The following is a 72,089-nucleotide window of genomic DNA, read 5'->3' as shown; positions in this document are numbered from 1 at the left end:
CTTTTTACTATTCAGTTTCTCCCTGTAGTTATCACGTGAAGAACAGATTTAATCCCCTTGACTTTTCTGCATCTTCCGAGACTCTATCATTAGCCCCTAAAATTGAATACAGATTTCCAATAAAAAATGGAAATACCTAAACAGAATAAGGGTGTGGAATGGAATTGGAAGTGTGAATTTGAAAAATCCGTTACAGGGGAAACCAGAAATGAATGCAGGCCAACTCCAAATGAAAGATCTTTAAGTCTTCAAATCTTTGAGTCTTCTGTAAAAATCTTGCATTCTGGTTAGCTTAATCTTTGGTTTGTTTAAGGCTGAATTTTTAAAAGTTTGTAATTTGCCCATTTTAATGAATAAACCTATGTCTCAAATTTTTATAAGTTAAGTAACAGTGTGCTCTAATTGTTGCATTACACAAACTTTCCTGAGAGATCCAGCTAATCCTTTTGTAAGTGGGAAGCTTTAGCTTGGGTGGTAAGTGTTGACAAAAATTTCTTGCATGATGAATTTTCTCCCAGTATTGTTAACTCTTCAAGTGAAATAAGGGAAAAATAGGCTATGTAATAAGAACTGCCAGACTACTAGAATAAACTAAATGAGTCAACAGTGATGTTTATGCATCAGCAAAGATTCTTTTAGTCACAGAATATCAGTATAAAATAGTTGAAGTTGGAAGAGATGTCTAAAGCTCATCTAGTCAAACCCGCTGTGTCAGATTTTTCATGAATTTGTCCAATCAGGTTTTGAATATCAAGGGTGATTTTCTGAATAAAAGCTATTTTTATGTTTATTTATTTATTTTTATATTTAAAACCTCTGTCATATACAGAATCACAGAATCACCGAATTGTAGGTGTTGGAAGGGACCTCCAGAGATCATCGAGTCCAACCCCCCTGCCAAAACAGATTCCCTAGAGCAGGTCGCACAGGTAGGCATCCAGGCAGGTCTTGAACATCTCCAGAGAAGGAGACTCCACCACCTCCCTGGGCAGCCTGTTCCAGTGCTCCATCACCTCACTGTAAAGAAGTTCTTGCGCATAATAATAATAATAAATAATAGATAATATAAATATAAATAATAATAAATAAATATAATAAATAATAATATAATAAATAATAAATATAAATAAGAATAAATAATATACTCTGAGAGATTCTCCCATAGATATCAAGGCAAGCACAATCCCTTCTCCAGTTTCCAGTATGGGGTGGGAGACAAAGTGGACATATGGGAAGGCGAGAAAGGAAGCAAAGGAAAAAAGACACAGAGAGGAAAACCAGGGCAAAATTTTATCTGTCCTTTGTTTGGCATTAGTTTGCTCTGAGATTACCTAGTTTGATGTTGCATACAAGCTCTGAAGGATGTCAGAAAGACAGTTTAAAGGGGGGAGAAATAGCATGATAGCCTGATGTTTAAGCCTCCTGACTGAAGTCCACAGATATGAATAAGGACTTTGCAGTGAACTGGTGCTGAAAATCCCACTAACTGAGCTGATCCAGCTGTAAACAACCTGCTTGGGCTGAGAACTTAAAGAGAGCTGCATTTAGTACTGCCTTTACTATTCCTTGTGTGTTAGCTGTGAAAGCTTATGGATCCTTGATCAGTGGATTTTTGACCGCACCATTCCCAATGCACTACACATTTTGGATCCAGAGGTTTTGGATCCAGAGGTGTTGAAATGTTATCTCCTGACTGTGTCAATGAATAAGACCACACCTTTCTTGTCTATATAAAACTGAATATGAAAGGTAAATTCTTCCCTGAAATGGGAGCCTATGATTCTGTGGCTCATTATTCAATCCTGTAAGCAAAAATTATTCATCATAAACACAGAACCATTCAATCCCTCTTCCTTATTTATCCAATCCAACTAAAGAAAATAGGTATCTTCCCACTGACTTTAATGGAACTTGAAATAAATCTCTGGAAATAGGATCAGCTGATCTACAGAATAAGAAATAGAGTTTAGTCTCCAGCTATAGCTACCAAAGGAATCTATTTTTAATGTATTGAGGATCACATACAAAATATTCATATATGTGCCAGGTACTTTTGAGTTAGAAGTACATTTGAAGAGAAAATTGCAATCTTCTAGTAGTCATTTCACCACAGCGAAAGGAGCCTGACTTCATCAAGTATATTATTTGCTTTGAATTATTCACTCTGCAGTGTTGCTATGGTTACAGCTGTGTTACTTATCCTCTCATCATTATTATTGTTTTCTTTTTAGTCATTATGACTTCACTGTAAATAGTATTTTATTTTTTTCTGAACATGCCATTTGCAAAAGAAGAAAAAAAGCAATGCTCACAGGAACATCAATATTGATATTATATGCAGTGTGGCTTTGGCATTGACATTAACTTTCCTCTGCATAAGTACAGCATGACAGTCATATAAAGCAGCTGATCAACATTACTTTACTTCTTTTGGTTTCCATACTGATGTCAATGCATAAGGTAACCTAATGAAGGCATCATAAAAATAATACCAAATCTTATATTGCCAACATTGCAGTGTATGTTACCATTAATGTGTTGTTTCAATGTGAAATCACTGCCAACTGTATTAGACTAAATATATCTCATGAGAATGTTAACGAGTTTTGAAATCAAAACAAAAAATATCTGTACCATAACGGGTGGGATTTTTCAGTTAATTCCGTCTATTATATTTTTTCTGATTGCCTGCTAGTATAATGACCGTTCACAGTTTGATAAATTAGCTTATTCTTGAATAGCAAATCACTTGTCAACCAGTAGTTCTTCAGTTCTTCAAGAGACAAATAAAACAAATATTTAATGTATATTTTCTTATTTGGAAAAGTTGTCTTTATCAGGAAAAATTAAAAAAAAAAAAAGGAATCAGGATCCACATCTTCATACACTTCTCTGAGATCAGATAATAAAGATCTTATAATAATAAATAATAAAAAATAATAATAAAGATCTAATAAAGAGAGGTGGCCAGTAGGGACAGGGAGGTGATTGACCCCCTCTACTCTGCCCTTGTGAGGCCCCATCTGGAATATTGCGTCCAAGTGTGGAGCCCCTAGTACAAAAAAGACAGGGAGCTGTTGGAGAGGATCCAGAGGAAGGCTAGGAAGATGATCAGGGGCTGGAGCACCTCCCCTATGAAGACAGGCTGAGGGAGCTGGAGAAAAGAAGGCTGCAGGGTGACCTCATTGCAGCCTTTCAGTACCTAAAGGGAGCCTACAAACAGGAGGGGAATCAACTCTTTTAAAGGGTTGATAACTGCAGGACAAGGGGAAATGATTTTAAGTTGAGGGAGGGGAGATTGAGGTTGGATGTCAGGGGGAAATTCTTTACAGAGAGAGTGGTGAGGTGCTGGAACAGGCTGCCCAGAGAGGTTGTGGATGCCCCATCCCTGGATGTGTTCAAGGCCAGATTGGATGGGGCCCTGGGCAGCCTGTTCTGGTATTAAATGTGGAGGTTGGTGGCCCTGCATGTGGCAGGGGGGTTGGAGATTCCTGAGCCTTGAGGTGAGGTCCCTTCCAACCCTGGACATTCTGTGATTCTGTTATTTATATGTTCTATATCTCTGGTTGAGTGTTGAACTTTGAGAAATTAGGAATCAAGACCAGCTATTGCTCATAAAGCAAACAAAAATCTAAGCATTGTGTGGCTGCTGTTACTTCTTTTACAGAGAAAAGAAAACTCTCTGTAAGAAGTAACTTATGGTTGTTTGTCAATACAGTCCACCAACCAAAGTGTTTAGCTCCTTGCCTATATTGATATGAATTTTAGCAGTGCCATTGCTATAGGATATGTCCTGATGTTGCTGTCAAGAAGTTCTTCTTGGGTGTGTGCAGTGGAACTTGAACTGTTATAGATCATGCAGAAACTGTCTAATATTATTTTTCAGGAATTTATGAGGAACTGTTTAACTTACGTAGTTATCCTTTATAATATTTAATGAGCTTCTTGTTTTGCTTTTCTCAGGAGTTCTCACAAAGGACTTCAGCGATTAATAATGTGTATGTGTGCTGTAGCTCTGAGTTGTTGTCCTCTGAAATGTTCAGAAGTGCTGGTGGTGGGAAGAGTTTATCTTATCTATAGAACAGCAGTGTATCAGTAAGTAGGTCATGGCATATAGACTGCTGAATACAGTGATCTACTAGTAACTGCCAGCAGTCCTTCAGAGGTAGGAAGGTCAAAGCAAAAGATGTGAAATGCAAATGCTGAAAGCTGAACGCAAAACTGCTGCTGCTATTGTCGTTGCTCCTGGCAGTGATTTTTTTTTTTTGACAGTGATTTTTTTGTTGTTGTTGTTGAAATTTCAAATCATCACATCAGATAATGAAGGGAATGAAAGAGTTAGTGCTCCATTTCTGGATGCACCTTTCTCAGAAGACAAGGAAAAACTACATATCCCAGAGGACTTTTCACTGCTGTTTCCATTTTCCATTCAGGGAAGGATAAAACTCCTTGCATGTCATGAGATGGCCCTTTTCCCTTTCTGCTTGTCTCTGCAGTGCTCCCTAACTGTCTCACCTTCAGCATTAAAATAAGGCCTTCAGTTTTTCAACACTCTCCTTTTATTTGATTTTTATTTTTTTTTAGCTTCAATTCCAATTACACTTTATTATCTTGTGTTTGCTTGTTCTGATATCTTACTTAGTAAATTAGCTTTCCTCCTCAGATCAATTGCCGCTTCTAAGCCCGTCTCGCTACCCTTTCCCCTTTTTCCCCCTTTCCTGGCATGTGGGTTTATGGCTCCTCCTCATGGAACTCCGCCGAACCAGCCTGTAAAACATAGACACAGACCCACATAGGTCCAAAATGTGTTTTTTCATTTCAATGCTTTTTTTCAAGCTGAAATGAGAATGTATCTGTGATAACTTCTGGACAGGAAAGCAATCTGCATTCTATGCATTTCCACAGAGTAAAGGAGAGAAGAAATGGACAGATGTTTAACAGGCCTTATGGTATTTTTTCTCTGATTTCCCTATTTTCTAAAGTAATTTGGGAAGCTACAATCTAATATCAGATTTTAAATTCACGGTAAATACTACTATTCTTATAACTGGAGTTGTAACTTCTATGCAGCCAAATAAAGCAATTATTAGACAATCAGATTTAGATACCTTAAGAGATGTTCTTTTCTTCCATATGTAGAGTGGCCAGTGTGATTTTTTTGTATGTGAATATTTAAGATGAGTTCTTTACTTCCTTTTATTTTTTTATTTCTTTTAAGCTTGTGAAGTGCTAGCATATTAATTCTGCATTTCTATCTATTTTAAAATGCATTTTATATTTTCCAATGATGAGACTATAGAAATTTACAATAAAGTTCTTTGGTCATCTGTCAGTGTATATTTGTGAACTGCAAGTCTGCATCAGTTCTGGTGAATTAAACAATCCCAGGACATGACTCCAGCTACTGGAACTTTCTCGTTTAAATTGGTCAACAACCAACATTCAGATGTTTCAACAATTAAATGGTGAAATTATTTAAATGTTTTCCGATTAGCCAGAAGGAGTTCTAAAATGCATCCAAGCACAGTTTTGGAATTAATTTAGTCTGGAGACTCTTTCCAAAAGTAGTTTGGTTGTGATCATCCTATGCTGGATGTTAAGACCAAGTTTAGTAGTACAGGTTCAACACATGTGTCTCCTGTAAACCTAGAAGACAACTCACTTTCAGAAGTATCTCAGAGGATTCAGTAACTATGTAAATAGTCTAATTTTTTTTTCCCTGTTATCATATTGAAATATTTATTTCCCTCAGAATTTGGCAATTAAATTCACTACTAGAACACATCAGTTATTACCATAGAAGATATTAATTTAAACTGGCAACAGCTAATAATTAAAGATTTTGTATTAATTTATTACTTAAGTAGATAAGTACACAACATCAAAAGGGACGTAAGTGTGGTAGAATATGTTTTAGTAAATTGTGAAGGAATATTCTCAGGAATTTGCTTTCAGCATCTGCTCACTTCTGGTGACAACATAAATACATACTGCAAATTTAAGGACAAAGCAATCAGTATTATGAATGTAAGAGATATATTCTTGATTACTTCCATCTTTTCAAGTATAGTTTTATCGTGGGATCTGAAACTGCAAGTGAAACTATTTTTGGAGTTACTTGGTGTAATTATAAGATCATTTACAGCAACTTGTAATTACTCTGCAGTACATCCATATTTAATAGACAGGATTTTTTTTTTTTTTTAAACCAGAATTCTGATTCTGCATCACTGAAATGAAAGGATGATTTGCTAATACTCTGTGCCATTGAGTCAGAACTTTATAGGTCAACTATATTTGTATAAATACACTTATGACAAGTTTGTTTCAATAATTCATTGTAGCCAGACAAAAGTAAATCTAAAATAAAAATTATTAAAATATACAATACGAAGTTTCGTGGAACTTTTAAACATATTAATTTTGCATTTAGACACTTTTTTTTCTTAATCATTAAATTTGCATGAGTTCGATTGAACTCATGTCTTCCCTCAAGAAGTGAATGGGAAAAGTTTTCATATATTGAAATCGGATGACTGTGGCTCAGGACAACAGTTTTATTCATTCTTTTGTTGTTTGATATTCCTGATAAGTGGTTTATGCCATGCTCCTATTTAACCATGTGCAGAATGAGTGTTACAGAGTCACAGATGCATGGTCTGATTTTTATTGAGGGTGCATTCTTTTGGAACCCCTCAATAAGAAGCCATGCTATAAACTTATTTGCATGATTAATATCATTCAACAGTTTGTTTCAAGCCCCTCATCTATGGGGCTGGTTTTAGAAATGCATGTCAGTTTGTGCTTTGATATTCATCTTTCATTTTTGTATTTCAGTCAATGAATTTTATCCTAGGATAAAATATTCTTCATTGTTCTGTGTTTTGAATCAGAGTTATGCATACTCAATGTATGACTTATTGAAATAGTTTTATTCTTGAACATGGCACAGTGCTCTTAGAGATAGGTGTGTTAATATCTTCCTGAATAAATATTTAAAAAGATTGTCACACTGTCTATAAAATCTGTTAGCCTCTGTTACTAGTAAAACTACAGCAGTTGCTCCAAAAATAATTCCTCTTATTTCTTTCCATACAAAGATGTAAAGAGCACAATAGCACTACTTCACAGAGCAAACTCTTAGCTGTAAAATACTATTTTTCAACATAGTCATCACCATTAGTTATGTTTTTTGTTTGTTTGTTTGTTTGTTTGTTTGTTTAAATGATGAACAAGTGCCTGCATTCCAGGCTTGGAAGAAAAAATAACAACAACAAAAAGCAAAAACAAAAAAATCTGCAGCAACAGAGATGACCCAGAGTTTCACAGCTGCTGTTGTGGCATTGCAGATGAAAAGCATCACCCACTGTCTCACTGCGCCCATATCCATTTTTTTGTCTCTATAAGCATTCAGCAAGCTTTGATTGAATGCCAGTGGATGCTCTTTTTTCCATATGGAAGAATTCAGTGACACAAATTTGCTTCATCTGCACTTCCATGTCAGACGTCATTTTGTCAGACTGTCCCTCTGCTGCCCTCTGTCACGCAGTAGCAATAATATGTAATGTAATATTGGTGAGAAGATTCAACCTCTACTGCCATGCCACCAACGTTTACTTCTGATACTGTAGGCCAACATAATAAAATAAGAGGCAATACTCTTGGAATTTTGCTTGTATAATACAATATGCAGATTTTTGTCATGCTGAAAGTAGGGCCTTGGGGTTTGGCAGAAAAATCAGCCATCGCAGAGTGAGACTTTCAAAATAAATGAAAAAAAGGGTTCTCTGTATCTGGTCCCATAATTCCATCTTAGTAGGAGTGAACTCCACTGCTATTTACTTATGTGGTGCAGGGGCAACAACTGAAGATGTGTATTTGGTTGGGAATAGGTATTATATGATTCAACTAGCCCCCTGAGCTGTTTCAGAGAATGAGGGACATGTACATGAATTGGTGGTACTCATTCACTTTCCAAAATGAATATAAAACTCTTCTTGGAGGAGGACTTTAGGATCATAGAATCACAAGGTTGGAAACGACCTACAAGATCATCTAGTCCATTTCCTCATCCTCTCCACTGCCATCACTAGCACTAAACCATATCATGCAGCACGTCATCCAGATGCCTCTTGAACAATGCCAGGGACGGCGACTCCGCCACCTCCCTGGGCAGCCATTCCAGTGCCTGACCACTCTCTGAGAGAAAAAGTTCTTCCTTTTGTCTAATCTAAACCTCCTCTGATACAACTTGCGACCATTGCCTGTGTCCTGCTCGTTGCCTGGGAGAAGAGGCTAAATCCCTCTTCACCACAACCCTCCTTCAGGAGGTTGTAGAGTGCAATGAGGTATTTCAGAGTATGTGCCCCTCTGGAAAATCTACATGACTCAGAATGGTGTTATTCAGTGCTGAAATATTAACATCTTATAGATTTCCTAGATACAGCTCTGATTTTCGGCATTACTTTCAGTATGAACCTTTGACCTGCAAAAACCTCAGGCCTATAACCCTTACCCACAGTCACACCACCTTCTCTGTGAAGGGTAAGGTTGAAGAAAGATATTATTTATTTTTTTAATGAACAAATGTATATTGTATGTCATGAAGGTATTATAAGCAAGCAATGAATGATTGGCATGATTTATAACTTTTGAAACAAGGGAACTTTGGGCACTTCTTTAAATGAGAAAATTTATCAGTGCAGTAAGTCTGTCCATAAACTTTCACGTAAACTCTGCCACAAATAATGCTGACACTAGTTGTCTGGAAGGAATAAGGTTTTCAGTAAGTTTAAATATGAATTTTATTGATAAAAACTGCAGTACAATAATCATGATTGTGCCCTTTTAATGTTATCATTTTTTTAATGAAGGCTTCCAACAATTTGTAACTGTGCTGATCCTGATTTTAGATGAAGCCATGAAAAAAGACAACTATTCTGTCGAAGCAGATGCAGATTAGTGTCAGTATGTTTTTCCTAGTTGCCATAAGTGAGAGTAGACTTCAAAAGGAAAAGATGAATTCAATATTCAGATCTGAAAGGTCTAATGTGCCCTTCCTTTTCCCTTCAGTGTGATTATCAGAAAACAATGCCCAGAAACACAAATTTAAAAAAAAAAAAAGAAAAAAAACCACCTTCAATTTCTGTAGGATCACCCGGAAGTAATTTAATTGTCAATTATTTTACTATTAATTATGTTTCTCACCTCATTAAAAACAATCTTATCACAATAAATTGAGAAATAAAGCCTGCAATTGAAAACACTTAAGTGTTTGAAACTTACTCTTCTTTCAGTGATCCTGTCCATATAAAATTCCTGTCATGATTTGCATCATTGCAAATAAACTAAAATTGAAAATAAGCAGAACTAAACTCTGCACTCAGAGACAGCGATGTAAATTCAAAATGAATGTATTGATAATGATGTTGCTGCAGATTTATTTCTACTCACTGCAATTGCAGTATGGCTGTGAATTATGATCAGATCCTGTTTGATAGTGGGAAAGCTCCTTTGACATTTGATGAAGTACACTGTGTTTTTAAATGCATGGGTAGTACTGTATGGCTGCTCCTGTTGAGTCCCCTGTACTAACAGAGCATGAGATCCATTCACAGGGTGAAAAGAAGAGCTTACTGTAGAATTGGTGCCAAACAGACAAATGGCACCCCGACATAATCTGAAAACGCATAAACTTCTCTGTAGATGTTAAATTGATATGGAGAGCATGGAGCTTCTCTTATCTCACTTCCATTTAGTTTATTTCTTGGACTTTTTGAATTGCCAATAGGCTTAGGAGTGTTGTTATTATATAGAGTACTTATTAAAAACAGCTTTTTTTAAAGTGCTAAAGACTAGACTCATTAGTAACTGTGCAGTCTGTAATGCAGCTGTATACTGAATTAAACATTAGGACTGACATCTGACTTGTATTTGGTCTTGTCTTTCCCTCTTGGGAAAATGAGCTGAATGGTGTTCTTTAGTTTGAAAGATATATGAAGGAATAAGTTTGAGGTCAAGAAAGTAGAGTGCAGCTTGCATTTTGGGAAAATTTGTGAGGTCCTTCTTCTCACTGGGAGAGCACTCTGCAATATTAGACCAAGTTCATGGAATTCATCAGCAATATACTTTTTAATGCAGAAAATTTCTTTGTGTCAAAGGAACAAAGGGATTGTGTGTTGTCTTTCTCACTGTATTTGAATCAGTGCTTTGATGTGCACCAAAGGCCACCAGCCAACGAGGGTAGCTTTGCTCTAATTCACCTGAGAGGTAATAAAAGTGAAATGATGAACACTAGATCATTGCTACCTGGTGGTCCTGGCACTGCTGAAAATATTGCTCAGGGAGAATTCCCCTTATTTCATCATCAGCTAGAAACTGAGGAACATAGAGTGTAGAATGACCTGACAATTTGAAGGTGCTTGTTTACTACTGATAAGGATGGCTTCTGATGCTCAAGCTATTTCATTATGTTATCAACATAATTCAAACCTTGCTTCTGTTTGTCTTTAGTTGGTATCCTCACTTAGAGGATCTTTTCCAAATGATTTGTTGATAGCTATAGTCATTTGTAGTGAAACATAGGTGGGATACGTCCATCCTATCTCTGTGTTGTTTTTTATAATAGTAAACCAAAACCCTTTTACAAAAATAAATGAGGGAAACTTCAATAAAAACAGATCCATGACCTAGGTTTTGAACAATGAAAACCTATCTGATGTTCCTTGTTTTGTAGAATGGTAGGAATGGCCACTCTAACAATGAGAATGCTTTTCCACCTGTTACTTGGAGACTAAGCTGTCCTTTCTACTGTATTATAGCAGGACTAACCACATTTATTTAACTCTCTCATGTCAGTTTACTTTTAGCAAATGAGACGTTCTTTAAACTGCCTGTCTGAAGAATAGTACTTAGATGTCTGATTCTGCAAGCTGAGTTTAAACAGGTGCAAGTTCTGATTCAAATTCATTGAGATAATTTACCTTTCTGAAAATATGTACAGGTTTAAACACCTTGCTGAAGCACTTTACAAGTTGTGACTTGCAAATACCAAGAATTGACATGGAATACCAAATACTCGTGAAGAACTTAGGGACTGATCTAAGGAGCTAAAGTATTCCCCAAAGTAATTATATTGAATGAATTATTTCTGTAACTGCAGTTGCTCTCTTTGCCTGAGCATGAAAAGCTTAATCTCTTGAAGCTCGTTAGCTGTGATTATATTCACCTTTTTTTATTATTATTATTATTATTTTTTGTTTTTACAAATCAAACTTTATTTCTTTGTAAGAAATACCCAGTCACATGAGTCATGCATATTAAATTGCACAGGGAGTGAGGATTTCTGTCTCTATAGAAACCACCTTGAAGAAAGGTTCAGGAATGAGTACTGTGTTCAGTTTTGGGCATCTCAAAACAGAAAGGACACTGAACCTGCTCCAGAACCTCAAAGAAGGGCAAAAAGGCTAGTGAAAGGCTTAGAGAATATGACATAGGAGGAGTGACTAAAGGAACTGCGGCTGTTTAGTCTGGGGGAAAGGAAGATGAGGGGAGACCTTATTGCTCTCTTCCAATATCTGAAAGGTGATTGCAGTGAGAGCAGGGCTGGTCTCTTCTCACTGGTGGCTGGTGTGACAGGACGAGGGGAAATGGCCTCAAGTTGCACCAGGTGTGGTTTAGGTTGGATATGAAGAAAAACTTTTTTATGGAAAGGGTTGTTAAGCACTGGAATAGGCTCCTCAGGGAGGTGGTTGACCCCTGGATATGTTTAAAAACCGTTTGGATGTGGTGCTCCGGACATGATTTAGTGGAGGGTTGTTAGAGTTGAGGTAGTATGGTTAGGTCGAGATTGGTCTTGATGATCTTTAAGGTCTTTTCCAACCTGAGCAGTTCTGTGATTCTGTGAGAAAATGATGGGTCTTCTGGTGACACTGACACCATTGAACCCAACCTAGTCTTGTATGTGTGCAACAGTGTCAGAAACTCAGTTACAAAACAAGTTACATGCAAAAAGTAGGTGCTTTCTAAGGTCAGGTAAGGGTGAAAGGAGATCACATGCTGCTATTAAGTTAACTGAGGAGGAATAAGATAAAAAGAATTAGTGCTCAAGCTTCAACAACTTGTGTCCCTGCAGTGACTACCAGAAGCACAGCCCCAGTAACAACAATTGCAGATGAGACATTTCTGTCATTTATTTTTATTATTTTTTTTTTTTTCTAATATCACAATAGTTATAATGGACTGGATGGATATATAACTTCTCAACACAAATACACAGTGAAGTGTGTGCATGTTACAAACTGCTAAGAAACCCCAAAGAGCATTTCAGTTCTTAAAGGTCACATGTATGATGGCTGTTACATACCTTGAGGGATCTAATTGATTGGAATCGGTTTTGGTCGCTTGGTGTCAGAATATATCTATTATAGAAAGGTTGATCAAGATATGATCACAGTTTGTAACATGTACGAAAGGAGGAAATAATATAGTATTCAGTGGCTTTAAGTGGTACCAAATGAACTTTTATGTTAATACGCAGTATTTTGTTAGTAAACTTCTGTGAGTACATTGAAGAATTTTTGCTTCTCAATATTATATTCAGCTCTATCTTATACTGTAGAGGGGGCAAGGCAAGTTGTAAATAATTTCTACCTTGTAACCAAAGTCATCTTTTTAAAATATTAACTCTCCCATTAAATAGAGTTGAAATTGAATTTTGTTTTCTTTAACAAAAAAGTAAATAAAAATAAATTTAGTTTTCCATATTCTTAAAAATACGTATGTGCTTGAAGAATAGAATTAGAACGCTGACTAGATGAGGCTTGTCTACTTCATAGAATCAGAGCAGAGTCAGCTGCTTAGCTAGCAAATAAATGTAGTAGAAAGGTATGCAATTTGAACGACTTTCTCTGTGTTTAATAACTAGTTATGCACTTATTAAGAGACCAACATAGAGATTTATTGTTAAAAGTTAGAGACTGTTATTGAGGGAGACAAAGCTTTTCTAAATATTGGACTATTATGGTCAATGCATTAATACATTTCTGTAAGAGTAGACAATGTTTCATATTATATATTAGTTTAACAAACTAAGTCTGGAATAAGGTTAATATTGAAACTGTAACCAAATTGGTTGAGAAACTGTTGAACGTTCGTTCACACTTCAGTCCAGCCCTGTGAAATTTCTCAGATAAGATTCTGAACATTTTTTTTTTTTTTCCTTTTTTCTTTTGCCTGCAGATATGGTTCTTCTCATCCTGTTGTGACAGAATGCATTAACTTCAGGGAAAGTAGAACCTTACTTATATGCAAACATCTTGAGCTATAGAGAACTCTGTTCTCAGTTAGCTGGGAGTACAAGCTTGTTTGGTCAAACAGATTGACTAAAGCATTTCTCTTGTCAGCCAATACTAGAAGGCATGAAAGTGGATGATTGGCCATATTCACTTTGAACCTAAGAAAGCACCTGAATTTCTTTACTGTATTCCATTAGTTCAGTCTGCATTTTCAAAGATTTTTAGCCAGATGTATTATCAATGTTTGACTATGACTGATTGGTCTGTTGTAAAAGTTGAATTCTCAAATATTTCTCTCAGGTATGTTGCAGATGAACCTTGATATACTTTGCGTTGATACAGAACTATTCTGTATATCCAGAGCAAATACTTGGTGATGATAATTTCATCAGCAGCAAAATATTTTCAGTGTTTTTTCTGCCCCTAGAGACAAATTTCCCACATTTCTAAGGTAGATCCTAACTGCTCGTGTTCAAAAGAAATATAATCTGGTCCAACGTCTGCACTCACAATGTTATAAAGGATCTGGGAAAACCATACTCTCAGAAATTAAAGGGGATCTGAGCTGAAATGAATTGTTTCAGTCCCTGCCAACAACATAAAAATCTTTTTTGGGGGGAGTATTTTTAAAACAAAACTTTTCCTTTTTCTTTGCACTAAATTTCAGTGTTTTCACTTTTTACTGCTATAAAAGGGAAGAAAAATATGACAGATAAAGGAAGCAAAATAAAAGAGCAAAAGTTTTTGTTGGCTAGAATGGTCTTCTTTTCTTTTTCTTTTCTTTTCTTTTCTTTTCTTTTCTTTTCTTTTCTTTTCTTTTCTTTTCTTTTCTTTTCTTTTCTTTTCTTTTCTTTTCTTTTCGGCTATATTTATACTCCTCTGTTGTATCTGCAGGCATCTCAAACAACATATGCATAACAAAATCAAGGCACTAGATTCTCTGTTTACAAATTAAAACAGTCTAAGAGCATATTTGGAACAGAGTATTTTAAAATCTGCTTTTGTCAGCCAACTATGATATGGTAACTAACGAAGAGTAGATGATCTTGCATACGTTACTTGTTGTTTTCCAAACATTTAATAAATACATGAAAGGATTTTTTGAGGAGTTATTTTTTCTAGTTTCAAAAAATACTGAAAACTGTTTTTTCTCATTTGAGTTGGGAATGAGTTTAGAACCTTGTTATGAATTACATAATTTTATCCAACTTAAAATTTCTTCATTCTGCAAGGTTGTTCCAAATACTGAGAAAACTCATCTTATAAATGCTGATTAAACTGACAGCACCAAACTCTTTTCAAACTTATATCTGAATGAATAAACTTTGCTCTCTAAGTAACTATAGACTATTTATTTACATGGACAGCCTTACATAATATCATGGTATTTATGGGGCAAGCATCATATCATTATTGGTTTGGCCTTCTAACCCAGAGTTCAGGATAAATAATAATTTCTTTTCTTCCTTTAGTTTTTTGTTTATTTGTTTGTTTTTTTTTTTTTTTTTTTTTTTTTTTTTTTTTTTTTTTTTTTTTTTTTCTGAAGAAAAACTCATCTTAGGTACAGAATCTGATTTCCAGTGAGGAATGTTTTCACCCAATCTTCCAGCTGGCTTGACAGATTCAGAGGAAGGTCAAGTGATTAGTCCAAGGTCACAGACTGAGTCATTGACTCAGATTAGAAGCTAGGATTCTGCCTACTGGAGAACTTTATTCAGGGAGATAGAGATTGTAATAAGACCGAGAGCCATTTCAGCACGAAATGGGATATTTTTTTTCTCTCGGTTAATGTAAGTTTCACTGTCTACTGCAAAACTGTTTTATAAATCAAGGCTTTTCAAGCTTCTGGACATCCTACTTTTCCTGTGGCTACTGTCGCCTACCAGGGTTTCTGGTGCCTTCTGAGAGAGAATTAAGTACATTTGTTCTGCAATGGGCTCTGATTCAGATTACAATTTGTTTCATCTCCCAGGTCCCTGTTTGCGTCAGCAAAACAGTTTTAGCTACCTTATCTTCATTAGGGCCAGTCTGAGAGCTAGTTTAATTATGCTGATTGATCAGAACAGACAACAAAATTAATTATTTGCCTTTTACTCAGTGTTTGACTGCCGTGTCTGTATGGAGGCCTGGTAGCATGGTGCACATTTGCAACAACACATTGCTGAGCACACTAGTTTGACTTCGAGTGAAGGAATGCGCAAATGTACATCCCATTTTACTTTGCTTTTGACTTATTTATTTTTTTAAATCCTTTTGTTATTCCAGCTCCTTAAACTCAGCCAAATAATTTTTCTCTGAATATATTGTATAATTTGACTGATTCTCTAGCTTGTGAACTGCTATGTAATAGAGCCACGGTGAATGTCACCAAAATAATTGAAAATATTCATCATGGTCTGCACACTTTTTCCTCAGCTTTTTTTTTTTTTTTTTTTTTTTTATCAAGGGGCAGAAATTCCCACCAGATAATGCAAGATCTAACTGAAATAAGTCATAAAAAGCTGAATTATCTCTGGTTTTTAACTGATCAGAGGAGAGCAAAGCATCCAAAGCTGCTCTCCTTTTTAAATTTTTTTTATTTTTTTGGACACTTCACAGCATAATCTACTTTTTCTTTAAAGCTGCAAATGTATATTTAAGCACCATACCAAATTTTTCTGAAAAGATTTTCTTCATTCACACAAGAAGAAATATGTCCATGTACAAAAAACTATTGTGCATTTAGAGAAACTTTGGCAGAAAAGGGAAATGGACCAGCATGAAGTACAACAAAATGAGATGTGAAATCATGTACCTTGGAAAGAAAACACCTGTGCAACAATAACAACCAGTTAGTGCACAGCTTGGCAACTATTTATACTTTTTATTAGGTTCATGTGATATCTTAACAATTTCAAATACTGCAGACACATGATTTTAAATTTTATTTATGTATATAACAATCTAGGATTAAATGTTCTGATGGGACTAGGAAAAATTGGTCAATGTAGAATAGATATGAACTTCAAATTAGGGGCTTACCATAGTTCTTGTTCTCAGAGCTGAGTTGTCAGTCAGACCTGGGTTGGCCTTACTGATGGGATGCAGAAACAAGTGGATTGTGGTTTTTGTGGCTCTAGAACCATAGAATACCTGAAGTTGGAAGGGACACATAAGGATTTTTGAATCCAGGTGCTGGCTCAGCTGGGAGGAAGTTTTCTTGTGCTTAATACTTCATCTGAAATATTTCAGCATGAAGTCTTAAGCAGAAATCGCAGTTGAAAATATAAGGTCAGCAAAGCCAGGTAGTTTGTAATGCATTTTTTTATAACAGATAACATATTTACTGTGTACAGTTTTGGGCCCCTCACTGCAAGGAAGATATTGAGGCCCTGGAACGTGTTCAAAGGAGGGCAACAAAGCTGGTGAGGGGTCTGGAACACAGGCCATATGAGGAGAGGCTGAAGGAGCTGGGAATGTTCAGACTGGAGAATAGGAGGCTCAGGGGAGACCTCATTGCTCTCTATAACTTCCTGAAGGGAGGTTGTAGTGAGCTGGGGGTTGCCTCTTCTCTCGTGTCATTAGTGATAGGACCAGGGGGAATCGCTTCAAGCTACGGCAGGGGAGATTCAGGCTGGACATGAGGAAGTATTACTTTTCAGAAAGGGTGGTCAGGCACTGGAATGGACTGCCCAGGGAGGTGGTGGAGTCACCGACCCTGGGGGTGTTCAAGGAAAGGCTGGATGTTGTGTTGAGGGACATGGTTTAGTAGGAGCTATTGGGAATAGGTGAACGGTTGGACTGGGTGATCTTTTAGGTCTTCTCCAACCTTGGTGATTCTGTGATTCTGTGATTCTATGATTAACGTGTTAACATATATAGCAATTTGCATGTCTTTTAAGACAGTTGTAATTAAAACAGGCTTCAAAGAATATGCATTTCTAAGTCTTCATAATATCTTCAAAGGACTGCATAGTTGGGATTGAATTGTATGTGCTGATTTCAATGAAAGCACCATTTCATCTCCTCCTCTAATTTCTTTCATGAGGCAAAGATTTAAGTTCACTATTCAAAATACCAGCATAAAATAATGCAACAGTGGTTACAGATGGTATTTCTGTAAGTCCCATGGTCCCATCTTGCTTATTTGAGTGATTTATCTAAGTTAAATTCAATTTAATCTGCATTATTTAAGCCAACTCAGTAGCTCAGTTGATTTTGATGGCTGAAGTGTTTTCATAGGAAGGAAAAGCAGTCACCTTGTAAGAGTGTTAGACACTAATTTGTCAGTCAGAAATTCTGTATTTTCACTCCGAATACAACTGTTGCTTGCCAGTATTTTGTCATCTTGCATCATTCTTGCAGGTCCCATGTATCAGCACTCAGTTCAGTTTGACCATTATTCAGGCTAGTGACTACAAAGCATCTCACCCTCATTAATTAAGGAGAAGAAATTTCAACCAAAGGAAGAACTTGGTGATACCCATGAGTAGGTGTGGGAGCAGCACACTGCAATTTTGCACTATAATAATTTATTATAATTAGGATAAGGATAAATAAACATAAAAGCTGAGTTTATAATGCTAGGTATTTGATTGCTCTGTGTATGCTCAAAGCAATGAGGATACATGCAGAAGTTTAGCTTCCTGCATTGGACTTCCCCATCTGAAAGAAAAGCTACATATCAGTGCTATCTCAGTGGCAAAAAAAATGTATTAATATATCTTATATTTATACTACATTGGAATTGCTGTGGTGGAAAAGGCCTTATGTATTTAGACATTACATGCTAACATTTGTCAGCTTAGGTAATATTTTTCAGGTTTATGCTAAAACCATGACAGTAGGAAAAACTGTTTCTGCAGCACTGGAAACAGCTGCAGAATTCTGCTTCTGGGACTCAATGCTTCAACACAAATGAAAGCAGATTTGATGAAGAAAAAAGCAAACATATCATGAATAGTTTTGAAAATCTTATAGCTTCCAAGAACTCCAAAACACTGAACCAAAGTATAGACTTCTGATCAAATGGATGGTATAATGGACGTCTTGTGTTTTAAGCTATTTCATAATGAGTAACAGCTTTTCCCTTCCATCTTTCCACAAAAAAAAGCGCTTCTGAGCTCTATATCTCAACAGCAACTCTTAGAAAAAAAAGTCATATATTGAAATCAATTTGCTGGCTTTTGCAATAAAATGTTTTTCAGTTTCTTCAGAGGTTTTGCCATTACTAGAAGGGTCAGCTGCAGACTGATTCATCTTGGTAAACACAGGAAGCACACTTCATAACTAACATCATGTGGTGAGAAATTAGTTGTAAATGATTCAGACTAATTTTGATTTGATGTGGTTTATCTGGGAGGTTCTACAAGATTTCAAAGCTTGCAACTTGGTTTGTTTAACATATTTTTCCATTCTTGCTTTTTCCCTCATGTTCATAAATTTTTTTATCACTAGATAAAACTGTCACAATTAACTGCTTTTCACCAAGTACAAAATTTGGCTGCAAATATTAAAGAGAATGTTTGAAATGTTAATTTTTTTCAGCAATATGAATACTTTCATAATGCTATCTGCTCCTTAACTACAATGCTTTTCAAAGTCATCACTAAAACATTTGTTTTGCTAAAAAACATGCACTTTTTCTGAAAATTACTTTTTATGCATGAAAGATTAAAATTTGAATTGCAGTTTTGACCATCATTTCAGTACCATGAAGTTTTATGTTACATGGAAAGAATATATGAGGGCTACTCCAAAAGTAACACCTCCTATTTTATTATTTTGTCCCATGATGTCAGAGGGGTATATGGGTGGTATGGCAGTAGATGCTGGACTTCACTGCCAATATTCTGCTACATTTTGTTGCTGTGACAAATGGCAGCACAGGGGCGGTCTGACAAAATCACATCTGACATTGAAGTGCATATGAACTGTAGAATCACAGACACTTCTGAGTTGGAAGGGATCTTTAAAAGTCATCTAGTCCAACTCCCCTGCAATGAACAGGGACATCTACAGCTCAGAGCCTTTGTCCAGCCATGTCTCCATGGATGGGGCATTCCACCACATTTCTGGCCAACATGTCCCAGTGCCTTATCAACGTTATTGTAAATAATAAATAATTTTCTACTTATATCCAGTCTGAATCTCTCCTCTTTTAGTTTGAAGCTTATTCCCCTTTTCCTCACACAGAAGATCCTGCTACATAGTCTGTCCCCTTCGTTCTTATAGCCCCCTTTTAGGTACTGAAAAACTGCTCTCAAGTCTCTCCAGAGCCTCTTCTTCTCCAGACTGAACAGCCCCAGCTCTCTCAGCCTCTCCTTCCAGGGGAGGTGCTGCAAACCTTTGATCATCTTTGTGACACTTCTCTGTTCTGTTGTGGAACAGACCATCTTGAATGGGATCACAAGGCATGTGTGGGACTACTTAGGGACTAGTAGGTCTAGCCAGCATAGGTTCATGAAAAGTAGATCCTACTTGACCAACTTCATATTCTTCAATGACTGGGAGACCACTGAATGAAGGAAAGGCTGTGGATGTAATTTACCCAGATTTTATTAAAGCCTTTTATTGTTTCCCACAGTGTTCTGGAGAAGCTGGCTGATCATGGCTTAGACAGAAATATTTGCTGAGTACAGAACGGGGTGGAGATCCGGGCCCAGAGTTGGTGCTGAATGGAGTTAAATCCAGCTGGTGATTGACGATGAGTGGTATTTCCCAGGGGTTGATATTGGGCTAGCCCTGTTTAATATCTTCATTGATGATCTGGATGAGGTGATTGAGCACTCACCTCAGTAAGCTTGTGGGCAACTGAAGGAACTAGGGCTTTAGCAACTGAAGGAACTGGTGCTGTTTAGTCTGGGGAAAAGGAAGATGAGGAGAGACCTTATTGCTCTCTTCCAGTATCTGAAAGGTGATTGCAGTGAGCAGGGCTGGTGTCTTCTCATTGGTGGCAGGTGACAGGACAAGGGGAAATGGCCTCAAGTTGCACCAGGTGTGGTTTAGGTTGGATATGAAGAAAAACTTTTTTATGGAAAGGGTTGTTAAGCACTGGAATAGGCTCCTCAGGGAGGTGGCTGACCCCTGGATATGTTTAAAAACCGTTTGGATGTGGTGCTCTGGACATGATTTAGTGGAGGGTTGTTAGAGTTGAGGTAGTATGGTTAGGTTGAGGTTGGTCTTGATGATCTTTAAGGTCTTTTCCAATCTGAGCAATTCTATGATTCTATGACACCAACCTGGGAGGAAGTGTTAATCTCCCTGGGGGTAGCAAGGCCCTTCAGAGGCATCTGGACTGGCTGGATAGCTGAGCTGAGGCCAATAGGATGAAGTTCAACAAGACCAAGTGCCGAGTCCTGCATTTTGGCTTCAGTTTCATCCTCTCACCCATAGACTTTCAATTTTCTCATTGCCATTCTTCAGAGATAGCTCTTTACACTCTATTCCTTTCCCATTCTGGAAGGCCGTGCCTCCTGTCCTCCTTCCTCACTTCTCCCTTCTAAACAGCTTGTAGTAATGGGAATTGTCCCAATAGATTTTAGTGACAGCAACTACATCATAGTTTTCCAGTAGCATGGTGGCTTCCAACTCCTGTTTTTTTCACAAGCTGTGTGCTTGAGAAGATGCAGAGAGTAATTTCTGCAAGACAGATGTCCTTACTGTCTTGATGGAAAAACTCCTCTGTGCCCTCAAATATTTGAACATAAGAGAACAAAGATTTTATTGTTACCTAAGTTGCTTTTTTACATGGTTTAACTTCCAAAAGCCTAAAACATAGATCAGTAATGAATTTTCAGATAGGGATGGTCATTCTTCACTAAATAGAATGAGGCTTAATCTAATTTGATTTTCACCAGTTACAATCACACTCAGCTCTAGGAAACAAAATCAAACCCCAAAAATGGGGGGACTAGATGATCTCTGACGTTCCTTCCAACCCAAGACATTCTATGACCAATTGAATGGTGTTTTATTTAGAGATGATGCAAGAGACATGATGTCTATCAAACACCAGTTTGTGGTGTTATAGTGAGTGAGTGAATGAATGTGATTTCAAACAAAATAGGTAATAGGATGTTTTTTGGGAATAGCAGGATTAACAACAATGCCAGGAACAACAGTGAAGAATTTACAGGATTTTCACAGGTATTAAGGGGAAAGAACAGAAAGGAGGATTATGTAAACACCACATTCTGTCTGGAGCAAACGAGGACTTCTCAAGAAATAACATAAGGTTAGAAGGAATAAGATGCTATACCTTTAAAGGTTGTGATCAGTGGCTAACTACCAGTAGCACAGATACTCTAATGAATGCAGCTATAACCCTCTTTACTGGAACTGGACAGAATATCCCATCTATATGCAGATCTCTTTATTTGGCCCTTTTTAAAAGATTTAAAAGACAGAAGATAGTTGAGTTGAAAGAAGCTTGTTGATTACTGCAGTCATCTGAATGCAGTTCTCCAGTATCTGTGCTTTCCTGGGACAGTGCTGGCTGCTCCTAAGGGGACAGCAAAGTTAACGTGCCTCAGATTTACGTTAGTTATCAGTTTCTATGTAGCAGGATTTTCAGGGTTGTGTGAGATGGCTGTAAAGCCTATAGTAAGCTGAAGTACCACTTACACCAGCATGGTAGATTGTCACATGAGTTATTGTTAGTTCTATTTCAGAGGGCCACGACATTTGCTGAAAGGTATCTTCATGCTATCGTGAAGAATGGCAATGCTTTCAGCATACACAGAAGTTACGCTGGATATCTGTCAGTTCTAAGGATGCCTTCCTGTACGACCTACTGCAGGGCACATGCTTTAGCAGGGGATTGCACTAGGTGATCTCTAGAGGTCCCTTCCAACCCTCACAACTTTGTGATTCTGTGTGATTTGGTATTTCAAAAGAGATGAGAGAGATTTCTGGATGTCTGAAGAGCTATTCAAGCACTGACTGTTCAACAACTCTATCATTCATGCACCTTTATTTAGCCTGAAGGAACGTTTGTCTGCTAATATGCTATGTGCTTCCAAATAAAAGTTAAACACTCCTTGTTTTTCAAGTAATAGTAAATATTAATTAATAAATAAAATAGTAAATATTAATAATTCTCCCAAATAAACATGATAAGATTTCTTTGCTACTGCAAACTGGCTTTCAATCACATACATAAGGGCTTAAATATCCCTGTAAACAGAATATCTAGTCACTGTAAAAGAGATTCAAGCTACACCTTGCTCTGTGAATCGCTCTGTGTTGTGTTGAACAGTTCTGCTTTAAGTTGGAGAGCAGTGCTTTGCCTCTACTGAAGTAATAGGGGGTGGGAGATGGAAGATCCTTCCCTCAGTTGAAGAATATTTCAAGCTAATTTCCCACTGCCAGAAAGTGGTCTATCAGGAAGACTTTTCTTATGGCAAATTTCTTGGTGTTTTTCAAGGTTGGAGGTGATACTAATAGTCTAGCTCCTAGAAAATTGAAGTTCTTGTTCCGGCTGGGGAGATGATGATTCAGGTAGAAAGGTGTAGGGATAAAATATTATTTCTCTATATTATTGTGTACTTCAGGAACTGAATTCGTGCTTGCTTCCATATGGGAAACCGATCACTAGGTACAATGGAAACAGGAATTCAGCAAGAGAGAATATACTTTGCAGAGACCTTTAGGAGGAAAAATGTAGCAAGAGCTCATATGTATACAGTACATCCTGTAAATTATTTTTGGTTTCCCATATGAAATATGCTATGCAAGTTCATGATACCATAGTTTTCCACTAATGCTCCAGAATGTGTATCTGTGTTTTATGTAGCATTCTTGCAGAGGTTGTTGGGCTTTATTGAAGACTTTTATCAACTCTGAAAGCCTTAGCCTGAATTTTGAATGACTAGCTGTGCTATAGAGGTGCTGACAAAGCATTGTCATATCCTTTGTGTTTCAGAAAGTATCACGATTGCTGTATGTGCTGTTAAGAAATAGTAGGGAAATTGTTCAGAGTTGTAAATGAAAGGTTTCTTTGCTAAGATTGATAGTAAGTCAGTCATTCTTAGAACTGGAAGTCAGATATTCAGTTTAGGTTGGCTGACTTTGTAGAGTGGCACAAAGGTGTTTATCTTCTGTGCCAGAACTTGTATGCCTTCTTTATGGATTATTGTTTTTACAGAACAGATGAAGGGAACTTAATGAAGTGCCATATGTCAGGTCTGGAGTCAGACTGAAAACAAATAATTAAACTATATCCCTTCCCTATCAAAACAGATTGTTATGTATTTGTGAAAGGAAGCTGAATCTTATGTATCACTTTTTGACAGTCTTTCAGGGCAGTCAGTTGTACTTCATTTGTACCACTTTAAAAGTTGTAATACTGTTCATACGAAATACAAGTTTCAAATCTGAGGGACTGGATCTATTTAGCCTTTCTATATTCAGCACAGGGGAGAAATTTATCAATGTTTATCAGTACCTGTAGGTGGAAAGGTATAAAGAAAAAGGAGCCTGGCTACTTTCGGTGGTTCCCACTGCTGATACAAAGACAATGGGCACAAACCGGAACACGAGATGTTTTGACTGAACATCATAAAGTGCTTCTGTGCTGTGTGGGTGACAGAGTGCTGGCATAGGCTGCCCAGAGGCTGTGGGGTCTCCTTGGAGATCTTCAAGAGCCTCTGGATGTGGTGCTGGGCACTCTGCTCTGGGTATCCCTGCTGGAACAGAGGCTGGAGCAGGTGACTCCAGAAGTCCCTTCTACTTCAACCATTTTGAAATTCTGTGATTCAGGACAACTAAAAGGAAACGTAATAACAACATAATAAAGGTTAGCTGTTAGGGCTTTGGAATTGTAAAGCCTCAGCAGCAAACTTGTTCCCGTTATTGTTTTTCTCAGTACATTTATTCCATGAACTGTGAAATAAGACTAATGAAACATAGTCTCCTGTGTAAAACACTTTGATTGCTTTCACTGAAAAGTGCTATAAACATGCTATTGGAAGTGAGACTGCTCATTCTGCTTTTGCACTTATTGTGGATTTACCACCTCAGTTTGAGAATGGAGACAATCTTAAAATCTCTAATGTTTCTAAAATCACAAGGATCTTTTCAAGCACACAGATAACATTTTAATCACATTGTTCATTTCATCTTTTATGTTTGCGATTTTCTCTTTACTGATGGAGCGGCTGATATCTAGAAATTCAATTAATTTGCTTTCATCATCTGTTACAGCTTAACCAACCTTCCAGGGAGCAGTTGAGCACACAGATAAAGATGGGAGAATTATAATTGCAATGCATTTTGAATCAGAATTCATAGCCCATTAGAAAATCTAGGCAAGTCACATAGTTCTAACCAGGCAGATCTATCTACTAAGTTATGTTAAAAATGATTCTCAAGGTTCGTAAAAATGTTTATAAAAATGCTCATACGCACACATTTAATTTTATTTTTTTTTTTTTTTTAGTATAATAGCTAATCATATACAATTCTCATCTTGTTTAGTTTTCACTTTCACTTTCTATAGTATTTTATATCAGCTAGCATTCATTTCTGAGTTGATGTTAATCTAAGCAGAAAACCCAAAGCTTGCAACTCTCTCGTAGCAAAAATAATACTTATGGTCCTGCTTTTTGCAGCGTATTTACGGGGTTAAATTACCAATGACTCTTGTCATTGTTCATTTTAATACCATGCCTGAAAGTCTTTCTCATATGAGAAATATCAAAGAAAAAACTATTTGTATGTAATTTTGCCTGTGCAATAAGTCAGTAGATCTGTAGTTACAATTAAGATTCCACTTATAATCTCCTAAAATAATCTAAACAGAATTTACATGAATTACGTTTAAACATCCTTCAAATGAAAAAGCGATATAAGGCTCATTACTCTGGGGCTTCATTTTGGAAAAATTAGTAAGAAAAATGAAATGAGTGAATTGAATACCAGTGCTGTAAATTCTTGGAAATTTTGTTGTTCGTGAAAGCTAAACCTTCATTTCCCTGTTAGTCCAAATATCTAAGATAGGATTGCCATTTTCTCAAGAATGCCATCCAAAAGAGCTCCGAGGGTTTTCATCAGCTGCACAGAGTCTGGCTAGAGGCCTCTAATTAGCAGTATGTCCCAGGGGTTGGTGCAATCTCACAGAATTACCTTCCTATTAATAAAGTGAAAGATTTTCTCAGGATTCATTATGATGCAATTGAAGAGCTTTAGATTATTTGTAGAATAAAATCTCTTTACCAGTGTGAGTTCTTGCCCATTATGTACTGGCAGGAAGGAAGGGTTTCAATTGAACATCAGTGTTGATCTTTATCCCCAAAATAAACTGATCTTCCTAGAGATTACTCTTCAAGAAACACTGACAAAAATACACATAGGAAATAAAAAAAAATAAATTACTTCTTCCAGTTGCATCCTTTTACACTATATATAAGTAGTTGTGGAAAAGAACCAAAATTGCTTTAAGGCAAAGCAATTTGAAAATATTGACTAGGGAGAGCATCCAAACTCTTGTTTTCCAGTTCAGCATCATCTTGTGCAGTACATGGGTAAGCAAAGAAAATAAACAAACAAACCAAAAAAAACCTAACAACATAGGAAAGCTGTGGAGCTATTGGAGCGGGTCTGGAGAAGAGCCACAAAGATGATCAGAGGACTGGAGCACCTCTCCTATGAAGAAAGGCTGAGGGAGCTGGGCTTGTTCAGTCTGGAAAGAGAAGGTTACAGGGATACCTCATTATGGCCTTCCAATATTTAAAGGGAGATTATAAACAGGAGAGAATTCAACGGGTGGTGTGGTGCTGGCACAGGCTGTTCAAAGAGATTGTGGTTGCTCTGTTCCTGAAGCTGTTCAAGGCAAGGTTGGATGGGACTGTAGGCAGCTTGACGTAGTACTTAATCTAGTGGCTGACAGCTTTGTCTGTAGCAGGGAGATTGGAATTTCATGATTCTTGAGGTCCCCTCCAACCCAAGCCATTCTATGATTCTATATTTATAATTCTAATTAGACCATTCTCTTAGTATTCAAGAGGAATAAATGGAATTGCAAACTGAGTAAAATGTTCTTTGTTCTAAGCCAAAATACAGCCTTCTTTGTCAACAAATCATAATTTTGTAAAAAGTCTACATGAGCCTGGGAGCCAACAAAATCTCTGGCTTGTCTTTCTGCTCTTGATTTACTTAAGCAGGATGAAATCTGCCAAAGGCAGACCAAACTGTGAACACATTTAGTTCCCACCTAAATCTTGTTTAGAAGGGTTAAGTGAGGCATAGGACTTTACTGGCTATTGAAACAAAAATGAATTTCACTAGTTATGAGCAAACCAGCAAGAACGACAGCAAAAGCCGTGAATAATTTTCTAAGATCTAGTTTCAAGGGCAGTGTACTACTTTGTAGTACAGTGTAGCTCTTTGTATGCAAGAGATGGAAGAGAAATGATACAGGTAGGACAAGAAAGATGAGTTTTTGTGTGATCTTCTGTTTCTGTAGATGCATAGAGAAAAGGACAAGTTGAATTTTAGAGAAAAGACTCATGATATCTTAATGAGTAGTAAAGAAATTTTAAAAACAGTCACAAAAAAATCTTAAAATAAGCTGAGGTTTCCTTCTGAGAATAAAGTCTATTAAACTAACAACTCAGTCAAAAATGAGGAGAAAATATATATGTATATATACATATATATATAGAACTGGGACACAGTCTGCCTCACCAGAACAAGTTTCGACTTAGAGCTGATTCTTCAAATTTCAGTTTATCCTAAGCCCCAGGATTTCAATATTTCCCAATGAAAAGAAGAAGCTCAGTGTCTGCTTGGACTCAAATTATTTTTGATTAATGCATGCAGAATCTTGTTTAGCTGAAGCAGCTCACCTATAGAGTTCAGTGAAACAAAGACATAAAAGGAGAATAATGCTTTGCATTTTCATAAGCAATTTTGATGGTCTTCATTTTCAACAAGCTGTTAGTAGCACCACTGAATGAACACCACCAAATACCAAACTGTTAATAATCAGTAGCAGCAAAGACAGACAAAGAATTCTTCTGAATATAATTATAAATAAGTATAAATAAATTATTTCTACTAGATAGACCTCTTAGTGGGCTGTTCTGGTTATACTGAATGCTCTAATACAATTTTATTTTGCCCTTTTCAATTATTGCGTTTTTTTCCTGTGATCATGCAGAAAGAAGAGAAAATTAACTCTCTGTTTAGAAATGAGCAGTTGTAATGTATATTTGGGTTTGTGTAAGCGGTTTGTTTAATTATTTTCAGTGCTTAAATGTAATTCAAATTAGAATGATGAAGTTTGTATTTAGAATAACTGCAGTTTTGTGTTGATGTATATCACAAAATCATAGAATTGTAGAATGGTTTGGGTTAGAAGGGACCTTTAAAATCACTTAGTTCCAACCTGCCTGGTATAAGCAAGGACACATCCCCCTAGACCTGATTTCTCAAAACCCCTTCCAGCCTGGCCTTGAATGCCTCCAGGGAGGGGGCATTCAAAAACTCTTTTGACCACCTATTCCAGTGTCTCACACCCTCATGTGCTATATTGTCTCATTACTATATTGCAAAAAAAATCACTCAAAATATTTTCTTTTTTAATAAAGTTTTCATGAGATAGTGCCATATGACTTGGATCATGTTTCTTCATCTTCCATATTCAGTGGATTTCTCTTATGTACATCATTCTCTATGGGTCTAAGCATTTGTATGTATTCAGATAATTTTCTGAAGCAACAATACTCTCCTCAAGCCAAATAAAAACATACATACAAAAGTAGAAAGATACCTCAAGAAAAAAATAACACTATCTAAGATGTTTCTTCCGTTCTTACTGAAAATCAAATCTATTCTACAAAATTAGCAATAAAAGAACTAGGACACAAGTGAACAAATTCACTGTAACTTTCTTAAATCTGATGCAGTTGCAGTCAACATAGATCTAACCAAAGATGTTTGTGTTGTTTTTCTGCTAGAGTTATGCAGCAATACAGCAAAGCTTTGATTCATTTATTTTTATTCTGGATTTTTTCTTTTAGACTTTTTTTTTTTTTTTTTTTTTTTTTTTTTTTTTTTGTCTCTGTTTTTTAAGTGGCATTGCTGAAGAAAAATAATTGCATGTATTATGGCTAGAATAATAGAAACAGTGATTTTTCTGCTTTCCAATTCAGTGTATACTTCAGTCATATAGACTGGATTGAAAAATAACAGACAGACCCTCAAGTCATTTCATGAGTTATTTCGGCCATAGCAGCTTCTCTAACCTGCTCAGATTGTTTCTAATATTGCCTTTGAAATTGGTTTTCAGTTTCCTTGTGCATCATGCACACAGAAATAAGAGTCTTGTAGTTTTCTTCTTTGGAAATTGAAGAAATGTCCTTTGAAAATGTACTTTATTTTAGCTCTTACTTATCAGCTATTGTTTAGCAATATCTGGTGTGAGAAAGGAAAATAACTTGTAAATAAACATAGCATTGAACCCTGTATTATATTAGTCTAACTGTGACAATTGGCATGGATAAAAAGCCTGTAGCCACTGCTGCCCAACAAGATACTCCTGCAGAACAGATCTTTGTCCTTCTGATTTTGCTTTAAGGATGAAATAAAAATTCTGTGCACTTTCATAAGTAAATATGATGTGCTTCTGGGAAGTTCTTTCCCAACTGCTCTAACAGGAATAAGGTTTCAAAAATAAGTATTCTTATTTTAGAAGTTAAGAATTTTATGTTATAACTTATACATATATATATATATATATATATGTAAATCAGGTTCTGTCAGTCAAAACATTTTTGAGAAAAAACTTTGTGTCTGGGGAACTAAACATTTAATTTGTTATAATGTTATTCTTCACAGTTACATTTGTTGTTGAACTAGAAGCAGAAAAGTACCAGGTACATCTGTATTACTGATACATAATTAATTTTTGACATGCTGAAACAAGATTGATTTTTATGACAGATATTTTTATATTGTACAGTAAGAATAATGTGTCCCATCTAGATCTTGTTGATGTCATGAACCAGAATTAGAAGACAACATACACTTTAGCACATCAGAACACAAAAGAAGAACTTTCTGCTCTACACAGACAAATCCTGAGCTACTTAAAAGCTGACAGAAACCCTGAAATACACTTTGTAGTATCCATTCTACAATTTTCATTGCAATTAAAATAATAATTATTGGTATTTCTGATATCCACATCCATAGTCATTTCCCTACTGGATATTGTTAAATGGCAGCTCCTGAAGTCTTTCAATGTTAATTATTTAATATCTTAGTTGCTACTATGACAAATTGTATTTTTCTTTTACAATAATCAATTCTCTTCTAAGCGCATTGACCTGCTTCTTATGTTCTGAGACAAGGAAAATGTAATCTGCTTTATTTTTCTTATAGGCTGCTCATTATTTTATATACCTTAGCTTAACATTTAAATAGCATAAGCATAAGCAATATCTTATATAAGTATAAATATATATAAATATATATATTATTATATATTGCTTATTATATAAGCAATTATTATTATTATATATATTATTATATATTGCTTATATAAATAGCATCCAGCATAAGCAATATCTTATATAAGAATTATGTGAAATTATTGGACAGCTAGGGACAGACTGGGTCAAACTTACTGCTGATGTAACATTATAATAACATTTATCTGCTAGGAATTTTAATACATAAACTTCAGCATAATAGGTGCTGAAACTGTCAATTTCAAAATATCACATGGGAGATGTAGCTATTGTACTGTGTTTTGCAAATCTACACTTATTTCACAAATGATTAGTTTTTTAAAGGAGAGTTAAGAACAAGAACATGATAATGAAAGTCTTGTCTTGACTACATATGGATCTGGAATACGAGCTACCATAGATCTGATACACCCAGCAATAAACTGCGATGAAAGAAATGGCATATGGTTAGTACTCCAGAAAAGTAGGGAGATGCCTTCTCTTTGGAAAGTGACTCAGTAAACTAGCTCAGGCTCAATTTAAAAGAGGCAGTGAATACCATTTGGCTGAAACATTTGGAAATAGCTCATTTACCATAGTTTGAATGAAGAGAATGGCAATATGCATTGGAAGAATTAAAGACAGAAGTATTTGTATTACATCTAAAATATACTGCAAATCCTTAATCTTTTTATTACATTTTGTACCCCTGTGGTGGAGAGACAGAGCCTCCACTCTACCCATGTTCTGTAACAAACAGCATCTAAAAGTAAATCTTTAGGGAAAAGTACAAGAATATAGAAGTACTATCACTTTACTTCCTAGATGAGCTATTGTAGATTCAACCATTTGTGTCTTTGGAACTTCCTGCTCATCAGTAATACATGAAGATGACTCTGAAAGTAATGCCTCTTATTTATTTCTGTGGAAACTACAACAGATACAAAGAATGTGGTATTGCAAGGGCAAATTATCAGCTACAAAATGCTATTTTTCAGTACAATCATCACCATTTTCACCAGCGACAAACAAGAGCCTGCATACTGCATCATAGATATCAATATCAGCAGAGGTGACCAACTGTCACTGTCCCCATTGCTGAAATGCACTACCCAAATCCACTGTTTGCTCTCCATAAATGTCCAGCAAGTGTCAATGAATATCAGTGTGTGCCATTTTTTCCATATGGATGAATTCAGCAACACACCTTTACTTCATGTACACTTCCATGTCAGATGACATTTTGTCAGAGTGCCTCTCTGTTGCCATCTGTCACACAGCAACAACATGTAATGGAATATTGATGGTAAGGTTCAACTTCTGCTGTGATACCAACAATTGCTTCTGACATCATAGGCCAACATAATAAAATAAGATGCATTATTTTTGATGCAGCCCTCATACATAATGAACTCCTAATGCCCAAATTTGGCAAATAATTTTATGGATGTATGTAAATCATCAAAATCTCCAATGACTTGAGCAAAGAGTCTCACAGTTGAACCATGAAGCACGTTAAAAGATATTTTTCATGGCTTGGAGATTTTGTTCTTGGTAATTTTTCATCTTAGTTTATTTTGATGTATCTCAGTTCTAATTCAAATGGAAACTTGCTACCCGTTCTTTTTTTCCATGGTGCTCATGGACTTATTCCACAGTCAAGCTATTTTTTTTCCTCTCTGCTGTATTTGAAAAAAAAAAATAATTCTGGACACACATTTTTGAGAAAATTGAGTGGTAGCAAAAGGGCAGAAAAAATACTTTTAGAAAAAGTAGAGGTGAAATTAAGGTTTTATTTTCTCCAAGAGTATTTTTTTTACCACTTCAAAGTTTGTATTGTTTTTCTTCAGAAACATTCCAAGGGACACTTTGCTGCCATTGCCTCCCAAAACTTCCATGTGAAGCAACATCAAAGAGTCCAGTTTGCATTTTAACAGAGAGAATCTAGAAATCTCAGGGTAGCTTTCATTTTGAAGGAGTAGAACTGAATCTTTCTTCTATAATGAGTGCATATCAGAAAAGGCAACCTATTTCAAAAAAAGGATAAATAATTTTCCATTGTTAGTATTGTTAGTTTGTGGAGATTCAAAAGAAAGAAAACTTAAACTTCTGCTAAGTAATAAAACATCTTCTGCAAGATGCTGGATATAGGTAGTGCCCACGCTTTTTGTCTTTAACATTCTTAAGTATGTTTTAAGGTTTTAAACCCTAACCCTAACCCTAATGTTTTAAGTATAACTGCATCATTAATTGCTTTAATGTATTTCCTGTTAAAGCATTTTTAACAGCCACTTCTCTAAATTGTAGGTTATGTCTTATTAACTAGTTAAATTGCGTTTAAAAGATTAGTCAAATACATGGAACAGACTATTTGTCAAAAAATCAAATAAATATTGTGGCTTCATGATCAGTGTCATGCCAATTTTATTTACTTATTTATTGTTTGTTTGTAAAGTGGCTTGAGCTCAAAGAAAGAATGTTAGGACATGAGTAGGTAGTTACTCATCAGACTCAGGAAATTATGGACTTTATCAAAGCATGCTAGGGGAAATCATAGCAACACAAATTCTCAGTTGCTGTTGGCCTTCCAAAAGTGTCAAAGTTGAGCAAGGCAAAAAGCTAAAAAAGTCTGTATTGACTAAAGGTCACAGAGGAGTAAAATAAAGCAAAAGAGAGGAAAGAGCTTCTATAGGCCTGAATAAGGAAGGAAGAAAGGGGTGACAGGTGTAGGTTGAGCTACACACTGTAAAAATGAGCATTCTGTTGAAAAATGGGAAGGGAATACTCCAGCCAGGGTTTCTGGGCTCATTCCCAAGCTCAAATTCTCAGATAAATTGAGAAGCAACTTCTTTATTCCACAGAGAATAAGAACTGGCATGAGGTCTGTGAAACATCACAAGGCAGATGGTCTATCTTGTTTCTCAAACTAGTGTAGGTCAAAGGCCATTTGTTGTTTGCTCCTTTTATTTTATTTATTTTCTTTGCCTTGGAAACAATAAAATTTTCTATAAGATAGAAGTCAAATACCACCATGAATGAAAAGCATGAAGGGAAGCTGAGATGCTGTTGGGTTTCAGTGCTCTAGGATTAGGATTTTGAGACCTAGATTAGGATTAGGGCTAGAGGGAATTGCCTCAAGTTGCACCAGGGGAGGTGCAGATCAGACATGAGGGAAAAATTCTTGAAGAGAATGGTTAGATGGTGGAAAGGGCTGCACAGGGAGGTTGAGTCACTGTCTCTGGAGGTGTTCAAGAAACATTTAGATATTGTATGGAAGGACATGGTTTAGTGGGAATGTTGGTGATAGGTGGATGGTTAGACAGGACGATATTGGCGGTATTTTCCAACCTTGGTGATTTTATGCTTCTGTGTTTCTGTGATTCTATTCGCATTTGCAAAGTAGATCTTTTGGGTTCCAGTAAACCCAAAAATATGTTATTTAGAAAACTATTGACCGTTTTTGCACTTTTCATAACTCAACTGGTCGGGATCCTGCTTTTAGGTTAAAAAAGTCTTTAGCTGTGATGTGTGTGTTTTATATAACATGGAGTTAGCCAGCATGTTTTCTTTTTAAATAAATGTGCCTATTAAAAATTCACTAGGAATCAACATAGTTCTTCGTTTTGTTCAAGTCAGGACAAGAATCTTGTAAGAGAACTGGCAGCAGCCCTCCTTGACTTTCTTTCTTCCTTCCTGGCATGGGAGATTCAATGTTCTAACTTTTTTCTTTTTTTTTTTTTCCAGGAAAAAAGAATACATTTGAAATATCAAAATACCTGAAATCTAAGGGAATTCTCCATTAAGTCTTGTGTTGCCTTTGTTTTGAAGAGTTTTGTTCATCTAGTCATTTGACCTGTAAATTTTCAGTAGGTACAGATAAGCACTCATGTGGTACTCAGGTACTCATAAATGCTCAAATAAGCCAATTATTTGAATAACAGTAATCTGTGATAGTCTGTTTATGGCTGCATATGTCTCCAATGCTTTTTACAAGTGCCTGAATTTGAAATTGATGTCCCAGAGTAGTTTTAACTCTGCTCCAATGCTTCCTATATTGACATACAAAGATATAGTTGTTTGGAGACAATTTCCTTGCTTAAATTTAGGAAATGATATGTTGCCACCTGCAGATGGCCATTCCTGTCATGAATACAGCACATAGAGTGACCAGTATAGACTTAAAAGGATTGATTTTTCAAAGCCTGAATTAGATGAGATAAATGCTATTCACCTGAAAGAATATAAGGGAGTAATGTATGCTATTTGTATCACCAACAGAGAATTGGTAGCAGTTTAGAATGAAATGAAATTAGTGGTCTCTTTCTAAATTTTGTTCTGCCATAATATACAGGTTTTGGCTGGGTGACAGTTAATTTTCTTCAAAGGAATTGTTTCAGGGCTACTCTTTGGATCTGTATGGAAAACAGTGTTGATAACATACCAATATTTTAGTTACTGCTCAACATTCCTCACACTTTGTCAAGGCTTTTTCTGTTTCTCACATTGCCCACCAGTGAGGAGACTGAGTGTGTATAAGAAGTTGGGAGGGTACACAACTAGAACAGGTGACCCAAACAGACCAAAGAGTTATCCCATACTCTATGATTGCATGGTCAGCAATAAAAACTGAAGGAAAAAAGGAGGCACCTGGAGTGGTGGCATTTGTCTTCCAAGTAACTGTTATGCGTAATGGAGATCAACTTTCCTGGAAACAGCTGATAATCTGCCTGTGGATGGGAAGTAGTGAATGAATTTCTTATTTTGCTCTGCTTGTGTGTGCAGCTTTTGCTTTATCTATTAAACTATATTTGTCCTGTCCCTTCAGTTTTCTCATTTTTATTCTTTTTTTTTTTTTCTTTACTGTATGGATTCCTCAAATTAAATTTGGGCACTTCAAATATATATGCCTGCAATTTAAAGCTAATTGTAATCCTCCTATAAGAATATGAGATAATCATTGGAGAGAAAGGCATCTACATCACATTGGTGAAATTTGGATGAATTGAACCAGTGTCTGAAATTCCTTTCTCTTTGTACGGACGGTTGGATGTTAAGACGTTTGCATTCATGACTCCAGACAAATGCCTCATGGTAGGTATGATGTGCTTGGGCTTTAGAGCCTTCATGTGGATTCCTATGCCTAAGAATGTGAGAATAAATACTGAAACAGTTTTAAAATTCTTGGCTGTGTTATCATATATGTTAAATTTATAATGATTATACAGCGACACTGTCTTGCAGTGACCAGCACAATTGGCCCCTGACTTCATTTGGGTGACCAGGCAAAAAACATAAGAAATTTTCTGAGATTTCTTTCTGTCGCATTTACTATACTTCACCACACACAGAGACATTTTATTTGACCTTATACTGGAGGCCAACCTGTCTCTGAGTATTTTGGCTTTTTGAACAGCCAGCATCTGTAGTCTTCAGGGCCTTGCATAACCTTGAAGACCACGGATTTTTTTAGCTGGATAGAACTCAAAATTTACATTTTCCAGTTTTTGAGACTTTCTGGAAGAACATCTACTTTGTTTACGCACCAGTATCGTCAGCATGATTGGCATGGCTCTAGGAATATGTTACTCAGCTAACACAGAATATTTAATAGTGGGGAAATAAAACCTACCTTATATCCTTGTGTAAAAGCCAGGTATTAAGAGTATAATTTTACTTTTGTTTACACAATTGAAAATAGGGAATAATTCCACTGAAGTCAACAGTTACACAAGATACAAGTGGTATTAAGCAAGATCAGAAACAAACTCCTAACTTTCTCTGGCTTTTTATAGCCTCATTACACTTTTTATATACAGCATTAACCTCATAACTTTAACATTATTATTACAATTATTGCATTATTATTAATAATAATTATTATTATTTCTAGGTTTCCTCATATCAAGAACACATCTTGTGGACATTTTTTAAAATCTGCTGAGGTTACTTGCAGTATTAGAAAAGATTATTTTTAATTTTTCCTTTTTAAACTTTCACTTTGAGAATGCATGAGACCTCTAGATAGCATTATTTAACCTGATAGTCAATGCTCTTCCTGTTATTCTGCACATCTTGTTATCTGGGAAAATAAATATCTTTAAAACAAGTTTTAATAGAAGAACAGGAAAGTTGGCAGGGTATTTGGTCATATTCCTACCATGATTTTGCTAGTCTTTAAAGACTAGACTTCAAATCGTGGCAATCTGATTTTAATGAGGAAAATAGAAGATTATGAAATGACATAGTAATTTAGTCCCATCAGAAGTTAATGAAAAGACTGGCTCTGGTGCTGAAGGCAAATGATCTGATCTGCACAATAAATTATTTATTTGAGGAGGTTTAGAATTTAAACAGTGAGGTTTACCATAGGATTCTCTTGCTTATGGGTGCTGAGCAATGTCTTGGTTCATACACAGAGATAGATGCAAATCAAAGAATCTGCCTTCTGGCCATTACCTGTCCTTGAAAGCCTCAGTACCTGTCTCTCAAGGATACAACAGCAGAAGTCAACAAGAGTTCATGTGTAATGTATGTATTTGCCTCTGTTCATTCTTGCCTCTTTATATTACCTGTCTGCAAAGGGTACAACAACATGCTATAAAATGTCACACTTCTGCACTAGAGTTCCCCAGTTTGCTAATACATATCTCTAAGTTATTGTGTGCGCCTGAGATAATCTATAATTTCTTACTTTATATTTTTTTTCTCTTTACTTAATCCTTACTCTCTTAGTCCCAGGGTACTGAAATGATGATATATGTTCAAAAGAACATAATCTTTAAGTCAGTTAATGAGGTGCATGCACAAGTCTGGTGATTTTGGATGAAGCTTAAGGCCTTCTTACTTAGGTGGAAAGCGGACAGGATATAGCTGCACTGCTGAAATATGATAGATTTATCAAACAAACAACACAAGTGTGAAGACTGGAAAAATCTCAAAAATTTAGCCCCTCTATACAAAAATCACAGTAGTGCTTCAGATCCTGAACGCAATCCTTCCTCATTCCGAAAAACTGGATAGTAGGAGCCAAAAGAAAAGAAAAGCTAACATCTTTTGATCTCAGTGTAAAACAAGCAAGAAAGTAGGAGTTTATCCTATTCTTATACATACCATGTCATTTTCATTTTCTCCTTCTAGCTTTTGGGAAAGTTCAACCTGTAATACAACCAAGGAAATGGGAAATGGAAGCTACATAAAAAGGTTTTATTTAAATGCTTAAGACAACCATCAAACAATTGACATCAGCAGTTAAAATAGCACTCCTTGTGAACGCTTTAGCATGTACTGAAACTTACTGTTAAATAAACCTCTAATTCAATAAGTAAATCAGCATTTGCTGGTAGAATTTGTAACACTAATCAGAGTTTTCATTCTCTATATGGATTAACATTCTCCTTAAATGAAAATTAAAACAAATAGCAAACTTGAGCAAGTCAGAGATCTTAAATTTCTATTTCAAACCAGTGCAAGTTGTTCCATTGTAGTCCACCATCCTTAAAATAGAAATTAAGCATTTAAGGTAGCACTTTAGATGCCCAGATGGCTGAACTGTAAGAAAATGTGCTGTTTATATTCTCCTCCTAAAGAGGCAGCTCAAAGGAATTAAGGCCCATTTCAAAAACTTTTGAACAGAATAACAACCCTAGTATAAAGATTGTTATATTCCAACTGATTTGAAACATTATACATTGTTTTTATCTCTGTGTTTATCTATAAATATCTGAAGTGGGAAAACTGATCAGTTCCTAGGCTTTCAGTGTACTCATGACAATTTAAAACAATTAATTTTGATTAATTTTAATACATTTAAGGAATATTCCAAAAGTGCATTTTATTTGTATTATTATGATTAAAGTCTTAGCTCTTTCTGAATCAATTCAAAATACCTTTATCCTTTGACAGTCAGAATTTTGCTGTTTCAGTTTGGCCTTGTCATATATAAATATTTACAAAACTATATAAAATTTAGGAAATTTATACAACATGCATTTATTCAAGCTAACATTTTCTAGAGCAGAGAATTTTTGTTTACTTGTTTGTTTTCTAATGCTACAATGGCCATTCTACTTTTTTGTACCTTTTCATACATCACAATGTAATGTAACAGTGAATGTGAACAAATTATAATTATACTAAGGGTGGTAGACTACAAAAGTACTTCTGTCATCTTTCCTCAACTATTACAAATATTTTTATTCATTACTTTAGACTGAACTGGATATTGTTTACTTCCCAAACTATTTAAAACCTTTTAAAAGGGATCTATTTATGATGTCACAGTCCAAGGTCTTTTGGGGATAGATTAGGAAAAAAAAAAAAGCACTGGACTGGGCATAGAGTGAAGTGCATTGCAGTACTCTTCCACTCCAAAATAGTTGCTGTTTTTTTCCCCAAAAAATACAGAGTATCTGTTTGTAATGAAGTGAATAAAGGCTATTGTATTAAATTTATACTGTATGTATACAGTATGGCTGTAAAGAGATAAATATTTTAGAATGTTTATAACAAAAATCATCTTTGAATAATGGTGCATGGGCTGTTTCATTTTACTTATTTACTTTTTTTTTTTCCACATATACTTTCCTTCCAAAGAGGCAGTTCTCCCCCTCCCCTGACTCTGTCCTTCAAGTGTAAATTTGATTTTTTAATTTTTTTTTTATTATGCTTGGAGCTTTCACTAACACTGAACTATGCTTAAATTCCTGTTACACTGCAGAGCACAAACACAACCTTCAGCAGTTTACTGCAGGTTGTTTACAGAAATAAATATCTTTTCAATAACCTTAGTAGAGATTATTTACTCCCTCCTTCAAAGAAGTAAGCAAAGCAACCTTTCTGTGTGAATCAGTAACTATACTCCTTCCTGATTATGCTGTGGTGTTTTACCTTCATAAATACAATCTGCAGTAGGACTTCACCTACATCAAAGACAGTAGCCTATTGAAGATAAATCAGGTTACTAAGTCTGGATGACTCCTGATAGGGCCTGATCAAAGGGCCAAAAGCTATCAGTTCAGACAGGCACCTCTTTTCCTTTTGTTTGAGTCCGGAAACGAGAGAGCTGATAGCTGCCTTCTGGTCCTAATTCATACCACTCTGCTTGACAAGAGATGAAAGGTGCACCAATTACTGCTGGTAATAGCTGACTACTCTGTGCATTCATTACTGTGGTTATCATTACAAATTATACGGTACTCTTTACCTGCAACTTAAGGAAATATTTCCTTGCATCAAAATTTCTCTTAGCTTTATTTAATCTTTTGTACACTGAGAAGAGCCTAAAGTAGAAATGCTTTCAAAAATAAATTCAGCATGATACAGTTTCATGAGTGAGTCTGAGAACTCACCTAATGTTAAAAGCTGGAAATATATTTTAGTACATAAAATGAGTAAGAATTATATTTTTCTAAAAATGATATCCACCTTCTTCCACATAAACTCCTAAACTCCCCAAGGCTATTGAAACTATATATATCCCAAATAGAAATATGCATGAATGAAGACCAAATGAAAATGAAAAGATAATATATCATTAACCAGGTATTATAATTCTATAATTATATCAGATTGTTCTGGAGGCGGGAAATCACAAGCTTTTTCATTTCTACCACATTAACCTAAACTTTTTAATGGCAACATGAATCCAGTAATGTATAATGAGAAATGGAAAAAAAAGTCAAAAAGAAAGATTGAGATTTGCTTTGTGAATCAACAACCTAGCAGTCTTCTGGTTTATTAAGGTGAATCTGTCATTCACAACCAGATTGCATAACCAATAAATAAAGATTTTAATCTTAATATATCAAGGAGATAAGGTATTAGGAAGAGCTGATAGAAATATGTATATAGGGAGTAGAAAAATGGGTCAATATCTCTGTACATGTAAAATTATGGCAAAATGAGTACAAGGCAGTTTTGAAATGTTTCATTTGCTATTAACAGACGATGCAGTCAATGATTCAGTGTTTTATCATATGTAGTTCAAAAGCAAAGCAAGTTCAACCTCATAACATGATCATATGTATATGTATACACATATGTATTATGTTATGTATATATTTATGAGTATGTTTATGTGTCTACTATGGTATGCTCTTCATTCAACAATACCGTTAAGTTAGTTAGAATCTGAAATTGGTATAGAATGGGACAGAGTCCACCATAAATTCCAAAGTACTATTTTTACATATTTTCAGGGATGAACTTCTGTGTTAATAGTGAATTCAGAACCCAAATTTGTTATTCCTATAAGCGACTCATGTTATTGCCTTCAATAATTGCACTTGTTCTTCAGTTCTTTCCTTTAGACAGACAGAGGTCAGGAGCGGTTTTTCTCCTGAAGTGATTCCATTTTATTCATTTCCAGATCTAGAAGATCCTGATATTTTGAAAGGAATTTTTGGACATTTATTATTGTAAGGTTTATTTATGAAGAGTAGATGACACGCTTTGGTTAAGAACTGTGAAATCACTGTTACCTGGAATACCCCTAGGACTATTAAAGGAAATAATATAAATAAATTTGGAATTGTTTGGTGTGTACACAGCTGGTGTGAGTGAAAGAATGAAAGATATGCACATAAACAGCTCTGTATTCTCCTTCAGACAGACTCACAGAGCTTCATTTATTTTGTTAGGGCTCCTGAACACAGCTCCTAAATACAGAACTGCCTGTCCTTTAAGTATGTGATCTGGGCTTGGTTCATGAGTAACATAGTTAGTAGCATTCAGTGATGCTTAAATAAGTGCTATCTTGAACAGTTTGGTGGTGTTCCTTATAAAAAGGAATAAGTAAACATAATGGTAATTGTACTTATGCACTTATGTGCCACCATTAAAGCTAAAGTTTTTGTTCATAACTACTGATCCTAATTGTGCTATGGAAAAGTTAAACTTGGGTGGGTCTTGACTTGATCATGTCAAAATATGCGTTAAAACCAGGAATTATTTACAGGAATTGCTATGGTAGATGACACCAATCATCCGATAAAATATACAAGAAAGGCCCTAATGGTGCATGCTACCAGAAAGAGCCTTTGTCTTCTATTAATTAATTAGAAGTTCTTTTAAACCTGTTTCTGACAACCTGAGAGCCTTTTTACAAAGTCTGGTATTTATTGGTAATTTAGTTTTATTACACTTTCTTCCTGTTTTGCGTCCAGAAGTCTGCAGATCCTTCCATCAATCAGAGCGACTTTGCACAGTGGAAAAAATTTGAGAGCTTCTGCACTGACTTACAGGCCTGTATGCATTTTGTGGGTTTTGTGAGGCTAACTGGGGAATTACTAAGTTCAGAGACCTTTACTGCTCTTTCTTGTTAGTGTTAATGTCAATTTGCTTTTATACTAGTTTACTGAACTTTTTTTTTTTTTTTTAAAGGTGAATTATGAAGAGGGAAAGTAAGGGATTTTTAGTCTTATTTTTTTATGTCTAGTATATACTTTAAATAAGAAACCTCCCTTCAGAGTAAAAGAAAAGAGGAAGGAGAAAAAAAACACTGAACTGCAGTAACATTGCTGTGCTCTAGGTAATCCTTTAGCCTCTTTAAATGAATAGTTAATATGTTGGACTGTTTTTATAACTGTTTATAGCTGCCACATGGTTTTCATATCAAGAATTTTGCTGCATTTTTAGTCATTTGCAAGACCTACTGCAACAAGAAATGTCTTTTTGATTTACTCAGTGAGATCAATAGTAGCTGTGGTACATTCCTCCATGTAAAATCAATACTCTAACTACAGCAGCATTAAGCATATGCACTAAATTGAAAAAAAGAAACCTTGACTTCATAGCAGTAGCAATTACAAGACCAGTTATGAAGCATGCGTGATGGTTGAATGACTTTTGACAGGAACCGTATTTAACTTTGTTGTAATTGGTAGTAGTGATTTGCTTAATGGGGCAGTGATTGGTGGTGGGAACTTTGAGGTAACAGTGCAAAAAGAGCACTAATTATTATCTGTATCCAGGTTAGTAATTACCAATTAAATATTGAAATTATCTTACTTGGGTGAAGAATAAAATTACAAGCGATTGTTCTACCAAATCACCACTCTATTTTCCCCAATCTTTGTTCGTTTACACCAAAGAAAGAAATACTATCTTTCTTTGAAATCAAATGGTGTTTTATACAATATTTCTAATTATTTTAACTATCTTTTTATCAGAGAAACTACTATTTACTTTTCTGATGATACTACAAAATGCAATTATTACTTTTCTGAAGTTTTTAGGTAGATACATACAGTTCTATCTGAAGAACTAAATTCTGTGTAGTAAATTGGAATTTTTATCACAGTCCTATTCACACAGCTATCATGCATGATATCGTGCAGAGCACTGTTCTGACTGTGACTTCTTAAAAAACTTTCTTGACATACGGTGTTAGGCTGAAAAGAATAAACCTTTATTAAATTTATAATGACTACTTTTTAATATACGCACTTAACAGCAAGTTTTACATAGAGACTAAGAAATTTCATGTGCTATGGGCACATAATACAGTCTTCCTTACTTTTTCAACTGCAGTTGGTTTATCATCTTTTCTTTGTTTCAGTGTTTTCTCCATATTCTTTTAGCATGTATCTCATTATTCATTACAGTTAAAAGACAAATGATTCAGTGACATTATCTCTGAAAACTTTTACTCCTGGAACATATTTAATGGGAACATGTCCATCAAAAGTATTAATTAATGCTTTTTGGCCTTACGCCTAATTGTTTCCAAGAATGTCACTTATTCTTATACTGATATTTCATTTTTATAATTTTTGATTCATGTATAAGTTGTTTCAATTTCATGTCATATATGTGCAGATATACATTTACGTACATATGTATATGTAAAAATTTGGAACTTCAAATCAAGGTCATTCAGTTTTAAATGCCTGTAATGATAGGAACACTTAACTGACTATCTTTAAGACTTAACCGCCTCAAGATAGATATCAAAAAGATTATCAGTTTGAAAACAAATTGGCTTTCTTATTAGTCTTGTAGTATGTACAATATTGAGGCCCCTTGCAACCCAATCTATTCTATGATTCTATGATTCTGTCCAAAATGGTGGAAATGGAAAAAATGTTTGGAGAAAGACTTATTATAGAGAGAAATCACCTGTTTCAAATGGTTATTCACTAACACCCTCCCTGACATTGCTATGGAAAGCAGCAGAGGCTGCTGAGAATGTATATGTAGCCACTACAACTTACTTTTGTAGGCCTGATGACAGCACAGATCCATAGCAAATCTCTCCTAAATCTTCCTCTTATTAGAGGATACAAAGAGCTATTCCTGTCTTATATCAAGATATTTCTCCCTGGATCACTGCAGAGGCATATTTTGCAGGAGAACCAATGATCTCTCAGGATCTTTTCAGATTATTCATAACAACATATTTTTGCGTGTGAAGTTTTTAACAAAATTGTTAAAAAATTTTGTTAAACAAATTTTTTATTGAAAAATAAAATAAATAAATAAAACAGCAAGAGCCACAACAAACCAAAACCGAACTACCCAAAAAACAAAAACAAAAATTCCTAACCTCAAAACCTTCACTGTTTAACAATGGCTCTTGTATATTTATGCAGATGTTATTAAGACCTTCCAGAAAATATTCTAATAAATAATCCTGAAACTGAATGTGTAATTCTACCAGATAGGTGTCAAGATAGATCGACTAATTCTGTAACAATTAATACCATTACAATTTATTCGCTTATGAATAAAATATGTACTAAGGATTATAACCTTCAAATTAGCAATAAGTAGTTGCGTCAAATACAATATCTGTAATAACAAGGCCTGCCGTTCCTCATTGTATCATCATGCTTCACTCCAAAGTGTATTTGAAATACAATGAGAGACTTATTTTCCTTGTCTACATAAGTTACTTTCTTGAAGGCATCTCATGATTGATTCATAGAATGGCTGGGGTTGAAAGAGAACTTAAGGATCATTTGCTTCCACCCTTGCAATGGGCAGGGTTGTCAACCAGTGAATCAGGCAGTAAATCAGGTTCTTTTCTCAGTCTGTACACATATCAGAGACTGCATCAACTAAACTGCAGCACCTTGCACTTGGCCTTGCTGAACACTGTTAGGTTCATGTGGGCCCAATTCTCAAACTTATTCATGTCCCATTTGATGATATCCCTTTCTTCAGTCATATCAATTGCACCACTCAGCTTGGTGTCATTCACAGACTTGCTGAGGATACACTCAAGGCCACTGTCTATGCCATTGATAGAAGTGTTGAAGAGCGATTTTGACTTATCTAGGTACTTTCAAGCAACTTAAATCACTCCAATCTAGCTGCCCTAATTTCATTTATTTATTTGTTTGTTTGTTTGTTTGTTTGTTTTTGCACTGTTGAAAATGTAGTGCCTGTTAGGCCAGATTTAACCCCGATTATCCAAGTAACCCACCCAGACATTAAATAATCAAGCAGCAGAGCTAGAAACTTCTGCAAGGAATCAGAGCAATTTGCAAAATATGTATGAGGAAAGAGAATATGTTGATTAGATTGTTTGCTGATATAATCAAAGAAGTGGAAGATAAATGTTCAAAGTATTTCTTGTTCTTAGGGCCTTCACATGGGAGGTCTAAATTCTGATGCCTACATGTTACCTCTTTGCGATTTGTGTTTTTTCATCTAGTAATTCTGGAATAAAAACAGAAGTAATTGTAGGTATGCCTTTTGAGGTCAGTTCTCAACATGTTTCAAAGGACAAATGTATTGATTTTAGGGGCTGTCACAGGGAGAGTGACACATGAAAACAGGCAGTCCTACATGTTGTTTTTTTTTTTAAGTCTATCTGTGTTTGCTTTATGTCATGGCATAGCAAATTGCAGGGTTGCATTCTCACTCACCTGAGTGTCAAATTGCGAAGGTGTTGATGCTGAGCTAGTGCATTCCCTACCCCGGGCCATGCAATGAGCAATCTATTCTGACAGGACCTACTTCACCTTATGAAGTGTGTAACACCTAGGAGGAGATGGTGTGAAACTAAGCCTAAGATGTGATTGAGTTTTTCTTGCCATTTTTAAGCTGAGATTAAAATTTACAGTGACACCTCACACCTAAAATGGCCACTAGCTTCCTCTGTAAAGTTAAAAAGGTTCACCAGGAGGACTGACCAGTTTTTCATCCAGGAGCAGAACTGAGATCTCCTTTTCCTATACGTTCACCTCAGATGGGCCACAAGAAGGTGCTTTTTACTCCTACCTACCTCACAAAATAAGAAAAACAGATAAATACAGCTCTGTGGGTTTACTCATAAAAGAGAGGCTATTAATTCTACATAGGAGCTCAGCTTAAGTGCAGATACAACAGTAATAGTTCAGTAGGTGATATTGGAGAAAAGTTAGGGTCGAACATCAGCCTGATATGCAATGTAAGCACAGCCTTTGGAGCCTAGGGTTCAAATACAGGTGATCTAATCTGTCCCTTCTGTCCAGGTTACTATTATGTACTATTCTGTCTCACATTTGGGTGATATATTGTGAATATTTTCAGTATTGCTTGAAATACATTGCTGAAAAGCAGTATGTTATTGTGATAAATACCTCTATTGCAGTTTAGAAGTAAGGTTAAGACATAAAAATGAGACAGGAGGACAGAAGAAATGTAAAGATCAGAGGAACAGGTGAAAGAAGCAAATGTAAGATATTTTTCATTGTAAATTAGCATCCACAATACATGTGTATGTGACTGGAGAATACAGGCGTTGACATGACAGTTTATCTGGAAACAGAAGTAAGTAAGTAGTTGGCAGGCACAAATATAACTTAACTGAGTTAATGGCCAACTTCAGTTTCAAAGAACAACTTCGAAATTTAAAGAAATGGTAATGAAGTTTGTCTGGATGGTATTGTTATGAGTGACCAATAGCTGTAATCTCGTATGTGTTGCTTGTATCTCTCTGGTGAATCTGCTAATCCTTCTCTGGCCTTCACTACTGTTCCTTTCATCTCTCTCTGAAGTAAATGTGACCATCATTCTTTGTCCCAATTTCATGCCTGTGGCTTTTCTAATAATGCCTTGCCTGTCTCTGTTCCTACAATACATGATACAGTGGTACAAAAATACTTCAAAATATATGTACTTTTGTGGACATTGAGTTTTGACAGGGACCTTATGACTAAGAATTACTGATAATTAACTGCCAGTGAATACCAATAGATTAAGACATATGCCACTGCATCCTCTTACAAAGTGATTAAAATATATAGATATAGATATAGATATAGACATATGTGTGTGCGTGTGTATCATATAAATGTTTGGCAGAAAACATATGTAAAAGACAATAGAGTGCAATAATCCAGTCTAGTCACCCATCATGAGCGTGCATAGTAAAACTGAAGTTTTGTTGTTCATGTCCAAACATGGAGTTCCATGATATGGTCTTGGCAGTTTGTGCAGTCCTCAATTTGGGACTGTATCTCTGTACTATTATCAGCACTGAAAGTTCTGCCTGATTAAAAAGACTCAAAGACACATTAATCAGAACAACTGGATTTAATCCCTTCTTCAAACATCGAAAGAAAAGAGGAAAAACAAATCTATCAGACACAGATAGTGGTCTGTCATTTAATTTCCCACCTTCCTAGGAGAGAAAGAGCATAGGGATTACAGAAATGAAACTCAACAGATATATCAGCTAACTTCTGACAAAAGTACAAAAACTGTCACATTTTTCATTATATAAAATAATAGAATGGTTTGATTTGGAAGGGAACTTTAAAGGTCATTTAGTCCAACTCCTCTGTAGTGAACAGGGACCCCTACAGCTAGATCAGGTTGCTCAGAGCTCTGTCCAGCCTGACCTTGAATGTCTTCAGACATGGACATCCATGGCATTTCTGGGCAACCTGTTGTGGTGCTTCACTACCATTATTGCAAAAATATTTTTCATTATATCCAGCGTAAATCTCAACTCCTTTTGTTTGAAACCATCTCCCCTTGCACTATTACGATGGATCCTGATAAGAGTCTATTCCTTTCTTTCTTACAGCCCCCTTTATATACTGAAATGCTGTTCTCAGGTCTTCCCAGAGCTTTCTCTTCTCCAGCCCTAGAAGTCTCAGCCTCTCCTTGTAGGGAACGTGTTCACCCTTACATCATTTCTGTTTCTACCTGGACGTGCTTCTATGGATCCGTGCCTCTCTTGTACAAAGAACTCCATATCTGGATGCAGTACTTCAGGTGAGGCCTCTGCAGTGCAGAGTTGAGGAACAGGATGACCTTCCTCAAACTGCTACCCACACTTCTTTTGATGTAGCCCAGGATATGGTTGGCTTTCTGTGCTGTGAGTTCACATTGCTGGCTCATGTCCAACTTCCCATCCACTAGTACCAGACAGTCCTTTTCGGCAGGGCTGTGCTCAATCCTCTCGTCACCCAGCTTGTAATTGGTTATGGGGTTTGCTGTGACCCAAGTGCAAGAGCTCACACATGGCTTTCTAAAGCAATATACATTCTGTTTAACAGGACAGTAATCAGAAGCATATAAATATTGCTGTAATAGCAAACATTGGGAATTCAGTTCTGGGACAGGTTGTCCTAAAGTAATTATCTGCTGTGTTAAACATCCATATGTGTTATATGCCTATTAGAAAAGAACAGAGAATTTCAGAAACCAAACTTCCTGGAGGATGCCAGCCTGAATAAAACCCTCCCAACCCAAATATTCCATCCCTCATTCTTTCTCTGCATTTTTTTTTATTTTTATTTATTCTTGCTCATGAGTTGAAAAAGACACTTTATCTTTAAGAGATAAACAGAGAAGTGCTGATTTAAACCTCCAAAATTTTGCCATTACAAGACAAGTTTTCAAAACCCTTATAATCAGACATCTGCACATACATCATTTCTCTAGTACTTGTGTCATGTGTATATGTGTGTATATGCCAAGAGGTTTTGCACTTGATTATAGGTTGAAGCTACGTTTAGAGAAGGAGATTAAGGTTTTTCTTAAATGTGTGAGACTCTGACTGTTGAGGAAGGTATGCTGCTGGATACAAGAAACAGGACTTGAATTCAGCCTTCATAACTTATCAGAGAAGCGGCATATGAGATCACTCTGAAAACTCAACTGTACAGAACACATACTTCATTAATTGCATTGGTCACAAAACAACTTTTTAAAGTTGCTGCTAAGTAATATGCAAGGTTTTAATGGAGAAATAAAAATATTAGGCTTGTAAAAAGTGGATGTCTCAGACATAAGTAATTTTCAGTGTAGACGTAATCTTTTGTGTAGACATTCTTATAACAGTTGGAGAGGGATGACTTATGTTCAGTTTAGGCTGTTTTCACTGCAATGGTATAAATAAACTGCCCTCAAAATTATTTAATGTGGTGTTAGCTTGGATATAGAGAAGATCTGAGAGAAAGCTACAGCTTTATGTATCTACAGACACTTTCACTTAAAATTCCCAAACGCCTCTTGCAATCATATCAACACTTTTAAGGATCTTTAAGATGTCTTGTAACTCAATCTTCTTCCTGATAGTCATCCTACCATTAAATCAAATTATGATTTCTACAGGGATATGATGCTGGCTACCAAAATGGCATTATTTTACAAGCTTCCACGTATAGTTCATCCTCTTGTCACACTCTGAAGTAGTGAGTTTAGAATCAAAGATGCAGAATAAGGTACTTGGAATAAGTCAGCCAGCGCCATTTGAAATCCATCCATTCCAAGTGTTTTCTTGTGTTCAGACTGAATTTCAGATTTTTAAATTTTGCCATTTCCTCTTGTCCTGTTATTGGGCACTACTGAGAAGAGTCTGACTCTTTCTTCTTCATTACTTCCCATCAGAGATTATACACTTTGACACGATTCCCTCTGAGCCTTCTGTTCTCCAGCCTGAAGAGTCCCCAGCCTCTCAGCCTATCCTCTTAGGGAAGGTGCTCTGGTCCGTCATCTTTGTGCACCTGCTCTGGACACACCACGTGATGACCATGTGCTTATCTGACTGAGAAACCCAGGACTGGCCACAGTACTGTGTATGTGATCCATTGGTAATTAGTGGCGACCAGTATCCCCTGCTGACAATGATTCCCCTAATGCAGCCTAGGATACTGCTGGCTTTCTCTGCTGTGAGAGTACACTGCTGTCTGACTCATGGTCAGCCTGTCTACCAGGACTTTAAAATCCTTCTGTACAGGGCTGCTTCCTAGACATCTTGCCAAGGGCCTACTAAATAGTGTCTCAACCATCTGCTATATCAGCCACTCCTTCCAGTTCCAGTATATTCGTGAACTTATTCAGGGTGCACTGTAACCTATCATTTAGTGCCCAGGATTGGCCTCAGGGGTATGCCACTTAAGGGTTTCATCCCATTTTATTTTATGCCACTCATCACAACCTTGTGGGCTGTGCAACTGTGCTCCAAGAGTAAAAAAAAACAAACCAAAACAAAACAACAGAGGTTTTCATATTTCTTCTAAATTACAGAAGAAGTTTGCATGTGAACATTCAGTTTTAACATTTTAAACAAATTGTAAAACTAATATTATCCCCTTCTTGTCTCTCTCTCTCACCTCACATATATTACTTCTTGTACATTGTTTAGGTCATTTGTAATGTATAGGGTAGATTTGCCTGGAAGCTTTTTCATTTCTGTCATCTTTTCACAGATTTTCTAATCCTATTCAACTTCTAATGAACTGAAAATCCCAATAGGTAAGAAAAGGTTTCTTCTTCCCTTACTACGACTTTCCCTCTTTTTTTTTTTTTTTTTTTTTTTTTTAGCCATGGTTTATCTAGCTAAAATGGAAAAGGAAAAAAAAAAAAAGGAAAATAAAACAGAAATCAGTTGTTGGCATGAAAAAAAAAAAAATTCTCATTCCTTGATCCTTATCTTTTAAATTGTTGTTGTGGTTGGTTATTGAATTTAGATGATTAAATATGCCAAGAAATAATGATTTAAGACATACTGTGACGCATGCTAGAACTTTCATTAACTCTAAAATAAGTTGCTTTTAATGTCAAAGAGTAGTAAGACCACACAAAACTATTTGAAATATATGTAGACAGTAAAGAAGTTATGTTACATTTTAGTTATGTTACATTTTCACAGGATAATTTATGCAAAATATTTGTTTCTGAATAATCAATATTTTTTTCTGAAAACTGTTCTGTTGAGAATTCCATGGTAAGAAAAAAATGCAACAACTATTTTTTTTTTACTTATTTGTTATTTGAACCATATATTATTTGAACCATAACACTCTCTGAATGTAGGAGGCAGTACTCTAAGCTTAAAGCAAGTAACCAGCATATTTTATTGTTTCTCAGAAACCATGTATGGAATCCTGCCCTAACTGAACTCACTACCAAAGTAACACAGATGGATTAATATAGTTTGGAGTTTAATTTTTGATTTTCTATCTTGGATAGATAATGTAAGCTTGATATGCATTGAACATGGAAGATAATGTTCATCTCCTTGGCAAGTTTGATGTATGTAAACTTTGCATCAATAGCACTGTAGAGAATACATTTGCTTTCTTTCTTACATCCTCTCCACCCTTGATTTTGGTGGAGATCTTATTGTAATTTCTTCTGTATTTGCTTTCCTTTATCTCTGTAACATTTTCCTGAAGGTAAAATGAGACTTCCAGCATTTACCTCCTTATTTTTATTTAGAAATTTTGCTCTCGTGGATGACAATATTCATATCCTAAGTCTATCAGAATTTGAACACGTGTATTTTCTATGAAAATAGAGATATTATGCATTTTTATTGTATGGGCTCTCTAAGGTTGCGGGGATGGTATGAGATTCATCTGTCCTAAGCAGTCTGTGCATGTACTATGCAGAATTAGCAGAATTCACATAAGTGGGAAAAAAATAAATATGTTGTAATTGTATACTTTAGAAAGAAATTCAGTAACTAATGGAATAAAAATTCAGTAAAACTTAGGAAATTGTATTCTGTAACCTAAAAGCAATGAGACGTTCGCTGAAACCAAGAAGTAAAAAGTCCAAAACTGATAAAGGAAATGCTTTTTTTTCCTATAAAACATGTAATTTAGAGTTTAATTCTCTTCTACAGTCAGTTAATTAGCCACGCTGAAGTCTTAGTAACAACCTTTGCACGGATTTCAGAACTATTTAAATTTGTCTTGAGAGTAATCAACATTTTGAAAGATGTTAAACTTTATTTTTCAGCCTCTAAATTGAACTCAGTTGCAAAGATATTGAAGAAACATAGTCTGGGAAACATCCTGCTATTCCAGCTGAGGCTCATTCAGAGTATCTGGAATTAAGCACTGGCTACTTCACTGTGTAACTGTACTTTCCCAGGCTTACAGAAGTAAGTGCAAGGTAAAAAAGATTAATACTGCTTGAAAACAGATTGGATTATGGAAGGAATTATACATCACACTTACCTAATGCACAGAAAAACCTTCATGACATAGGAATTCTCAATTCAGGTCAGGGTTTAGTCTAAGCATTCACCAAATTTGAGGTACTTGACATCTACCCTGCTAAGAAATGAAAGAAATGAGCTTAAAAAGAGTGAGTTGATTTCAATTCAAATAAATGAAAGATTCCTTCACAGTAGCTTAAATATTTTGCCTAACTCAAGTTTGACTGGGTTAAGATGAGCCCCATACTTCAAGCACTGAGTTTGCAGCTACTCTTCAAACTTGCAGCAAAATTTCTGATTTCAACAGGAGAATCTAAGAATCATAACTATAAGAGTGATCTACAAATGCAATTCTTTACAGATGTATTCTTATGAAATAAACATACGTCTTTAGTAGTCCTGTCTAAGAACTGACATCCTTGCTGACCTGAAATAGCATGGACATCAGTTTTTCTGCACAAAATATTTATACAATTATGATCTGACTTGCAAATGTTAAATGATCCCAACTGCTTTGGATTCTATTTCAAAACAAAGAAATCTTTAGAAATTTGTTGAAATTTGTAGAAATAAGTTGCTGTTATTAACAAGGATATATCTCATCATTGAAACTAGAAAAAAAAAACAAGTGTTTTTAACAAGAACATGCTAGTGTATACTGGCTTTTCCTTCTTCTGCTCCTGTATACATTTAGCAAGTGAAAAGAATTGGAAAATTTGACCTGCAGAATCAGCAAGAAAGAAAAAATCATATTTCTTTTTAAATTGTTTAATTAAGGGAAGACTAATGTGGTTTGGGGTGATATATTTGGCAAAAGCAGAGTATGTTTCAATATTGAGTATTATAAAAATGATTACAAATTTCACTTTAAATACATATATGATATTGTTGCATAATCAAAGAGTTTTAAATATGCCATATTTTTATACCTTAAAAATAATAAATACAGTGTAATGATGTTTCTGAGCTCAGATCCCAACTTTGCTGCAATTATTTTACATTCAGTTAATATTGATAATGGATAAAAAATGTAATGTAACAAATTGAAAAACAGTACACTGATTTTTTAAAATAAATGTGTTTTTAGATGTCTATTTGTATAGATGATACATGGGTAACTACATGTCACATTGCAAGACAGAATTGGAGATCTAACCGCAGGTCAGACTGGAGCACCTACCACAGGCATGTGTTTTGGCCTTCCTAAAGTTTATCAGTGTTATGCAGCTGTTGCTTCTCCTCAAAAAAAGTGCCAGCAAGACATAATGAGGCTACAGAGAACTCCAGAAAGCAAAACTTTCAAAGCAAAATCACAGAGCACTGCAGCAGAAACCTCCGTCAGTCTTATACCTTATTTACATAACATTACCCTAAAAGCTTTGCCTTAGGATTTTACTTTGAAAGCTGGTTCTCTCTGGGGACACATCAGAACACTGTCTCTCTGTTTCTTTTAGGAACTCACAGAACACTGATAAGCTGTAAGGAATCCAAAGTATAGGACTGTTGATGCTTTTTCACCCTGGGCACAGTGATGAAGACAATCTTGACTGGCAGCAGTTACGCCAATCTAGATGTATTTATGACTTTCTTAGTAACAGAATTATTATTTGGCTTCTGCTTTACTTTTCTGCATTAAATGTACTCTGTTTATTAAGACTTTGTTTAACAATGACAGTAAAGTAATTCTACTGAGTTTAGATCCTGATGTATGAAAGGAATGACTTTTCCCCAGTCTTAGGAGCACAAAAGCTTGTTTGGGTCTGGCTTTATGTTTACTGTGATGTTTAAAAATTACTTGATTTTGGTACATCTTCCATCTCATTATCCAAGGCACTGATCCTGTGAACATTTGTGCACATTATTTCTAGGAGATTGGGCAGTCTGAAATCAACAGCAGTTTGTTGCCAGTAGAATTCACAGCTGCAGCAGCAGCAGATTTTGTACATATCTATATGTGATTCACTGAAGACACAAATTAAATTGTTGATTGTAGGAGACATCCAGCCTAATCTTGAAAATGATTCAAATGTCTCAGAAGAAACAGTGGTTGCAACTTTCTCTTATCAAACTCTTTTATTTAGGTCTATATGTGTGCATATTTTCAGGTATTATGAAATAGATGGCTGAGATGTATACCTAATAGATTTAACATCATTCCACATCCACCATAGTGTAACCTCACTCTGTTTATATCAGTATAAAAATACATGTGTTATGCTATCTTTCTTACCTTTCATTGTAAGAACTTGAAATATTTCATCAATGAAAGCTATTTTAATTATTTCTCTCTTTCTCCAGTATATTCTCATTATTTTTTTTCTCCAGAAACTGTAGGTGTTCCTGAGCAGAGAGTATTTATCACATGTGATGTTAGAACTCAGTAAATTAGCTATACGTTTCATGCAGTTGTCTCCAGCTACACTTACCTTGATAGATCAGGAAATATGCTTACATTTTGAGTGTTTTGTACCAGTGTATACCTATTGAGTTTTTGTTCTATCTTTTAAATACATCCCTTTCTAAAATCAAGCATCCCTGCAGCTACCTTTCTCCTTCCTTCCTTCGTTCTTTCATCTTTTTTCTCCTCCCTCTTCTTTTTATCTTTCTCTCCTTTCTCTCTTTATTTTTCTACCTAAATGTTAGTATACTGCTTTCTGTGGGTTCTTTTGTTTGCTATGAAATTGACTTAGTGTGTTTCACTTAAGTGTGTAGAGACAGCAGAAAACAAAGCTGATTTTGGCTTAAATTTCTCCTTCTACATTCCTGAAACAAAATACTCTTTTAGCAGCTTGCTATGTTTTCTCATTTGTAAGTACTTTTTACATTGCAGTGCTAAAATGGGAAATATATATGTAGTTTTCATACACCTTATGAATAGCCTCAATTCTAGAAAGTGTCCCACCTTTGTTAGGTTCCAGTAGAAAATCCTTTTTACCATGAATTCATTTTCACCACCAATATTCATTGTCACCACCAGTTGAAGTATTTTTTTCTATTCTCCCAAATGTATAACCCATTGGTTATCATTAGCTGTCACTTTTTCCAGATTTCTTGAGTTAATAAATGTCCTCACACTACCAAGGTTACCAGCAAACAATTATGACTGGTAGCATTACAAGTGGTTTGGCAAATTCATGCTTCTTGAAAATGCAAATCTTTTTTAAAAATTAAACATTTCACATTGATGCTTGACAGCTACAGTTCCTCATTATAATTCTTTTGAAGTACTAATGCCACTGACATTGGCACTAAAATAGAATTACCATGAGTAAGGAACATGACAAAAACCTGCTTTTATTCTATTTGAAATACATTTGAAGGACTTTCTGAAGGCTTAACTTTTTTTTCCAAAACACTTCTTAAAACTATATTTTAAAGATAATACAGTCTAACACAGCACAGAAAGACAAAGAATTTCTACTATGCAGTTCTAATATATCAGTTATTTTCTTCATGTTAGAAGAAAAAGCCTTCTGATTTAACAATTACTTGGAGATCTAAACTAAACAGATTGAAAGTTGATGTCTCCATTTTTTTTTACTATTGGACAAGGTAAAATCTGTTACCACTGAACACAGTTTTATTACCACATTTTCATACTCAGATTTCAAGGTTTTTTTTAGACAGTATCCAACACTCAATGATAGAAATAATCTGATGTTCTGATTTTTGCTTTGAAGATGATTGTGTTAATTTATTTTTCTAATAATCCTTCATTACCCATGTTGCTTTTGTCATAGTTAACATGCTGAAATCTGAGGTAAAATATTCATTTAGTTTATGGTCTCTACCTATTAAATCTTAAATCTCAAATCCATTTGCACTGCTTACTAGCTCAATTTCATCTTTTGTTTTATTTATATTGCAAAATAGCCTTTTACAACTTGTTTTCATTTCCTTTGCAAGGTCTAACTTGGCATGACTTTTGGCAATTATTGCATTTATCCTTTCACTTTCTGACCTCCCAAGATGTAGCTTGTTTTTCTGATTAACCCCTTTTTACCATTTCTCTTAGCATCTCTTCCTATTCCACAAAGAAGTTGTGAGAATTAATCCGCATAGACCTGGAGCCCCTGTGGGAAAGTTTTAATGAGGATAGAAACACAAAATTAAACATCAATTTCACACAGAATTTTGAAAGATAATAATGTCCCCCTAAGATATTCAACTGACATTACTAGAAAAATTCTGAATTTCATATGAAAGTTCCCTTAATTATTTTTCTTCAAATTTTGATGCTTCTTGCAAAATTAGTTGCATCTATCCCTTAATTTAAACTGAATCTATCTATGATCACTTTGTCTAAAGGTATTTTCTTTAGTATTTACATGATTCACATTTGAAATAGATTCTGTTTTTTTCCTACTTTGAAAAAAAAAAAAAAAGTTCAGTTTAGGAAACTAGGAAAACTTACTTCAGATTTCCTTTTTTCTAAGTAGCTCAAATATTGTCCACTATGAACTGAATCCTGACTGCCTTGTTTCTCCTTAGCTGTATTTGAAGAGCGGAATTACTAAGAAAATCTGATTCTTTTTACAAGAAAATTCTGTTTCTTGTGGCTTGTAATTTTTTGTTCCAGCTGGAATATGGACTGGAATTTTCTACACCGAGTGTTCATCTCAGACTAATTTTTTTTCTCATCATTATGATAGGTAGCAACAAATTGAGCAGCATCCTGTGTCCAATCCCAGTAGCCCTCAGAGAAGCCTGGTCCATTCTGGTTACCTTTTCCCACCAGCAAAGAGACTGGATCTTTATTATTAGTCTTCAAATATGAAAGTCTTCGAAAAGACTTGAATTTCCCAAGACTCCTTCTTGGCGGCCATCAAATGCAAATCACACTACAGATAAAGTATGTAACTTCTGACGTTGATTTTCATAGCACATTTAGGTCAATGGTTACTTTAAGTTGCAGAATACCACGGGTTTTGATTGCAAGTTTTTAGACATGCTGATGGTCATCCTGAGTGTTAGCAATGCGCTGCATGGTGGATTTTCTGATTATACTGATGCTTCCCATCCCAGTATCTCATGTGCACATATATAAAAGTGATCAAATGCCATTTCTGCTTTTTGCAGTGTTTCTGTTTCACATGTGAACTACATAGGGAGTGAAAGAAATAAAACACAAATACTTCAGCACTTTATATTCGAAATAGGACGCAGGAAAATCTCAGATACCCAGTCAGCACTGAAATGAAACAAAGTACTTAGTGTGTGCTTGTTTAGAATCTGGTCCAAAGTTTAAAGCAGGTTTCCTTTGAGTAAAATAATATCTTAGCAAATAATTCATGATTTGTGTAAAAGGGGGCTGAAGTGAATTTGTACCAAATGTTTTTAATTTCCTGCTTTTTTGCCTATTTGATTTGCTCCCTGAAGAACACTATTAACCAAGGGTTTCATTTCGTCTTTTTTACTACTCCTGTTACTCTTAATTTTTTTAAATTCAGTTCCGCTTTCTTTACAAGCTGGAGGAGTAAATCCTTTTAGCTATTACTAATTGGATCCGGGCTTAGACTTGAAGTTTTAAGCATGAATGAACAGTGCTTTACATATGTCTTCTACTGGCAGGATTATTGACCTGAAGGCACTCTTAAATTTACACAGGTCACTGAAGTCACTAATTTGTAGGGTGAAATCTTGCCTGTGAAGACTAGTGAAATAAATAGGTTCTGCCTGCTGTAGCACTAGGATTTGCCTCACTATTCCCTACTGTATTCATTGCAATCTAACACAGTAGGAAAAAAAATGCAAATCATGCCTGCACTGGCATCAATAGTTTATCAATCAGCAGGGCTCCATTTTTTCCCAAAGGCCTGGATGTGCACTGTGTATGGCATCAGATCAGAATTGTTTTGTACAGCATCCTGGTACAAAATTAAGAGACCACAGTCTACATTAAAATTAAACAGGAGAAAAAAGTGATATTTTGAGAAAAGTTGTGCATGTCATAGGATTTCAGATAAAAGTCATCAGTTCCTCCAGAATTCATCCATGTTAAATTCAACTTTCTTTGGAAGTGCACCTCAACCCCTTTAAAGTGAAGGCAAATAAAATCCTTATCTGCAGAGTTTCTGTGTAGCTTAGCCCATGACTGACTTCTGTGTTATGCAGGTATATTAGATGTGATTTGTGGTGCTGCTACTGGTCTGGGTAAAAAACTTTCTGAAAGCTTACATTCACCTTTCTAAGTTGCTTTGATTTTCCCACATTGAAAACCAGTGGAACTTGGAGCAACAGCAGCTCAATCCAGGCTTGCAGTATTATAAGGAGGGTAGTGCTTATTCTTACCCTGATTTCCTTAAAATCTGCAGACCACCCTAGGCTGAGTCATTAATCTGACAAAAACAAGAAATATACTAAACCACACACAAGCGTTTAAAAAATATTATTAGACATTACTCCATTGGAAGGTGTTTGAGCCTTAACATTAAATATGCTGACTTTGGTTGATCTTGGTTGTACTTTTTTACAGGTTTTGACAGCTCAATTTCCTTTTTTCTTGTCATATGCTGAGATCTTTTGTTTTGTTTTCCTAAACAGATATTTTTTATTGTTCCTTAAAAACTTATAAATTTAGAAGTTAACAAGAGTCCTGCCACATGCCTACAGTGGGGAATTCTTCATTAACTCAGTAGAAAAGATATGTTTTAATCAGAATCTGTTTGTTGTCTGTAGAATGGAGCTGTTAAATGGCAGTCTCTTCAGGAGTGTAATGTGTTTGTCACATAATTTTATGTCTGTTGCGCTTCACAAATCCTAGCACACCTATCACCTACCTGGTAAGCAAGCACTTTGTATGCCTGTATGTTACAGAATCACAGAATCGCAGGGGTTGGAAGGAACCTCAAGAGATAACTGAGTCCAATGCCCCTGCTAAAGCAGGTTCCCTAAAGGCAGAATGTTGTCTGAAAACAAGTTTTGCTGAATGGTTATTAATAACCTCTGGTTGTGGAGCAGCTTTCTGACAACTTGTCTAACATTACTTCTCTGGAAAGTCACAGAAAAAGCAGTGAAAAGGTAAAATTAGACTCTAGACAGCATCATTTCTGGTTAAAGAAATACAAGAAATATAGAGTGGAAGTGACATCTAGCTCTTGCTCTATCTCAGAGCACAGGACAATTATTTGTTTAGTGTTATATTCAAATCTATAAAAATCCTCCAGTGATGTTACTTTCAACATCCTTCCAATGCAACTCATGGCTGTTACAGATTTTTTATTCCTGAAGTTTAAATCTTTCTAGATTGGAAGGAAAGTCTCTTGTCTCTCTTTCATATTGTATTCCTCTATCAGTTCTCTCATTTCTCCTTTTAGGATCAATTTTCTTCAATCATTCTTCATAAATCATGCTTTTTTATTATTATTTTTATTTTTTAGCTTTTATTTATCTACATCTGGTCTTCTTTTTTAGATACTGATGTGTTGAATTCATCTTGTGCTGGTGCCTCAACACGAAATCTGGACTCCACTTTAGCATGTGATAAAAGAATACAGTGATATATTTCACACTCAGGTCTGATGGATGGATACTTGTATTATTAAGGTTATCTTTTTTTGAGACAATATCTCATCTTTCTGAAATATTTCTGCCAAATATGTCTTTTATCCTTTCCCTGTGCATTTTATTTGTCCTTTTCAGATTATTCCTCTTCATCTCTCTGAATACAGATCTGGGTTGTTTTGTTTTTTTTTTGGTGGAGTCTCCATTTCCTCAAGATTTGCTTGAATTCCAATTCTGCTTTTCAAAGTCAAACCCTTCGTAACTTCTTGTCATTCACAAACTTTCTATGTACACCTGAATTTTTTGTCCAAATATTGCATAACATCAGGTCAGCCTTGTGAAGGGCATTATACAGTATATCCTATCAATTCTACAACAAGCTATTAACAAGCTTTATGAGCAAGATTTTATAGCAGTTTTACTCAGAACATATTTTCCCTGTTGGTTTACGAGTGTCATGTCAATCTGACATCTATTACTTTATCAGATCTTGTTATCCTGTCAAAGAAATTCAATTACATTGACATGAGTTATTCTTGACAAATTCATGTTGGTTGTGTTTTATTTTTTAGATGAATGCAATTAATTGTTTAATAATTTGCTTCAGTTATCTTTCTCCCAAAGAAAGCTGACTCTTCTGCAGTTCTGTGTCCATTGTACTCTGACTTTTCTCTGACATTCTAGAACTCATTCAACTTCCATAAAACTCTTCTTCACGCTCAATGAAAGGTCCCAAATCACTTTGATTAACTCTATAAGTACTCTGTAATGTGTTTAACATGTCTAACTGACTGTTCCATTCTCAAAGTGGTGCTCCTATTTCCTTATTAACAGAAAAATTAAGTTAAGCATCTGGTCACAATTACCCTTTTTGTGAAGACTCAATCAGAGAAAGCAGTAAATATTTCATGTTTCTTCCAACTGTCCATTAATAGATTTCTTTCCTCACTATACTTGTTTCAATTTATTTTTATCTAATCTTTTTATGGAGCTTTTTTCCATAGCTCTTCTAATTAATTTTCTGTGTTATATTTTCTTTATTTGTTACAATATTTTTTACAATTCCCTCTTTTCAGTACTGTTTTTGTAATTCTTTAATTTTTTGCAATATTTGCTTAATTTTGTTTCTCATGTAATTCACATTTCATTTTCTTATTATTATAATTATTAAGATTACTAAGAACAAATGAAAATATATTTTTCACTCCTTACATTTTCTTCTGAAGTACAAGAACTTATCATTGCACTTTCTATGATGTCTCCTTTTCAGAAAAAAAGAATTGCCTATGTGACTGATAATATCAATATTAAGAGTCTTTCAGACAATTCTGCTATGGTAACAGATGTCCACCTCTTCATGCTGGTACATAGGGAACAAACAGAAGATACAACTTTCATTACATGTCAAGCCTGTCTGTCTTCCTGTTGAAAATATGAGTCTGGGATTCCACATGGCTGAAACTCTTTTTCAAAGAATGTAGCAGAAGCTTCAATGTTTTTGCTAGTCTCAAGTAAATAGGAGAAAATATAATTGTACTTGGGAAGGAGAAGAACCAGATTAGATGTATTATAATAAATTTTTGCTCAATAAGTCACCAGAAGAAAGAATATTGTCAGTCATAGAACTTGTTATCCCCTGCTTCAGTTGATTGCCTTAAGCATTAGAAATCAAGAGCTCTCTATCTGACTCTTTGTTGACTTCCTAAAAAGTGAACGACCTAAATTCAACTTTATATTCCTACGTAATACCTCAAAGGCTAATTTTCTCTTCAGTAAAGTAGTTTCAAATTCATACTCTTTTTTTTCCCTAATACTTTTATCCCAAGACTTACTAAATTCAGTGTAAAAATTCCTTAACAGATTGTGTACTTTCAGTCAGCCTTTGTGAAAGATTATTACCGAGAATCCATATAGTCTAGAAAAACTGTAAATATATGTAAAAATGAATGAGAATCCCACACCTGTAAGTATCTTTCTTAGTGGCTAAGAATCACTATTAAAAGTCAATAGGCAACTTAACGAAATAGGAATTCTTGGGTTATTTAAAAAAAAAATTAAAAATAAAAACGTAATTGTGAAAATTGCCCTCTGATAAGAAAACAGAGGTCTTCAATTTTTAATAAATGAATTATATTATATTCATTTTTATGTCCCACTGAAGACTTCTGGCTATGTTGGAAGTACTGTAAATATATCCTTTGAAAATCAAAGAAAGTTTAAGTATCAACCTTCCTCTAATATTTTTCAGGCACAAAGTTACTGTAGTTCATATATCAACTGCAGGTGATCAACATGTCAGCATTTTAGCAAACCCTCACTGCAATGCAAACACTAGTACTAGTAGATGGTCTTAATTTGTAACTTAATATTTACATTCCTGTCCTCTGACTGACATGAGCATCAAATCTACTTTCATGAAAACAATATGGTTGTTTGTTTTCTTCCCACAAAGTAGCAGTATTTGGCTTTTTTCAAGCACAACCATAAACTGTTCAGAAACACATAAATAAAATAACCCCCAAACCTAATATGAATAGCTTCTGTGGCCTTCAAGACATCAGCTCATTTCCCTTTCCTTCCTTACACACTGAACCACTCTGCTGAAATATGAAAAGCCCCTTTTTGCATATTGTTGCTAGTCTTCATTTTTCTCAGCTTCCCTTCAAATAATCACTGGGCTGTTAGTCTGCCTTTCTCAGGCCAATTACTAACACAACCATCTTGACTGTCTTTCAACAGAAACACAAGTATGTGCATGTTCTTGCTATTACTGAACAATAGAAACAAAGCCAAAACCAAGCCGGGTCACTCAGCAAGGAAGAGCCAATACCTTTGTGGCATGACAGCAGAAAAAGGGCAGAGTAGAGACAACTGGCCTGAACTGGGCAAGGGGTTATTTCACTAACAATGGCATCATGTGGGAGAGCATAAAGGTGTAGAGTGTTGGCTAAGGGCAGCTGCTGCTCAGTGGTTGTAGGGGCATTGGTCAGAGTGTGGTGACGCTTTACGTTGCTAGCTAAGTATCTGTCAACAAGTAGCATGCATTTGCATTGTGAATATATATATAATGTTATCAATACATATTTATTTCCATTTTGCAACAACAACTGCTTTCTTTCAAGTTCTCTCTCTCATTCCATGTGAAGGGGGGGAAGTGAGAAAAAGGCTGTGTGGTACTGAGGTTCAACCACAATATTGGGTAACTGGAAGACCTCAGGTACAGAGACAGTCAGAAAGGGAAAACAGGAAACTGTAAGAGAAGGCAATTTTATCTGCTTTGTCATCTAACTGACAAGATGTAGCCTATGAGAGGAATACAAACACAACTTATGGAGCAAACATAAATAAAAAGCCAAATATAACCTCTGTCTCAAAATCTGCATTTTCTTTGATTTATTTTGTTTTTCTTTTGGTTTAAAAATTTCCATCTTCCTTCCGTGTGGAACGATCTACAGTGTGAACTCTCTGCTCTAGCTCTGGCTCTGCTAAGGCACTTAGTTACTCAGACTTTGAAAAAGAATTTGGCACTAATAACCTGGCTAAAATCTTCTGTCTGGTAACTTCATAATTTGTGTCCTGAGTATCCATAACACGATACTCCTTTGATCATAGTAATTTTGTTTATAAACCGTGTCCTCTACTTTCTCAGCAAGGGCATAAAAAATGCAAGTGCATTTCTAAGTAGCATATTTTGTCTACAGACCTGACTGGTAGAACTGTGTGGGATACCAGTCAGCAGTGTACCAGGAATCACAGACCACCCAACGTGACATAAAAGAGCTGTTTTCTTCTCTCAAAGGTCAGAGCTAATCAGTCTGAATCTGATCATTTATATGAAAAGTAGAAGACCAAGGCTAAAATTAATGAATTTCCAACCCATAAACAGGATGACTTCTGAAAATCATGGAGTATTTATAGTGATAGAAACAAGAGAAAACATTAAAATGTGTTATCTTTATGCTTTTTTTAATGGGCTATACAATTTTGATAGGGAGTCTAGCTTCCTTTTTTTTTCCCCAAAATGTTAAGGGCAATTCATGGTAAATCACATGAGCAATCCCCTACTGAGACTATTGTACTGTGGGCTGTTGCTCTGCTCTGTGGACTGTGAGGTGTATTTGGCGTTATAATCTATTGCTTTGTAGTTATTTCCAAGATTGGAAAGGTGGGGGGAGCTGCCATCTTGGGAAGTGTGCCTGCCTGTTCCACATGTGTGGGAGCAATGCCCAGTGCCCTAGATGGCCTTCATTTGCTGTAATTTACATAACTTCCAAGGGCAACAAAAGGGACTTGAGAAATGTGAGTCCTGCTAAGCCTTTTCAATTTGAACATACTTAGATGTGATCATGGAGTCTTGCATATTCAGTCATGTTTTTCGGTAAAATGCATTTTAAATGATGGTGGGAAATACTGCAGATAATTTATATTGTAAATATTTTTTTTTTTCTAAATATTGCTACAATAGATTAAGTGGTGTTTTATATCCAGAAATTTGTCTGGTATTATGTATATTTAATTCAAACATACCAGCATTATGCCTATACTTCTGAGCTTCAGCAAATACACATACTTTTTGCCAGTCCTTATTACTGGCTGAATTCCCATTTTCTATGGTATGACCAGTACACATAGTATGAACCACTTTGGTCCTCCCGCCATGAGGAAGAGTGACACTTTTCTTCCTCTCAGGATATAGCCTGAGACCACCTCAGCCAGCAGTATTTCACTCCTCACCCTACAGTTGATTGATCTGTTGATTGATCTACTAAAGTACAAAAATCCCAAATGTCAGAGTCACTGGAACCCAGAGTTCCTGCTTTTAAGAGCTACCCTGGTCATTGGCTAAATTCCAACAGCTCTCTGCTGTTCCTCTGTGTTGAGTAACCTTTCTGCCTTGCCTGTCTGCTCTCTAGGGATAACTGACATGTAGACTGTCACGCAACAAAGCTTCCTTCTTCGGTATTTAGTAAATTTTCAATCCAGTAATCACTATCTTCTGCTTCTGGATGCATCTGGATTTCCCAGCAGGATGCCTAAGCCTGGCTGATGAACATTCACATCTAAAATCCTTATTTCCTTCCCACTGTTCTTCCCACCTATTCCCATTCATTGGCCTTAAGAAAGCCACATGTTTGAATATGAAGCAGGTGTGTTACACATGTGCTGTTGAACATCTGGTTATTCCTCTGTGGGGGCCAGAAAAGTGTGTAAATCCTAGAATGGGCAACACTCCAGGGGAAAAAAATGAATCGCTAACTCTGTAAGCAAACTATTTCTGGTCTCAATTGAAATTCAGGCTTACAAACTCTCTCATTCTCCACCAGCCCACAGAATTACAGTTTTGATTTAAGTATGAAGCCAGAGTATGTGGAAAGTTATTTCTTTTTTATATATTTCTAGAGAAACATTCAATTCTACATGTATTTTCACACCTTGAAACAATTATGGTCCCAAGAGTGGTGTGCTTATAAAAAAGGGGGATGAGGGGAAAAATGGCATTTTGAGTCTCAAATACTGCTATTTATTCATGCTTCCTTTGAAATCATGGATGTGTACACATAAATGGATAGCCTACTCTTTCTTTCTATCTTATATGCACTTTGATTTTGTTCATAGCTTGCTGAATATTTATGTAGACCAAAAAGTGGATGTGAACACAGTGAGATGATGGGTGGTGCATTTCAGCAGTGGTGACAGTGACAGAGGGTCATTTATGCTGGTGCAGATATTTCCAAGCATGGCATACAGGCTCTTGGTAGTTGCTACTAGTGGTGACTATGTTGAACAATAGTGTTCTGTAGCTGAGAATTTGTTCTATCAACTAGTGTTCTTCGTGTCTTCTTTAGTTTGCATGGAAATAAATAGGAGGTGTTACATTTGGAGCAATCTACATATATGAAATGCCAGTAATTGCTACTTTCCTTCATCATGCTTCATGCTGCTTTCATCAAATTTTATTTTTTTACGGACTTCTTTATGAATCATATCCTCACATTTTCTTCCTGCTTAGTCCTTGGGGATTTGTTCCAGATCAGATATAAAACCAGAAAAGCATGCTTTCTGAATCAAATAATGTTAGAGCTCATAACAGCAAAAGGTTTGTCTGGAGAACTGATCTCAAATGTCAGGATGATAGAAATCTAATGGAGTTAATGCTGTGGCATTTCAAATATTTTTTGGCCCAACTCTCTCGTGAGCAAATGGTGAGATTTTGACAAAATAAAACTGGAACGTTTCCCCAATTTGCTCTTAACCAAGTGCCCCTACTCTCAATGCAACATACATTTAAGCAATGTATTTCTGATATATTTGAATTATTTTCAACGATGTGGCAGAAACTTAAATAGAGGGTTGTTTTCCAAACTAAACTTTATATCATTTTATGTCTGTTGTGCAGTTCTTATTGTATTAAATACTGAAACAGGATAGAAGTCAGCTTCTGTGATTAAATTCTAATTGGGATTCTGCCTTGGAGTAAGAATGCATGATTAAAATTCTTCTTTGCTTACACACAAGGTAAGAATAAATAATATGAAATCATCACCAAGAGTGTTATGGTGAAAAAATGTGTATTTTTCATTATCGGAAATTGCAAACTTCTTGAAGAATCTAATGCATTTATAAATCAATATAGATTTCTGCAAAATGAGTAATGACAGTATTAAAAAAATCATCACATTACATATGTATTAAATATGTTCTTTAATATTTGTTTGATTTTGCTTTACCGGAGGTGTAGTAGTAAGTATGACATATTTTATGTAGGTTGTTTTTTTTTTAATCAAAGTATAATTTTAGATAGAATCTTTAATTAAACTCTAGAAATGGAAGCCCTATGCTTTCACTAAGTTATTCGTTTTTATTTCTTTTCATGAACTCTTGGTAGTTGAAATCTTTTTCCATCTTGTAGTCTCAAATCTACTGATGACCACTTAAACAAAGCTAGCTAATTTATGTGATCTGTTTTATCATCTCTATCACTAGAGTAAATTGCAATAATAGGAAAAATGATATCATAAACCAAAATACATATTTCTGCAGTTAAGTTTGATGGGGATTTAAAGTGTGTTTAAGTGTTTGGGAAAATTCTTTGTTCTAAAACCAGTGAGCCAAATTCATCCTTGGATCAGCAAACTTCAGGTGTTCTCTTGAAACTATTAACTACAGAGATTAATTTATCTGTGTCTGTCACTGGAGATGTTTTTCTTCAGGTTACAGCACTAGACTCAAGGTGGAGGCTGTTCCTTGTTCCTCAAAATCAAGATGAATCTGCCACAGATTGTTTCATGATTTGCAGAACGGGCTGTCTGCACTCCTTCTTCCCACTTCCCATTTGAGAAGAAATATCTCTTACCTAGCATTTATTGGACTCTGCAAAAAGAGGTTAGTGGAGACCCACATCGATGCTGAGACATTTTATTGAGTGGAGAAACTACAGATAACATTTTAAAAATTGAATAGAAAATAAAAACTGATTAAAAGACGTAGTCCATGTGCTTGAAAAACAGGTAAGTGGAAGAGGTGTTATTGATGAGTTTTGCTAAAATTAAGAATGGTGCAGATCTGAAAGAAGATATTTTTCCTGAAGAAGTCCATTAGTCTCATTTATTTATTTATTTGTTTGTTTGTTTATTCAGAGGATCTCTTAAAAACAACAATTCACACTGAGGAGCTATGTCAAAGGCCTTGCAGATGTCCAGGCAGACAACATCAATTACCCTTCCTTGGTCCACCTATTCTGTCTCTATTGTAGGTTGCCACCAGGTTGTTCAGATATGGTCCACCCTTGGTGAAGCTGAGCTGGTTGTCATGGATCACTTCCTCATCCTGTGTACGCCTTAACGTCTCTTCCAGTAGGATCTACTTCACGAACTTCCCAGGCACAGAGGTGAGGCACACGGGCCTGTAGTTCCCTAAGTCTTCCCTTCTCTCTTTCTCAAAAAAAAGGAGTGATGTTTTCCTTTTTCTGGTCACCAGGGGCTTTGCCTGATAGCCATGACTTTTGAAGCATGATGTAGAGCAGGTTGATAACCACATCAGCCAGCTCCTTCAGGACTCTGGGGTGCATGTCATCCAGCCTCATAAATTTGTACACATTCAGCCTCATCAGACGGTCTCGGACTTGCTCTGCTCTAACTGTGGGAGGAATTTCACTTCTACAGTCCTGGCCTAGAGATTCAGGGACATGTATAGTGTGGGAAGCCTGACGGACAGTAAAATTTAGGCAAGGAGCTTACTGAATACCTTAGCCTTCTCCATGTCTGTTGAAGTCAGATCTCCCTTCTCATTTACCAGAGCAAGTATTTTGCTTTGCTTGCACTCTCTTTGTCCTTGTTCAGTCAAGCTGGTTTCCTGCCTTCTCCACTTGACTTCTTATGTTATGTGGGATGGAGGGCTCTTGTCTCAGAAAGGTGTCCTTTAAGATTTGCCAATTATGTTCTGTTCCTAGGTGCCTATGGACTGTTTCCCAGTGGATCTCATCCAGTAATTCCTTAAGTAGATAGACTTTCTGTCTCCTGAAATTCAGGGTCCTGTCTGCTCTTTGCCAGGCCCATGTTCCTTGAGGTCACAAATTTGACCAGGGCATGGTTGCTTCAGCCCAGAGAGCCTCCAATCTTTACCTCCACATTTGTGAGCACCAGGTCTGGTAATGCTATATCTCTTGTTGGTCTGTCCACTACTTGGACCAGAAAGTGATGCTCAAAGGGATATATGATTGTGGTTTGGAAACAGCATATTTAGGAAATATTTAGGATTAGACAGTTTTCTCTGTAATTTTGCAGGAGCTGAAGTTTGAAAACAACCAAAGAAGACTTTCTCTGCCATTACCTCATTAACTGTTTATTTTTTTCATCGGTTTCTGTCCTTCAGTGGTGGAATGAGAATTGTAACTGCTGCAGTATGCTCCTCTCACTTCTGATGTCCAAGAGATCTGGACAGTCAAAATCTCACTCCTAGGCACTCGCATTGATGGGCACAGATATTATTCTATTCCATGTTGCTGTCTCTCCTTCTCTCATGCTCTGAGTGTCTGCCAGACTCATTTTGCTACTACCACTATTCTTCAGTGCCCTTCTTAAACTGCAAGGCTCAGCAAGGCACCCAGCAGCCTGATAACTGTGGTGGCACAAACTGTTATGGGCTTGCTTCCTAGGGAAATCCATCTCTAATGGTTGAATTCTTTTTAATAAAGGCAATCAGTTTTGAAAAGGTGAATTCGAGGACAAATTTAGCACAGCTGCAGTGCTATAAATTTCTTTTCATGTGGCATCCTGATATAGTGTTGGAATACCACCAAAAGCACACTACATTATTTGTTAACACAATAACCTGTGGATTGATAGACAGAATGCAATAGCTTTACTGTAGAAAAAATAAATAGCCTTTTCAGCAGGAACAAACAGCAAAACATTAGAGAATGACTGTTTCCATTGCTTAGAATTCCTTTGATCTACTTGTAGCATCTCAGAGACCCCTTAAAAATGTCTTGTTGCCTTGAGAGTAATGTAAAACATTATTGCAATGGATGGTGTGCTTTGTCAGTTTTAAGACTGTGCATACAAAACACAAAACAAAACCCAAACTACTATTCAGAAGTGGAAAAGCTCTGGAGAACTGTGTTCTTAAACCTAAGAAATTTGTTCTGGGTTTTAAATTGAAAAAAGTTAATTTGTACAAATCTTAAGGCAGATTTCCTTGTGATGTATCACAGTTTGATTAATTGGTTATCCAGACTCTCTCATTTGTTTCACATTGAATGTATTTTTTATTTATTTATAGTAATAGTTAATGAAACAATTGCCAGTCTATAATAGGCAAAAAATAAGCAGTTTTTCATATTTAAATCACCAGTGAATATCTGTGGAATTAAAATTTATATAAAATACCTCTAAATAAAACCATATTTAATGAAAAAAAAACCCTTTGAAGAAAAAATAAAAATCACTCATTTAAAAATCTTTAAAATATTCTTTTAAAGAGAGCTATCCTGCTGAGCTCAAAAGAATGTCCTATTGCTTTATGCTGAAATAAAGGTTTTTGTATGTTGTCATGAAGTAGAACAAGTACAAGGAAAGGTAATTCATGTGAAAACAAAATACAGTACTTGTGGAATGATGCTAATTTTAACCTATTTTTTAAAAATAGTTCCTTTGTACAGAAACTATTCAGGCTTACTACAGTCCTATTAATACAGTTTTCCTTTTTACTGTTTAAAGCAGAAGGAGCAGCCTTCAGCATTGTTCTCTGTATCAATCAACTTTGCTCTGCATAACTACTGTTGATAATGATGAAAAAATCTTTACCTGCATGAGACTTCTGAAAAGAGGCTTTTGTCCTATTAATGAGCTGGTCTATACTTTCAAAGAAAGGAAATATTGCTGCCTAAATTGATTCTTAAGATTGCTCACTATTTCCTTACTTGAAATCTCTTTCTAGGGCTGCTTTTGTTATATTCTCAAAAAAGAAAGAAACTATGGGGAAAAAAAAAAAAAAAAAAAGCTAATATATTTGGAAAACAGATATATAGAACTCTGAACTCATTCATTCTAGTTGATATCAGAGCATGTGTTTGGGTCAGACAAATTCATTTTGCAGAGTTCAGACCTATGAGCGTATTGTCTTCCAACTGAATGCAATTGAGTCCTGATAATTGAATGCAGCAAATTCATGCTGGTTCTCCTTTAAAAATAAAAAATAGAATGCATTAGGATTTCAATGCAATTTGAATTCTTCCTCTGTTTCATTTCATACACTCAAAGTGGGGTTTTTTTGACCTTCATTATTATCATCAGCTTGCAACTTTTTGATCTCAGATGAAAAGAAGTACAGGAAAGATAACTGGAGAAGAATTTAAGGTATACTTAGAGTATGCGAAATTCATGTGCATTATAGAATCAGCTAAATGAAAGGAGTATAACTTGGGTGAAAAACTAAACTGCTTGAAATCTAATTATAGCCAAACAGATTTTTTCCCTCTTTGAGGTACACTGAAATAGAAAAATCTTCGCCTTCTGAATGTTCAGTCCACAGTTTGGCAGCTCCTGGATGTCTGTAGGACAAAGTCAACCGTGCTGGTATTGTTGTTTTATTGACATAGAAATATTCTCTGAGTTGAATGACTGTATTTGTTGCAGCAAGTCTCTGCCATCTTCTTGAAGGACAAAATCAACAAATAGCCATTTGAAAATATGGATGTTGACAAAATGCAGTGTTAAATTTCAAATTTCATTCTTCATTTCATGAAGAGAAAAGCAAATACAACTGCTGAAAAAAAAAAATAAAAAATTAGATTCAATTACTTTAAAGGGCTCAGGGTACTTAAGAGAGGATAGGATTTTACCTAAACATTGGGATACCTGCTGGCAACTGAGGAAAACTGGCCTGTGCCTGTAACAGCACTGGTAGGACTTAATACTGTAAGGTCCCTGGATAATCTTTCTAGCCTATGAGGACAGGCTGAGGGAGTTCGGCTTGTTCAGCCTGGAGAAGAGAAGGCTGCGGGGTGACCTCATTGCAGCCTATCAATACCTGAAGGGAACCTACACCCAGGAGGGGAGTAAACTCTTCAGAAGGGCTGACAATAGCAGGACTAGGGGAAATGGATCCAAGTTGAGGGAGGGAAGATTTAGGTTGGGGGGAAGTTCTTTACAAGGAGAGTGGTTAGGCTCTGGAACGGGCTGCCCAGGGAGGTTGTGGATGCCCCGTCCTTGGACGTGTTCAAGGCCAGGTTGGACGGGGTCCTGGGCAACCTGATCTGAATGTGTATGTTTGGTGGCCCTGCTAGGCAGGGGGGTTGGAACTACTTGATCCTTGAGGTCCCTTCCAACCCGGGTGATTCTGTGATTCTGTGATTTTGTGTGATTCTTCCTTCTTTTTGAAGTGACACTTTGCACATGAATGCTGCCATCTATATATGAATAACTAATTTTTTTAAAAAAGAAGCAATGGATTTTTTTTTTATGCCTAGTGAATACTGTATATCTGTTCACACCTTCAATGTACTCATGTAATTTCAGTGTTTATAAAATTAGATGGTTTATCCATTTATTTTTAGTGTGCTGTTTACATCAGAATGGTACAAGCTTTTCCATTATTTATGTTAAATTCCCTTTTCTTCTTTTAAAGATTAATATTCCTAGGTATTCCAATATACTTGTACTTTCCTCACTTGACTTCATGGTCTACAATGGGGTTTCTTTGAACTGAGGAGCCTTGATGCATAGCCTCCTGTGTGTTTTAAAGTTAATGATTAATTTTTTTCAGTTCTGCACAGACATGGTGGCTCAGGTCACAATCTCCCTTATGATTTCAAACACTTATGCTTCATCTGATTTTGTGCACAGCTCCAAGTAGGAGTTGTGGTCTCTCTTCTGGGTCATGCCAAACACTTGCACATGAGATGGTCTGCAATGCTTATCAACAGTGCCAACCAAGAAATTGTCTCACCATCCTTTTAGCCCAGGGGAAGAAATGAAAAGTGAGAGGTCAGTGGCAGGATATGTTATGACCACTGACCATCTGTGCCAGTTTAACAACTTAAATTCAAAGTTTTTGACAGAAACATGAATATTCTGTGTTCATGTATTTAAAATTTCCTTCTGCTGGAGGGTGGGGAAGGGATTAATTTGAGGGAGCAGTGTAATCTGAGTAAAGAAGAAAATTCATAAGTGGCTCAGACAGTTTCAAAAGGAAAATGAATTACACATGTATTTGATGTGTTGGACTATTGTTTCCAGAACAGAGATTTAGACTAGAAAAGCAAGTTGTATTTTAATCTATACTGTAAAGAGAAAACAGTATGGGCAAAGTTAATGATGAAAAATGGGTAGAAGACTGAAGTAATGGAGAACTGGGTAGGGAGATGTTAAACATTAGAATGCGTTGAATAGCTGAATTTGAGGGTAAATAGAGTCACGATGCTATCCTTATCAATGATCTAAGGGACTTAGGTCAAAAGGCTTTTGTTTCAGAGCTGTATTAGTATCTCATTCAGTTCAAGAGGCCCTGTTGTATGTCTCTGAGTCACTGGGATTTATAGCATATTTTCTCTCCGAAAACTCCTTATTTGAGTTGATGTGCTTAAGATATATGTTTATTCAGGAGATATTACTTTCAGCTTTCATACAATATCTGAAAACTAGCACTATTGCTCCTCAAGCACAGGTTTTCAGAGTACTACAAAAGATATATGTTCAGTGTCCATTGCTTAAAAATCGCTTTGTCTTATTGGAGCATAGTAAAGTACTTTAACTGTGAAACTTGGCAAGACACTTCTCGTATGTAAATCTCCAACTATCTTAGGAACATGTAGAGTTCATATATTCCACCAGTCTATTTGACAACAACAAAACAATAGTTATTTAGTGTTTTTTATTTTCTTTCTCTATTTTTATCTTCAGGCTTTGGCTCCACTCATTTGCCTAATTTATCATAGGTGCTTAATAGATAGGATTTAGGCTATGGCTTACT

The sequence above is a fragment of the Tympanuchus pallidicinctus genome, unplaced genomic scaffold (assembly GCF_026119805.1).
Source record: "Tympanuchus pallidicinctus isolate F22 unplaced genomic scaffold, pur_lepc_1.0 scaffold1, whole genome shotgun sequence".
NCBI classification, from domain to species: domain Eukaryota; kingdom Metazoa; phylum Chordata; class Aves; order Galliformes; family Phasianidae; genus Tympanuchus; species Tympanuchus pallidicinctus.
This window is presented reverse-complemented; position numbering follows the sequence as displayed.